The following is a 72089-nucleotide window of genomic DNA, read 5'->3' on the forward strand; positions in this document are numbered from 1 at the left end:
GTATTTTAGAACACCTAATTTTTTAATGTACTCCAAAACTTCTCCTCTAATAATGGCTGACATTTATTGGTACTTAGAACACACCTTGGCCGGGCGCGGTGGCTCACGCCTGTAATCCCAGCACTTTGGGAGACCAAGGCAGGTAGATCACGAGGTCAGGAGATCAAGACCATCCTGGCTAATGCGGTGAAACCCCGTCTCTACTAAAAATACAAAAAAATTAGCCGGGCGTGGTGGCGGGCACCTGTAGTCCCAGCTACTCCGGAGGCTGAGGCAGGAGAATGGCGTGAACCCGGGAGGTGGAGCTTGCAGTGAGCCGAGATCGCGCCACTCCACTCCAGCCTGGGCGACAGAGCGAGACTCCGTCTCAAAAAAAAAAAAGAACACACCAAGCCTCTCACGTATATAATCCATTCAATCTTCCCTATAATGCCAGGAGGGAACTATCCTATGCTTGTACCACTATTATATTTTGGAAGCACAAAACTTGCCTGATTTCATAGGTTCATAGATAGAGAGGAATTTTGCCTCACAATGAATTATACCTCAAGTCTCATCCATATCTGATTTTTATAATATTTCAATGAGACTGGATTTTATATGCTGGAATGGGTTAAGGCTTTTGGGGCTGTTGGGGTGGATGGAGTGAATGTATTTTGCATGTGAGAGGACATGAATTTTGAGGCGGCCAAAGGGTGAAATGTTATGAACTGAATGTGTCCCCCAAAATTTACATGCTGAAGCCCTAACCCCCAAAAGACTATAGTTGAAGATAGGGCTTTAAGTAAGTAATTAAGGTTAAATGAGGTTATATAGATGGGACTCTAATCCAACAGGACAGGTATCCTTATAAGAAGAGGAAGAGATACCAGGAGTGTGCACATACAGAGAAAAGGTCATATGAGAATATAGTGAGAAGACAGCCACCTACAAGACAAGGAGAGAGGTCTTACCAGAAACCAATACTGCCAGCACCTTTGAGACAGGAATAATACAGGGTGGTCGCAGTAGAAAAGAAAATTCCAGACAGCAGTTTTGCATGACTAGCAAAAGGAAACTGTTGAAATAGCTGCAGAAGCAAGGAACTGATAAGACCCTGAAAACCCAAGGTATGGACCCAGCTGGCTAAGACCAACTGGATCCAACATGGCACTGGATTTGACCTAGATTTCTCCTAGGACCTCATTACATTATTGTTAACATTATCAATTACATACCCACCAGTGCCATGACAGTCCTGAGAACACCCATATTTGGTGTAAAAAAATAGGTGGCACCACAGTTCTGAGAGATCTCTAACTTTTTCCAGGAATTTTAATGAATATTCCACCCCTTGGTTAAAGAAGCCCATAAAGACAGAAACTCCAAACTCCATCAAACAACTCTGTCAAACAAACTCCATCAAACAACTCTGTACCCCCACAATCCCCTTTCTTGAATATATGCTTTTCACTTTGCAATAAATCTCCTACTGTCACTATTTTCTGACTCATTCATGAATTCCTTCTTGCAATGGTGTCAAGAGCCTGAATACTGGTATCACCTTGGCCTTAGACATCCAACTTCCATAACATGGAAAAAATACATTTATGTTGTTTAAGCCACCTCGTTGGTGATGTTCTGTTATGGCAGCCCTAGCAGACTGATACAGAAACAAAGGAATAGAGGTTCCAAGTAATTAATTAGAATCACTTAGTAGATGGCAGAGGGGATTAGGACCCAACCTCTAACCACTGCAGCTCTCTCAGCCAAGCTATTCTCTCACTTAAGCCAAGAGTCCAGATGAAACCATCTCATGATATCAAGAATCCAGAAATAATACTTCTATATTATCTAAAATATATTATCTAAAATTATAAAGTATAATACATTCAGGATGTAAAAATCTAAGTCAACCAAGAGCAATTTTTTTGGTAAAATATTAGAAGTCCACACACTAAAAATTCATTTTAACAATGATCAAAAAAAGAGTCAAAGTCAGTAAAAGGTAGATTTATCTGAGATTTTATCCCAGTGGAGTATTATAAAAGAACTAAGAATTCTACTAAAAAAAAAATGGCTTTTTCTGTAAGTCATAACTAAAGGTTACATGCAAATTCCATCCCTGACCCCACTGAGGAGTACTAGTTTCCCTGCTATTATATCTCATTGCATCCCTTAGTTTCCTTCAAAGTTTTATTCTGTATAAGTATTTCTCAGTTTCTTACTTTGTAAAATTTGGATAATAATAGTATTTAGGGAGAGAAAAGATAATTTTTCTCTCTACCATTTATGAGTTCTAAGCTGGGATCCCCTATAACAAAAGACAGATTAACAACAACAAAAACCCCACAAAGCTATTAACATGTATATATATATATGAGATAGTCAGGGAATTAGTAATTTTCAAAGAGGTGACTTTGAATTCAAACTTAAATATCATCTTCAGCTGAAACAAAGAAAGAGTATGGGGGTAGGGGTGCAGTTAGAGGAAGTGACCAGGTAAAACATGGCAAACAAAGGTAAAGTTTGTTATGCATATTTAAGTTAGCGCCCTCTCCATTGATAAGAGTTTCCAGTAACTTAGTGCCATCCTTTTCTTCCTAGAACTCAGAGGAAGACATTTTCACAAATGAAAATTTCCTTTATAGATTTAAATTCACCCTACAAAAAGGGTGAATTTCCACTCTGTTCTCAGAGTTGCTCCTATAGCTGCTGTTTCTCAAACAAATACTTATACTGAAAAGGCATATTCTGAAGTGGCATATTCTGGTCTTCTACATTATCTATCTCACAAAGTTAGAGTATAGAAATGTAAACATATGACTGTACATAAAATGCTTGGAACAATTAATAAATTTTCATCATTATTATTATTGTAGCATTTAATATAATGTTATTGCATATGTCTTTGTGATTATTCATTCAATGTTTAACTCCCCGCTACTAGAAAATAAGTTTCCTGGTGCAGGGACAATTAGCCCCTGTGGCACACATCACAACGTTCCCTGCTATAGAGTTCTCGTCTCTATCCGAGCACACAAAAATAACATGCTTTCTTGCTTTCTTGAAGTTGGGCATGGCCATTGACTTGCCTTAGTCCATAAGATATGAACAGAAGTGTCACTTTTAGGTGGAAGATTTAAATACTTAATTCTCCACTTCTCTCTTTCCCTAACTCACTGGATGTGAAATTGTTAGAGGTGGAAGTTATTCGAGTCACCGGCGGGGAATCAGTACAGGTCTGCAGCAACCTCAATTCTTGCTTCCAAAGAAAGAACACAATTGAGGGGCATAAGGCAGAATAAGAGACTGAGGCAAGTTTCAGAGCAAGAGTGGAAGTTAATTAAAAAGCTTTAGAGCAGCAAGAAAGGAAAGTACAGTTGGAAGAGGCCTAAGTGGGCATCTTGGAGGTCAAGTGCCCCATTTGACCTTGGACTTAGGGTTTTACATGCTGGCCTACTTCTGGCATCTTGCATTCCTTTAATGCCCCCAGAAGGTCATATACCAGTTAAACTGCATCTTAATGCACATGCTTGAGTTCAGTCGCCCACCTCCTGAGATCTTATTGGAAGCTGCTGATTACCAGTTTCATGTGTTCCCTATTTATGGGGGGATGGCCATTCCCTCGTGCCAGCTGTAACCAATTATTTTAGAGATATATTTAATAACTGCCTGGCCATCACATGATGGTTACCTGACTTTCCTGGTGGGGTGTGGGGAGAGCCCTCTGCTGCCCCACTCATGCCTGGCTAGCTACCTACTGTAACAAAAGCAGGTTTCGATATGGCGGTACAACACTGAATCTTGAGGACAGCTACTCTGAGGAGTAAACTGGATCCATAGCAGACTTTGACGAGCAAAAAATAAACCATTATTGCTTAAGCTTGGGAGACTTTGGGCTGTTTTATTACAGCAGCATAACCTACACTACCCTGGCTATTACAACCATTATATTCCCATTGCCTAGCATAAGGGCTGGCATAAAATAAGTGATTAAATATGCTCTGACTAAATTAATTAATAAATTAAAATTTTTAATCAGCAATTGAAATGAACTATTTTAATCAAAGAAATTATTTCAACTCTATCCTGTGTACAATAGAAAAGTTTTGGAAATTTTCACTGATTAGTGTGTAGGGGTCATGACTCTTTGAGTACCAAACCATTATCTTAGATATCAAGGTTAGAGCTGCACATGCTTTGCACTCTGGAAAGACTCCTTCAAGTTTTGCTGAATTTCAATTGAATAAATTTTTTCTGTGAAATGGCCTTCAAAAACCTTTATTTCTGCCATAGAGTCACTTACTTAACCTGCCCTATTTAAAGGGGCTAGTGCCTGATAGAATGTCACTGCATAACACCATCTGTGTGTGGTCCCTGCATCCATGACAACCAAAACCCAGATGCAGAAATTGTTCATAATCACATAGATTACCCTAGAAACCGGAAGGACCTTGAAGTCAAAAGCATTCAGAGAACATGTTGAACAAATTGAATTTGCAGTTTATCTGGCCAGGGAGGATGGAGAGGGGGATGGGCACTTGGTTTGAGTATTTTTTGTTTCTCATTCCAACAGAAATTAATAGATTTACCAAAACAAAGAGAAAAAAATATGATCCAAATTTAATCTGATTGTGGAAGTGTGAGCAAAATCTACAAGTGGTAGTGTGATAGAGTCAGGCAGAGGAATTGACCATAGATAAGGTGCTCAGGCCTCCTAGAGTCAGCTTCTGGTATGTGAGAAAGAGGTGAGAACAGAGCCCATGGCATCTGAAGAAGATATTACAGAAAAAAGAAAGCTGTCTTCCACGCAAATCATTTCTTTACAAAGGCTTGCTAACTCCTGCAGTGCCCCAGCTCTAGTGACTAGGGGACCAACAGGTTCATTAATAACAGAATTGGGAGAGAACCTGGCATCTGCTTTGATCGAAGTGTGAGAATTAAGCAAGCCTAAAGTGTAGCAGGAGCAGGGAGGGAACTGAATGAAAGGTCAGTTCTAATCTGTAGGCTTTCGAGAAGCTTTGGGCTCTCGAGAGGGAGTAGAGTACAGAGGCTGAGCGGGGTGCCTGGGCAGGCATCTTATCACTACTTGGCGAGTTATGTGAACTCGGGCAAGTTAAACTTCTCTGTGCTTCCACTTTCTCCCCTGAAAACGAGGATATAATCTACAAGGATTGTTGTGATAACTAAATGACTTGGTTGATTCCTGAACAGCACGTTGTCCAGTGCCTAGCACATAGCAATCACTCAGGAAACGTCAGCCTTTGTTATTATGGGCCTAGTGCACAAACTATTCTTACCAGTTATGCGAACTTGAGAACATTGTCTTCTCTGTGCCTTCATTTTCTCACCTGTAAAATAGAATAATAATAATTCTTAGAAGGATTCATGAAACAACGCCTAGTAGGGTGTCTGGCTTAGTTATCCCACCTGACATTAGTATTTTCTTCTAGTAAGAAGCTGAATACAGCGGCAGACATCCTGGTTCAGGCCCCAGAAAACTCAGCCGGGTTGAATGTGGATGAGGGTTTAATGATGCACACGCAGAAGTGTTTGGAAAAATGAAGAAGGTCCTCATTCTTGGAACATGTGCCGGTTCTCCGAGGGAACTCCTAAAATGGCATTAGGTCACCTTTTTAAAGGCTGTAAGCTCATGTAAGAAAAGCTGAGCTAGATTCCTAAGAGCAGAGATGTGGTCACATTTCTTGCATCCCTAGTTCCCAGCACAGTGCAAGGGGTGCAAACATTTGCTGAACCCAGGGTCTCGTGTCCTGACTGTCCAGCAGAGGCCGCTCTGGGCCGGGGCTCTCGGGACCTGAGGGCTGAGAGAAGGCAGGCCAGGGGGTGGCCCTGTCATCGCCGAGGGGCCGGGTGGGAGGGGTTTGGCAGCGGCAGGCGCGGCGGCGGCGGCGGCGGCGGAGGCGGCCCTGGGCTCGGCGGCTGGGATGGAGCAGAAGCGCGCGGAGCACCGGAGGGCACGCAGCTGACGGAGCTGCGCTGCGTTCGCCTCGTTCGCCTCGTTTGCCTCGCGCCCTCCACTGGAGCTGTCCGCGCCTCCCGGCTCCCACCGCAGCCCACCCGGCAGAGGAGTCGCTACCAGCGCCCAGTGCGCTCTGTCAGTCCGCAAACTCCCTGCTGCCCGCCCCGGGTTGGGTACCAAACACCAGGCTACCATGGTCTACAAGACTCTCTTCGCTCTTTGCATCTTAACTACAGGTAATTGGCGCCATCCTCCCGGAAGGGCAGGTCGCGGGGTGGGCCCCAGTAGCGAGCGCGGAGTCGGGGCTGAAGCTAGGAGATCCGGCAGTGAGTCGCCGCGCGCCTCCGCGCCTCCGGGTGAGTGCGCAGGTGTGTGCGCACTTAGATTTGGGGTGATGTGCACCTTTGGCGGTCCCGAACCGTACCGAGGGAGGGGACTATGGGGTCCTTCCTGCCGCAGCCCGCGCCCGCACAAACTCCAGCTTTGTAGAACAGGTGGCTGGCTGAGCTGCGTGTTCGAACCCAGGGTGGGCAACACGGACTGCGCCTCAAGGTTTCTCTTTCTTCACCAGGGTTTCGGAGCGCACTCCGCCGAAGTACGGGACCAGACTTCTTGTTGCGGTTGGGCCCTGGAAGGGATGAAAAAGCCGGGGAAGTGGGGGTGGGAGGTTCGCATCTGGGAAGGCTTCAGCAGCGGCTGCGCGCCTGGCGGGGCTGGTTTGCTTTCTCGAGTCTTGGCGGTCTCTGATCTCCGGCGTCCCTTCCTAGTTATGCTTAGGATGATGTGGCACTAACAGCAGCGGCCTGGCCTTGGTCAGAGTCGCAATCGTCACTGGGGGTAGCAAGGCTACCTTCTGCCCCAGAGCTCCCCAAAAACGTATCCCATAGAAGAAACTATTAACTTGGCTAAACTAGCATCCTCTCCCCTACCCCTGCACCACCTCTGAAAGGCTTCGTAGGAGCCACTCTCGGGTTTCGGGACCACAGACGGCGGCGACCTGTGGCAGCGGGAATGGGGAAGAGGGGAGCCAGACGACTGAGCTCGACTTGGCGGGGACCGGGGAGAGATTCAGAAAGACGCTTTGAATCTGGAGTTCAGGTACCTATTTTTTCCAGAAAATGTCTCCCGAAAAGGGACAACTGGATGTGGATATGGTGCTGGTGGGAAAAGTAGCCCGACTGCGCGGCCACTGGCATTTTCAGTTTAAATGTGACCCAAAGTCACATAGCGCAAACCGATTCTACTCATGCTTTAGTCTGTATTTCTGCCCTCTTGAGTTCGTCGGGTTCCTACAATTGTGGACACGAGTCGTCGCAATCCCTTGAAAAGAAGCTAGCGGTTTTCAGGCAGCTCACAGTGGGTAATGCAGTTATAAGGAAAAGTTTCCCAACTTGAAACTATAGCGTATTTTCTCTACTTAACTGAACGTCCGTCTGAGAAAACCCCTTTCGCGCTAGTATCTCAGCACGGTTTGGAGACGCGTCCGCCGACAGTTCCCGAATACTCGCAGGCGGCTTTGGCTGCCCAGCCTCGGGCTGAGCTGAGAGAGCCTGGGTCCGGCAGGTGTAATAGGCAGCGGAGCTCCCGGCTGGCTGCGGGTGGTAATTCCTGTAATCCTCAAAGCAGGAGATGCTTATGTAATGACACGGAAGGTACCTTTACTTCTCCTCACTCAAAAATCTTTTCTTGAGGTTCAGAAACCCTTGAGTGAGTCAGTAGAGAGGTTCGTTTGCAACTTTGATTTAGTGGCTTGTCTTGTTTATTTAATCATTTCCTTTTTTGAACAGCTCTGGCAGTTGTCAAAACCGGGATTAACCCTAACAAGCAGTGTATTGTAGCTTCCCCACCCCCACGCCAAGAAGCTTTTTTTTTTTTTTTTTTTTTTTTTTTTTTATTCAGCGTTACAGTTTAGCTCCGCTATTCCGGGAGGAATATCACCCTTGACCCACCGCCAGAGTGAGGAGACTGGTGGGCCAGGGACTGGCTGAGCACCACTCCTACCCCCACGCACTAATTAGGATCAGAACCCAGATGGTCACAGCCTTCCAACTGTGAGACTCGAGACTCAGGAAGACATACTGCCTCATTTCCCTAGTTATGCTTCGATGTGCACATCCCAAGCTGAAAATGATGAAGCTAATGGACGCTGCATTCCCCCTGAAGTTTGTGCCTCTGAAGGAATCTCTTTAAGACGTCAGTTTGTTGTTAGAGCTACTTTGCAATAAATCGTCTGAAAAAATAATATGAAAATTGGCATAAATACCTCATGAGATTCTTTGCACCTTAATTTTAAGGTGTTTTCAGAATGTAAAATATCATTTTTAAAGAAAAAAATAGACGTATTGGTAAAGAAGAAAGAGATGAGGGCTCTTGAAGTGAAAGTGGCACATGTGTTTTGGGGGCTTATCCCAGAACTCCCCTAGCAAATCTCTAGTTAGTTTCGCCAGGCCTTGTGTCTTTTCTGTTTCCTTCTCGTTTTCCCCTTCTAGCCATAGGCTTCAACGATATTTCTGTAAAATTCTTAAGGTGATACTTTCTTGAGCCAGGAATAGCGTTAGGCAGGGGCCTATTTTTTGGCTCAACAAATCCTCTCAAAATATACATAGTATTTCCTCCAGCACATACAATGGATACTTGCAAATATGTGTGCATTGTCAACAAGCCAGCAAGGGTAGATCTCTACATTTATTCACTCGGGTATATATAAATATATTTATATATTTTTAGACAAAGGGTCTAGCTCTGTCACCTAGACTGGAGTGCAATGGCGCAATTCCAGCTCCACTGCAACCTTGGCCTCCCCATCCTCTTACCTCAGGCTCCTGAGTAGCTGGGACTACAGGCTCACACCACCATAGGCAGCTAAATTTTTTTATTTTTTGTAGATATGGGGGGTATTCCTATGTTGCCCAGGTTGGTCTTGAACTCCTGAACGTAAGTGATCCTGCCACCTTGGTCATCCAAAGTACTGGGATTACAGATGTGAGCCACTGTGCCCAGTGGCTCACTTCTATTTCTAAAAGGAGAGAGAAATCTTAGATGGCCTTCAGTTCTCTCAAAGTTGATTATGGTAGAAAACTAGCATGTCTATTCTATAAACCATTTTCAAACACTTCTTATGCCAGTATAAGGCATATTGGAGTACTGCTTCCAGATTAAAATACAAACCAGAGCCTCCAACGTTTGTCCCCAAAACCAAGAAGGGAACGAGAATGGCAGGCCCCTGGTAGCTTCCACATTTATCCCTCTCCTGTTCCCCTCTGGATTCTCTTCCTTTGTTCTTGCCACCATGGTTGTTACATTCAAGTGTTTCTGTTTTTGTTTGTTTGTTTGTTTTGAGACGGAGTCTCTCTCTGTCGCCCAGGCTGGAGTGGAGTGGCGCGATCACTGCAAGCTCCGCCTCCCGGGTTCACGCTATTCTCCTGCCTCAGCCTCCGGAGTAGCTGGGACTTCAGGCGCCCGCTACCACACCAGGCTAATTTTTTTTGTATTTTTAGTAGAGACAGGGTTTCACCGTGTTAGCCAGGATGGTCTCGATTTCCTGACGTCGTGATCCACCCTCCTCGGCCTCCCAAAGTTCTAGGATTAAAGGCGTGAGCCACCGCGCCTGGCCACATTCGAGTTTTTTATGGCTCTATTTATTTAAAAACTCCCTCAGTGAAGTATGAGATATATTAGAACTTTCAAAGGCATTTTCTGAATACTCAAGAAGGACAAAAAGGAAAGACACTAAGTAAAAGAGGCACAAACCTCATGGTCCTATTTCTACCGCCCTGGGTCTGCTCTGTTTGCCTGTCTCCTCTCAGGACCTTCCACCTATTACCCAGGTACCCTGCGCAGACGTATCGGTCCCTTGGTGATTAAGACGTAGATCACCAGAGAGCTAGATTCCCAGTCTGCCACCCAGCTAGGGATCCTATTTGTGTTCTGGATCTGGTAGATACCTCTTCTCCAGGTAGCTAACATCTAGAATGTCCTTATCCTTGAAGGAAAACTTACTTCACCCTGCCCATTTATGACTCTGTACTTGATATATGTCAGCTTAGTAGCCTTATCACACATATATTAAAATACACAAAATTGTGCACACATTTAAAGGAACAGGAAGGCTGATTATGATTTGTTGGGGGTAGTTGTGAAGAGTCACTTGCATTCCTTAGCCTGAGAAACTCCTATTCCCCTGAAATCTGTGGTCACAGTCAAAGATGTGACATTTCCTTCACATGAAAACTGACCTGAGAAGGTGGATGAACACTCTTTGTTGTTATCTGATGCATTTACAGAGGCAGTGTTTCAAGTTGGTAAGTGCGTAGATTCTGCAGCTAGATTGCCTAGGTAGAAATCTAAGTTTTACTACTTACTAAGTACATTAACCACTCTGCATTTTTCTTTATCTACAAAATTTGGAGAATAAAAAATTGGAGTTATTGAAAGTGTTCAATAACTGAATATACCTATAGGTATACAGTGCTGGAGACATAGCAAATGCTCAGTAAGTGTTAGCTGTTGTTGTTGCTATTATTATTATTATTAATGAAGTACTATATGCTGCACTAATTAGGTCGTCCTCTCCAAAAGCAGAGTTTATGTGTTTGTACTTGGATTATGTAAATCAAAGATCTCAACTAATATTCCAGTGCAGTGCCAGCTGTTCCAGCAAACCAATGTGCAAATTAAGAAAATATTCAGCTGAGCCTACCAAATGCCTAATTTGAAAAGGTTAATAATGTGCCAACTCAGATTTAGCACAAGAGTCCAAAAAATGCTCAGTAACAAATAGATGTAAAGTCTCACCAAGGACTTTATTTCTTCCATAGAAACTTTTGCAAACTGGTGTGTTTCAAAAACTCAACTCTGCTAAACCTTAAAGGTCAGGACCCCAGAGCTACAAACTTGAGATAATTCAGATTAATAACTTAGGAAAAGACAGGTCATTTTGTCTGAATGCTCCAAAACAATAGCAATCATCAATAATTGCCGTTTAATTTAATTTCAGCATTTGACCCCAGTCTGATTGTGCTTGTGTTTTCATGAGAAAAATATTGGTCAAATATTATACTGTTTAAGCAGACTGTCTTAAGCAATAATTTACCCTAAGGGGATTATAGCACCCCACCAGAAGCAATGGACAGCAACATTTTTTAAGTGTTTTCAGAATGAATTTGACTGTCTTAAATCTAAATGAAGGACTCCTGCAACAACAGTTACAACAGTTTGCTTCCCTTTGAAAGTATCTATCACTAAAATTAGGCACATTAGTTTAGAAATCAAACTTATTTGTCTTGTTCATAAGATATCAAATGAAGCAGTTGCTTGGAAAAATTGATGTTTTATGTATAAGACAGTGGTAATTCTGAGAAGAGGTGGGCAGATAGTGAATGTCTGCTTTATGCAATGTTTGCTTTTTACTTAGAAATACAGAGCTAATAGGTTGTCATCTAGTTAATGTGCAAGCCGGGCAACTATTCAGTAAGACTGATTTGTGTATGTAGTTCATGACAGTTCTTTTTTTAGTTACAGCTTAAATTATTTAAATGACAGGGTTGATGTAACATTGTATTTTCTGATGTGTGAATCTTCAAATGTTCCTCATAACCCTTTACACCAGCATAGCCAGTTTCTTTCACCTGTTTTAACATGGCTTATAGGTGTTGGGAACTTTGCCATTGTATAAGTAATAGAAATGTTTAAAATGAAATAGACAGTTATAGAACTTGTCTCATCTGTGCTTTTCATTGGTGCAGGATGGTATAGTGTCAATTGAAAATAGTCTCAATTTTCCTTTGGCTAGTATTGCCGAATTTAGCAAATAAAAACAAAGGTTGTCCAGTCAAATTTGAATGTGAAATAAACAGTGAATTCTAAGTACGTTCCATGCAATATTTGGGACATACTTAGACCAAATCTTTCTTTGTTGTTTACCTTAAATTCAAATTCAAGTGGTTGTCTTGTTTTTTAACTGCCAACCATACTTTTGGCCTTTCATCTGCAGTTCATTTATGCAGTGACTTTGATACAGGATTAGCTTTATTTTGAAGCCTGCCTCATGGGGCTTTAGTTACCCTGCACCATTTCATTAGAAATAATCTGTTCATGGGAAAACATGGAGATTTAAGAGCAGCTCTCTGGGTTAGCAACTATATGGATTAGGATTTAGAGGGAGCATTCACACCAATGAGATATTTTGATTCTGATTATATATCCATTAACTGTGTATTTCTGAACATTGATGAGATTTCTATAGCCTCCCTAAATGACTTTAACCCCCTTTGACTCTTCCTTTATATAAAAAAGTATATTTTTAATGGTATCAATGATCTTGCTATAGGGGCTGGGACTCAAAGCCTTCCAGACTCTTTTTTTTTTTTTTGAAGAAAGTTATGATTAAGACTGAAAGCTTTGAATTTCAGTGCTGTCTTTTGTGCCAGGATCTTAAGAAATCTCACAAATATTAATTATATAAGGTTTACATAATCCCTGCCGGATAAGTCTATTGGTATCACTTGGAAGCTGTGGCTATATAGAGCCTGAAGCAACATATTAGATAGAATTTTAAGACAGATGTTTAAAAAACTCCTTTGATCAATTGAACTGTGATGGATATTTGTACCTTTTATACCTAAGGCAAAAAATCTGTGAATACCTTACTGTTAAGTGGAAAAAATATTAAGATAAATTACCAGGTGTGATATTTAGAAAACATGTCTATTCAATACAAAATAAGGTGAGTGGTGGAATACACCTTTGATGATAACATCTTCCACTTACGTTCCAAATTCCAACATTTGATTTTCTTTTCAATGAACAAGGAAATAAGGACTTGGGAACTTTAGTGCAGGTGTTGAACATGAAAGGAATTAGATGAGAGAGAGTTTTGTTTATTAGTTTTTTGTTTTGTTTTGTTTTGGCCATGGTTATAAACTTGGAGCTACCATTCAGACTTCCTAGAGGTTAGAACACCTTATATTTCCTAATACGAAGTTAACAAAATACACATTACCTTTTACGTTGTGATATTTTTACCAGGGGTAGTACACAAGCATAACTTCATTACTTACAGAGTTTATTCACCCACTATTGTATCCATAATGGATAGTTATTGGTCCTCTATCCTTTATGACATGGTTTTACTTTTGTAGGAAAAGCTTTTGTGATCTGTCTTAGTTCGTCCAGGCCGCTATAACAGAACACCATAAACAGGGTGGTTTATAAACAATATTTATTTCTTACAGTTCTAGAGACTGGGAAGTCCAAGATCAGGGCATCTGCAGGTTCTGCGTCTGGAGGGGGCTGTCTTTCTGGTTCACTAGCTGTGTCTTCCTCATGTGGTGGAAGGGGTAAGGCAGCCCTCTGGGGCCTCTTTTATAAGACACTATCCTCATGATCTAATCACTTCCTAAAGACCCCACATCCTAATACCATCTTTACCTTGGAGATTATGATTTCAACATATGAATTTTTTTTAGAATGCAAATATTGAAACCATAGCACGATCCCACAGATAGACAGCAGATAGATACCTTAACTAACTGGTGTTGACCATTATTTGATTGTTAAAACACTCCATACTATAGGACTCTTGCTTTGTACTGTAATTGGATTCTTCAGGAAGAACAGTAACAATTATTTTAAAGATTAAAGGGTGTCTGTTTATTTAATATGTTAGGTACAATGCACTGTCTATATGTATTTACAGGGATGTTTAAGATCCCAGTCATTCTATTGAGTTAATGTAATGTGTCTTGTTAGGAGAGGATTTCAGTATATCTCAGAATTACAACATGAGGTGACCTCACTGCCACTTGTTCGTCAGAGGGTCCTAAAGACAATCTGGTGGATTGAAGATGTCTTTCTTGGCCTTGGAAAAGAGGCCAGTTATTGGTAGATCACACACTCTACTGATCATGGGAATTCTTGCTATTAATGAACTTTGCTGACTGAAAGGCAACATCAAGACATATACTTCTTACCACATTCAACTAATGGGGAACCCTGGATGTTTTATCTTAAAAATTACAATGTTGATGGAAATGACATTCAGGAGGAGAGCCCAGATATTCTCCTTTTTGGAGACCTATTCAGATAGGTAAGAGCAGAAGAAAAAATATTCATCATTTACATGCTAGGAAATGTTGCTGGGGGCAGGAAGTGTGATATCAAATTACGTGCAGAAACGTGGTAAGAAATGCGCAGTAGGCAGAGGCAGTGGCTGTTTCAGAATTTCTGCAAAGATTACAGAGGAGAAGCTGGGGGCATAAAGTTTCATGAGACCAAGAAAACATCAAATGGCTGAATCAGGGGAGGAGGAGGAGGATTAAAATTATTTTGGAGTACTAAGTCTCAAACCAACACTAGATGCTACTGCTAGATATGAAAAATTCATTTGATTTCATTTTTAGAGGAATAAGGGATACCTCTTCAAATTTATATGAATATAATATTTGTTTTAGTATGCCTCCTTAGTTTTGTGAAAAGTTACAAAGTGAGCCTTTTAGATGAAATGATGTGTTAGACTTTATGGTGGGTAATTAAGGTAATCATGAAAGGGGGTGAAGAATAGGAAACTTCCCTGTGATGTAAAGATGAAAGCAGCTACATGGTTTGACTCAGTTAAGAAGGGCAAAGTGGTCTGGGGTTGCTTACTTCCAGGCAGCCTTCCTAGAACTGCTTTTCAAAAACAATCTGATTATGAGAAGACTCTCCTTTAGATGCTCATACGAAGAGAACCATAGCCCTGATATTTGTCAGATGATGAAGGGATTTGTGTTATTTTACATGAGAAGCAATATGGTGTGCTAACAGAGGCTTTAGAGTAAGATAGACCAGCAAGGAATGCCAACTCTGTGCTCTCAGTTTCCTTCCTTGTAGGGTTATGACAATATACATAGAGTGCCGTGGGAGTAAACATTCAACCAGTCTCTATCAAGTATGTACACCAACAGGCAAAGGATTTATTTTATTTTACTTCATTTGCTTTTTCTGTCTCCCACTACGAGATTGTAAGGTTCATGAGAACAGAAATGTTGGTGGTATTTTTTTCCACTGTTGTATCCCCAGCATATAGAACAGAGCATGAAACATAGTATGTGCTTTATAAATTTTCATTTAGTTAATTTTTAATTGAGAATCTACATGTGCTAAACACTGTCCAAGGCTCTGGATATACATTAATGAACAAGGACAAAACTCTACCCTCGGGGAATTTACATTCTTTGAGGATGATAAATTTTGACTTAGTCAAAGGGAAATCAGTAGTTGAATATCTAATAGGTATCTCAAACTCAACATATCCAAAACTGAGCTCCTAGACTTTCTTCCCCTACGGGGTTTATCTAAAGCCTTCTCCTTATAAATGAATGGAAATGCCACCTTTCTAGTTGCTCAGACTACAAATCATGAGTCATCCTTGAGTCCTGCTTTTCTCTCAACACTCCTCATCCCAACCTTCAAGAAAGTCTGTCTGCTCTAGTTTTAAAATATGTACAGAATCCAACCACGTTTTGCCACAGTTTCTCCCACTCTGGTTCAAGCCACTACTGTCTTTCTCTAAGAGCACTGCCTTGGCCTCCTCTCAGATCTGTTTGCTTTCACCCCTCCCCTCTTAGGTCTGTTTTCTACACAGCATAGCAACAGCGAATTCATTGGAACTGTATCAGTCACTGCTCTGTTCAGAGCCCTGTAATGGCTCCTCATTGTTCTTAGAGTAAAAGCCAAAATCTTAGAGTGACCATCAAGACCTCCATGAGCTGGGGCCTCGTTGCTTCTTGAATCTGATCTTCTACACTCTTCTTTGCTCACTCTGCACCATCCACAGGACTACCAGAAGCACATAGTAGCTAAATCCTCTGTCTGGAATGTACTTTGGAGTCTCCAGATATCCATATGACTAATTCCCTCACTTCCTTAAAACTTTTGTCAAATGTCACCTTCTCAATGAGACTTACCCTGACTGACCTCTTAAAATTGTAGTCTGTTCCACTTGCCAACACCATATTCCCAGTGCCTCTTATCTGACTCTTGCCTCTACTTTTTCTTTAAAGTATATCTTCCTCCATCCCTCCTTACCCCTCACTAAAACATAGCTCTAGGAGGACAGAGATTTTGTCCCTCTTGTTTGCTGTGGTATCCCACTGTGTTAGAATTCTTTGTGGGCACATATGGGTACTAAAAATCTATTTGTTGAATTGGATGATTAAAATACATTTCTGAGGGCTGGCAAAATGAAGACTTAATTCAGATTTTGCCTTAAATGACCCAAAAATGAGACATTGGCAAACTTGCTTACTATCAGGTGCTTATGTCTAGTGCTTCCAAAAAGCTGTAAAAAAAAAAAATGAGTCAGGCCTTTAGTCTTCATTGAGGATTACAGAAGCTAAACTTGGAAAATGAGCTATTTTTGAGCTATACACATACAAAATTTTTCTTCTTAAAATGTAAGCTTTATTTGGTGCCATAGACATCATTTAAAAATAGCTGAAACTTTATAAACTCCCTGGATAATTAAGAAAATGTCACCTTTGAGCTCAGCTAGGGAAGATAAAGATACCTTCACCATCCGAGCATTTTTGAGAATTCCAAATAACTAAAAGTAACCTGGTGATGAAAAGTGACTTGAGTCTAAGGGAAGCACAATTGAAAGTTACCCAGTTAAGTCTGAGAAATTTAAGTAAATTAAGATGATGAGTGGTAAAGTTATAAGTTAGTCACTAATAAGCTCAAGAACAGAATGGGAGTTTTCTTGACCTTAGAGACCCTGTGCTACCTTCTTTGGTTATTCTGAAATATGAATTGTGTTTTATACTAAGCAATGGATAGAAGGGATGCAGAAGTCTTGCCTCAAATAAAATCTGCACCTTAGCTGAGGTCGGGGAAGGAAGCACTTGTCATCTACCCAGCAGGGCTGACACCTCTTGATGTGGCTGGTGTTAAAGTCCCCAAGGTTGGCATATCCCCCAGCTACATCATGAAACAAATACTCATGGTACACACTGGTTTACTCAAAATAAGAATGTTTAATTATTCTTTGGCTGTCAAAAAGAATATGAGCTTAAAAAATAACATGCTTGCCTTGCAGTCTTAGCAATCGTGGTAAAATTTAATATTATATCAACTTGAAGAGCAACCTATAAACAAACCAAAGAAGAGGATGACACTTTGTGTTTATTTAAACTATTTGCCTTCCTTGTTCCATTTGTCCATTCTTGAGAAGGGCAGGTTCTCAGCCATCTTGACGTCAGCAGCCTTGACTGTAAACAGAGGTGTGGCCCCAGACAGTAGCTCTGACCTGTGCTGGAGGCCCAGCAGAGAGCTGTGTCTGGTCTTGTGCTTGTCGTGCTGGAGGACAGGTGACCACGGCCCCACCTCTTCTCCCATGGGAGTCACCATGTTCTCCGAGTGAAATGAAAAGCAGGGCCTAGTTTCTCACCGGAAGGAAAAGAATTGCACATCAGCAAGAGCAGGCAGGCTTTCAATGCCTCCAATCTCAAAGACAAGCATAGCTGCTCAGCAAGTGAAAATGGTTCCATCACTGAGAATAGAGTTTCAGATTGGAGGGGTAACAGAAAAGAGGAAAGTGTGGTTTTTGAGATTCAGAAATTTACAGCCAAGATTTCAGTTAAAAAAAAAATTAATGTCATAAGAAACAGCTGTCTCTTGTTTTATGACGGTTTTTTAAAGCCACATTACACAGAAATAGATAAGAATGTATCTGTCACCTACCCATACCTGATTCAAAGTGCTGTTTGTTTGCTTGTTTGGGTTAAGGGCTGTTTTTAATAAAAATAAGTTAGAAACAATGTAAATGTCTAACAATAATGAGCTGGTCAGATAAACCAACATAAATTCAACATTCATACTGGGCAATATTAGGCAACTGCTTAAAATAATGAAATGGTCCATGATGTACTGACATGCAAAAATGAATACAGTATATTGACATAATATATTGTAACTTTATATTTCACAGTATATTGGAAAGGCAAGCTACAAAATTAAATGTACGTTGTGTGCGCCTGTGGAGAAAGGGTTTAGAAGGATACATTGGTATCTGATGAGTGAACATTGGGTCACTTTTACTTTCTCTCTCTCTTTCATTGCCTGAACTTTTAATAAACAGCTTGTATTCCCTTTACAATTTTAAAAGTTGAGATATTATGAATAGTATTAATCACTTTTTAGCAACAGTTAATGTGGCTATCGTGACTGTTAGATGGCTATTTTGATCTTAAAAATCTTGATTCGAAATTCATTCTGCTGGAGCCCTCAAAAATAAGATTTTAGAGAAGCAAATAACCTCAATAACGTTTACCGGGCATCACTGATGTAATGGTTAGAGAAGGTTCTGGGAAGGAATTGACTTAAAGAAATACTCCATTTTCTAAAACCAGATGCTACATAAATCATTGATCAGGATAACCATCTTGCATAGTATTTTAAGGCACTCTGTCCTAACTGATCAGTATTTAATATACTTTGTTAGTTTTTTAGATCTCCTCTCTTTGTCACATATGGGAGCAATTTCTTAAAGCATTATTCTAAGCTCTTCTAAAATGAAAGTGGCCAATACAGATATCAAAAAAGAAAAACAGCCCTCAGAAGGATATACAATTTATTTTTCTTTTGGCAACATTAAATTTCTTATATAATCTTTTCAACAAAACAATCAATAAAATGTGGTGTAGGTAAATGCTGGAGGATATGTTATTAATACTCTATGACATTATCAGAAAGCAGCACAGGTGTGACTGGGGAGAGGGCTGAAGCAGAACTGACTGGAAGTTTTAGGGGTGATTTAGGCCAACCTCTCACATTATAGATAAACCTAGATATTTGGGAGTGTCACATTTTTAAATTTTTAGTTTTACTAGGTATCACACATTGTGCTACATTCATTTCATCTGCCACTTCATCTAATCCTCTCACACCCTAGAAAGTAGGCAGTACTATTCCCATTTTGCCGTTCAGGTCACTGAGATTCAGAAGTCAAGTAATGAGCCACAAATCACGCAGTAGATAAGTAACAGAACTGGACTAGACGTTGAACCCAGGTCTCTAATTTTTTACCCGCCTCTGTCCCCATTCCCTTGAACTACCAAATCAGTTGCTAAATTCTCTTGCATAAATGTAGTCTCTAGAATTTTTCCCAACTTTGATTCTCTTCCCCATCCCCACAGCCTTGGTTGAGAGCCTTATCATCTCTTATCAGTAACTCCTAAATGGTCACCCCTTTTCTTCCCACAGTCTCTTGCCAGCCGTGGGACTCATTTAGGCCATGCCAAAGTGCCTGCTGTCTTCCAAAGGAAGAGGATAATCTTATAGGTGCTGAGACTATGGTTTGTAAATTTTATTTCCGCTAAAAAGAATGAAGGCTCCTTGGAGAAGCGGCTAATTCCAGGTCTGGGTTAGGAAATATACAAGATGAATCTGGAATATCTTGTTAGACTGGATAGTAAACATATTCTCAAAGAATACTAGGATCCTGTCAAAAGGACTCAAAACCACTTAATGAGGCACCAACTGGCCAAAGCTGGGGCAATTTGAGCATCGATGATGATTATAATTGTAATAGTTTGAAACACATTAAATACGTTTAAACTCATAAGTTCACAATAATGCCAAAAACAAAACAATAATAATACAAAACTCGTCGACCTTCATTGGAGAATGCTAAAAAGCAACACATTATTTTGAAAACACAATAAATGAGTAGAAAAAAATCAAGTTTTTAAATTGATTTATTTATCTAAGCCTGCCTTTATTTTGTGAAGTGTACCATTGAGTGACCAAATATTAGATGATGGGATAATTTTCTCTATAGGGTTATTCCAGCTAATAAATGAAGAAGGCATGGAAAAAATAGAATATCACCATATTGCATTACCTACTGAGTTAGTGGGCTTGGGTACTAATCATCTGTGGTGGCTGCCAACACCATGGAGTGTGATGCACTCAGGTACTACATCTCCTAATGGAGGAATGCACCATCCCCTATGAAGCAGTCTTGCCAAATTGAAAGAAACCTACATCTGATCAAGCTTCTACCTCCAACAGGGGAAGATGTTGAATAACACTGTGGGGATGATATCAGCAAACTCCAGACTATGGAAAACTCTATGGGAAAAATAACCAGGTTTCTTCAATAAATGAATTGCAAGGAAAAAAAAGAGATTGAGAGAAAGATTGACAGAGGTAGGAGGAATTTATAGACTAGAAAGAGACTTAAGAGACATAGCAGCCAATCACAATTATGAAATTTATTTGGATCCTGAATCAAACCAAAACTGCAAAAATAAATGATGACATTTATGAGACAATTGTGAATTTTAACACTGACTAGATATATGATGACATTAAAGTATTGTTCACATTTTCAATATGATAATAACATAACCCTTATGTTTTCAACAACCCTTATCTTTTAGAGATACATACTATTTTATTTATAGAAGAAATGCTATGATGCTTAGGATTTACTCCAAAATAATATGGGAGTGGGAATATTATAGGAAAAATGACTGTGAGTTAATAATTGCTGAAACTGGCTGAAAGGAACATGGGGACTCATTATACTCTTCTCTCCTACTTTGCAGATGATTATGTTTTTCCATAGTTTTAAAATGAGTCCTCTAGACCTCCTAATTGCTTGCAAAACAAGTCCACAGTGTTTAGCAAGTGGCTTGGGATCTGAACTAGAGGTAGAACAAAAAAAAGGGAGGTGCCTCTTACGGTGTGAAAGGCCAGAGAAGCAGAGAGGTCATTCTTGTTTGGAAAGTCTTCCCCAAGGAGACTTCTGGACGCTTTCAGGCCTCTCTGCCTTTGCTCATGCCATTTCCTCATTCTAGAATTCCACACTCCTCCATTCTCTGCCAACCAAAAGTCTCTTCATTTTGCAGGCTCAAATTTTTCCCTGTGTTCTTCACATGTCAGCCCTACTAGTCTTTCAGCTTTTAGAGAACAGATCATGTCTCAGCTTCATATCCCTTCCTCCCAGATATGAGCACATACATGGCAAGTGCTCCATGCCTGTCAAATTGAACTGCAGAAACTGAGGCTCAAAATGTGGACTCCAAGGTCTCACAGCTAGTTAATGAAAGAACTTAACTAAAAATCTCATGTAAACATTAGTCGCCTGACTTCAGGAACTCCAAAGCCTCTTCAAGCTTGTTCACCAGCATTCCTTTCCTTGAGAGTTAAGATTTAAAGGCTTTATGATCTCTGAGAGAAGTAACACATTAACTTAGAGTAGCTGAAGGTTATTATCCATTACCATGTACTGGCATGTAGAAAAGCACAGGCCCCGGGCGAGTGGCCTATAAGACAAATACATCTTATAGGGAAGAGGAAAGTGGGCTGGAACCTGCAACACCACTTGGATCAGGAATCGCACAGTGAGAGTCATGGTGAATGCCCTGGACACGAAAAAGACACAGGGGAAACACAGGAGAGATGACAGGGTCCAGGAGATCCAGTTGGCCAGTTTCCTGTGATTACACATCAGCAAATGAAATTTGAAAAGGCATTATAGGCCAGGTGCCATGGCTCACACCTGTAATCCCAGCATTTTGGGAGGCCGAGGAGGGCAGGATCACGAGGTCGGAAGTTCGAGACCAGCCTGGCCAACATAGTGAAACCCCGTTTCTACTAAAAATACAAAAAATTAGCCAGGCATGGTGGCAGGTGCCTGTAATCCCAGCTACTTGGGAGGCTGAGGCAGGAGGATCACTTGAACCCAGGAGGCAGAGGTTGCAGCAACCCAAGATCATGCCACTGCACTCCAGCCTGGGTGACAGAGCAAGACTCTGTCTCAAAAAGAAAAAGGGCATTGTAATCACTTTACAGACAAGCTTGTTATATTTGGGCAATCATCATTACCTGAACATCCTTATGAAATAAAATTTCACTCTAGACAAGTGAATTCAATAGGGATTGTCTTTTAAAAGATCCATAGTTAGTTATCCAGTACTAGCCACAGGGGAGCTTTCCATAAGAAGGAGAAAACCCATGTTTCCTCTGAAAAAAAATGCATCTATTTGGTTTTGGTACTTAGTAAGAAATGGGCATGAGTTATATCTCTGTATAGGTCAGTTTTCTTTCTTTTTTTTTTTTTGAGATGGAGTCTTGCTCTGTCACCCAGACTGGAGTGCAGTGGCGTGATCTCAGCTCACTGCAAACTCTGCCTCCCGGGTTCACACCATTCTCCTGCCTCAGCCTCTCGAATAGCTGGGACTACAGGTGCCCGCCACCACGCCCGGCTAATTTTTTGTATTTTTAGTAGAGATGGGGTTTCACTGTGTTAGCCAGGATGGTCTCGATCTCCTGATCTCGTGATCCACCTGTCTCGGCCTCCCGAAGTGCTGGGATTACAGGCGTGAGCCACCACGCCCAGCCTATAGGTCAGTTTTCTTATTTTAATTTTGCAGTTCACTGTTTAACCTTTGAAATGTGTTGTTAGAACGTAGCCTAGGCAAGGCCAATAAACATGAGTTGTCATGTTTGAAATGTGTTATAGAAGAGAGCCTAGACAAGGCAGTAAACATGAGATGGCAAACATGTCCTATGGAAATGAAGGTGGCATCAAATAGAGGCACTTCCCTGTGGTTGGCCTCTTACTCTTTTTATTTTTTATTTTTCAACATAATCCGCTTCTGCAACAGAAAAAGAGTGACAAAGAAAGGAGTTTTGTTTTGCTCTTTTGGTTTTATGTCACCAAAATATACTTTTTTTTCCTTTAATCTTGGGACTCTGGAAATCTTTCCTGGTGTTATCAACCAAAACTAGAGGAATTTAGAAGGAAGTGTGCCCTCCTGGGTAGAAAGGGAAATGTGTCTTCTCAGTTGCCCAGAAGCAGAGGTTATCAGTAAGTAAGTGTCCTATCCCCAAACTGCTGTGAGCTGTCTACCCCTTTGAACTATGCCAACTTGCCAAGCTTTGGATAAATATAGATTAGCTATTGTCTGGGTTTCCTGAGGCTGCCATAACTAATTACCATAAACTTGGATAGCTTAAAACAACAGAAACGTATTCTCCGACAGTTCTGGAAACTGGAAGCCTGAAATCAAGGTTTCAGCAAAGCCATACCTCCTCTGAAGCTCCAGGGGAGGATCCTTCCTTGCTTCTTCTAGCTTCCAGTGACCCCAGGCATTCCTTGGTTTGTGGCTGTATCACTTCAATCTCCACCTCTGTCTCACATGGCCTCCTTTCCTCTGAGTCACTCTGTGTCCAAAGTTCCCTCTTACAAGGACACCAGTCATAAGGCCCATTCTCATCTTTACTCGATTATATCTGCAAAGAGCTTATTTCCAAACAAGGTCACATTCACACGTACTAGGGGTTGTGGTTCAGCTTATCTTGTTGGGGACCATGGTTCAACTTATAGCAGTTATATTAATTTCACATCTCAATCATGTTCATGAAAGACTCCTCCCCACAGATAAAATAAGTTATGAACTTAATTGATTATAAATTACTTTTATTCAAGATAGCATTCACTATCACATCAATTTTTTTTATTTGTTTCCTTATTTATCTACGTATTTATTGCTCTTCATGAGACTGTTTAAATCAGGTGTTTCTCAATCTATATTTAGGCATTTGGAGGGGGATTTTTTTTTTTTTTACATGGAGATGGCATTTCTGGTTCCTGACCACTAAATACCAGTAGCATCCTGCAGGCATTGTGACAAGCAGGAACAAAGAAAATCGGGAAAAAGAAAAGAAACGGAGGAAAGGATGGGGGTAGGAAATGCCGTCACACATTTCCAAACCATCTGACTCTTTGAAAACAACAGTCTAAATTGATGAGACTTTTAATGTCGCTTCTTGGAGACTCACAGAGAATGGGCTGTGCTGAGCAATAGCAGCCGTTCTGGTAACTCAACCAGCCTGTAGGTTGTCAGAGGCCTCTGGGTGATTCCAGAGCATTCTGACTAGGACACGGATAGTAGCAGGTATACAATGTTAGAGACAAATTTCAAAGGCACCATTTCACTTCTCCTCTGCCGTATTCAATACTCTATTGTTTACAACACTGTATCATTTACATCACCATGCCTGCAGTAAAGTCAGGAAGAGTATAGAGAGAGCAAAAAGTTGCAGGAGATGAAAATAGCCTCCTGCACTTTTTTAGCGTTGCTCATTGCAATGTAGAAATGATACTTTTCCTTTGTTTGCATGCAAGGGAGGACATGACCCACTTTCTATTTTTTTTTAATTATACTTTTAAGTTCTGTAGTACATACGCAGAACATGCAGGTTTGTTACATAGATATACATGTGCCATGGTGGTTTGCTGCACCCATCAACCCATCATCTACATTAGGTATTTCTTCTAATGCTATCCCTCCCCTAGCTCCCCAACCCATGACAGGCCCCAGTGTGTGATGTTCCCCTCCCTGTGTCCATGTGTTCTCATTGTTCGACTCCCACTTATGAGTGATAACATGCAGTGTTTGGTTTTCTGCTCCTGTGTTAGTTTGCTGAGGATGATGGCTTCCAGCTTCCTCCATGTCCCTGCAAAAGGACATGAACTCATCCGTTTTTAAGGCTGCATAGTATTCCATGGTGTATATGTGCTACATTTTCTTTATCCAGTCTATCATGGATGGGCATTTGGGTTGGTTCCAAGTCTTTGCTATTGTGAATAGTGTTGCAGTAAACATACATGTGCATGTGTCATTATAGTAGAATGATTTATAATCCTTTGGGTATATACCCAGTAATGAGATTGCTGGGTCAAATGGTAATTCTAGTTCTAGATCCCTGAGGAATCATCACACTGTCTTCCACAATAGTTGAACTAATTTACACTCCCACCAACAGTGTAAAAGCATTCCTATATTTCCACATCCTCTCCAGCATCTGTTGTTTCCTGATTTTTTAATGATCACCATTCTAACTGGCATAAGATGGTATCTCATTGTGGTTTTGATTTGCATTTCTCTAATGACCAGTAATGATGAGCTTTTTTTCATATGTTCGTTGGCCACATAAATGTCTTCTTTTGAGCAGTGTCTGTTCATATCCTTTGCCCACTTTTTAATGGGGTTGTTTGTTTTTTTCTTGTAAATTTGTCTGAGTTCTTTATAGATTCTGGATATTAGCCCTTTGTCAGATGGATATATTGCAAAAATTTTCTCCCTTTCTGTAAGTTGCCTGTTCACTCTGATGATAGTTTGTTTTGCTGTGCAGAAGCTCTTTAGTTTAATTAGATCCCATTTGTCAATTTTGGCTTTTGTTGCCATTGCTTTTAGTGTTTTAGCCATGAAGTCTTTGCCCATGCCTATGTCCTGAATCTGAATGGTATTGCCTAGGTTTTCTTCTAGGGTTTTTATGGTTTTAGGTCTTACGTTTAAGTCCTTGATCCATCTGGAGTTAATTTTTGTGTAAGGTGTAAGGAAGGGGTCCAGTTTCAGTTTTCTGCATATGGCTAGCCAGTTTTCCCAACACCATTAAAAGTATCTTCTTCTCAGTTCTGTGTAAGTATTACTGGATATGGGAACATAAGAAGTTACAAGAATCTTTCACTGAAATATATAGAAAATGTGACCTTCTAGGACAGTGGTTTTCTGTTCGCCAATGTGAAAAGTGTGTGTTTATGTGTGTGCGTATGTAAAATGTGTATATACATATATTTGTGAGTGAGATATACATTTTCCTCTTTCCTTACCTGCTTCCTTCCTTACTAAAGTAATTAGAAGTCTTTAAAAGAAGGAGACCAAATAGCATTGAAATGATTTCTTAAGAGAAAATTAACATTCAATAGAGCATTTATTTGGCCATTTATTTGGCTCTGTAGCTACCTATTTCATGTTCTTTTGGAATCACAGCTTTCCTTATATGTCATAGTGAAAATCAATATCTGAAACTTCTTCCTCCGGAAAAAAATATAATTTCTCTTATAGGAGATTTAACTACTTAAATAGTTCTGCTTATACAGGTAAGAGAAATATTCTAAGAAAAAATGAGAGATCTGCTGTCTAAAGCCTTTATTGATATGAGTTATTATTTAAGGAATAAAAAAATTAAAGCTCTGATGCTGCAAACAAAGCTCCTTGATGAGAACTGAGTTCATGCTGAGATAAAAAGTTACAAAGCAAGAGAACAGCCTCATTATATTTTTAAAATTCCAGGGAAAGTCATTGCTTTGCCAAAGCAATGTGGCAAGACAGCCTGGGACCCAACATTGGTGCCCAGGAGGCTAGGAGTAAAGAGCTTTAGAAGCTTTGAATCTTTTTCTAAAACAATTAAGATTAAAGGACTTAATCAGGAAATCTGAGGTTATATAAGGGGTGAACAGGTCAACCAGCTCATATATCTGGTTTGGGGCACATGCTTTGGATGACCAAACTTTTCCATGGAAGATTGTACTTTATGATAATTCTTCCAGAATGAAAGAACTGACAAGAAACATTAAAGTTTGAAAAGCGATCCCCACCACTACTGACATCTGAGAACATCCTGGCCTCTCCAGAGACATCTGACTGAGGGAAGCAGGTGAGCGAGCTTGGGCTGCAACCCCAGGGAGAGGAAGAGAAGTGGGTCATGCCTGGTGAAGTGGCCTGTCTCTCTTGGCAAGTCAAGCTGACTGATTTGGAGGCTACAGACTCTACCTTGGCTGGCCTGGCCACCTCACAACCTCCTCTCCAAAAGTGACATGTACTACAACTTAAGATATTACATGACACCTGAAGCAAAAACTAAGAGTAGATATGGAATAAATCTTCTGAAGCTCCAAGTCTCGATATCCACAGTAAATTATTCTTAGTGAGAAGAGAGCATTCACTATTTCAGCAAGAACTACCCAGGAAGAACCAAAAGCCTTCTGAGATGGTATGTGAAGGTACAGGAATTTAGGGAATAGACCCAATTTTTCTTTTACTTAATCAGCGTTGAGTTTTTGGGTTTCTAAGAGGGCACAGGAAACTTGAACTGGAGAAGCAAGGTTCATTGGCATGTGCCAGTTAATACTTCACTAAGTCTTTACTAGTAAAAATGATGACATTTATCTTCTTTCTTAAGCCATGTCTATTCTGTTCCAACTTTACCAAGAATGACAGCTAGGATTTGAAAGTGTGCCTATGTTCTTTGCTGAGCACTTACTGCAAAGTTTCTAACAATGTAAACTTGACCTGTGTTTGACTCATAATGCCCAACAAAAAAACACTGCTGTTTTGAAATTATAGAGATAGCAAGGTGTAGATTGAATCTCGCTGTACACTCAGTGATTCTACCTGCTCATTTTCTTTTCACTTATGATGCTGATGGCCCATTCTAGCATCGTGCAGCATCATGTTCAGAAAACACCAATCAATCCTGCACCTGTGGGAGGCCAATTTCTGCTGGTTTCAATGACAGTGGAAAAGTAATAGGTCTCAAATCCCATCAGCAATGAGAATGTTGGTCCTCTTCACCAAGGCTCCTAAATGTGCAAATTATATTGTTTATGCATTTTCTTGATCTTATTTTTATAAAAATAAGAATATTTATAAAAAAATTTATAAAAAATATTTTATAAAAATAATGCATTTTTCTTAGCATCAGACTTCAGCAACACTTGATTTTTCTTTTTGATAAGGAATTTGACAGAACCTAGGCAATTAGCTGGGAGCTGTGTAAATTCAGGAAACCTGATTAACAGATCATAATTCACCTAAGAATTTAGGTTTAAGCCATGGTGGATAAAGTTTCCTTCTAAAAGTGTTTGGCAATTTGGCTTTAAAAGGAGCACTAGATTAATTCAGTCTGTGCTTTCTTGCCATATGACATCATTTCAAGATATAAATTCCATTTATATTATTGAAAATGTATAAGATATTCATAAGCTTATTTTGATTTAACAGGGAGGATAAATGAAATGTTCTGCTAATGAACATATTCCAGATAACTAAGCTTACTCTATATAATGTAGACTGCAGATTTTGAAAAATGAAAAAAAAACTCATTAAAGCTATATTTAGTAGTTGTGGTAAAGTCACTGATAAGCTCCCTACCTCCAGTTGTCATCTGTTAAATAAGAGGATGAAATGAGATGATCATTAGTGTCTGCTCTTCTTTATGATCTGAAATGGATTCTTAACCTGAGGTCTATCTAAACATAAATGAAACACAAATGAGCATCAGAAAGCCCACAAAACACCTGAAATTGTATCAAACATTATGTATATGTACTTATTTGCATTTTTTGCTGGGATGATCCATAGATTTTATCCAAGACCTGAACCTTGTGACCCTAGTAAGGTTAAGAATATCTAACATTGATTCTATGATTAATTTAACTGTTAAGTGATGTAGCCTTTCTTTGAAATTTCATAAGCCTCCTCAGGATATCTAGTACTGGCTTTAGTTTTTTTGGCCATAGCTTCCATCACGTAGATCACTCTTGCATGAATTCATCTCACCCTCAGATCACCCTTGAAGGCAGACATTGTCCTCTCAAGTTACAGATGAAGAAATGGAGGGGCAGAATGCTCAGGTATGTCAGTAAACATAGGAGTCAGTTATAGATGTTTTGGCTTCCTGGTCTGGTGCTTTTTCCATTACAGTCCATTATGTAGAGTATCATAAAACTTACATTTTAATGCACAAAGCTTAGTATTTTGGAAGCTACTTATGTATGCAAAGGTCTCCAAAGTTTAGACCTCCAAAAAAAACCTAATTCAAAGGAAACCAGACTAGTAGCAAGTATGAATTTTAACTTAAAACTGGAAAATACCAGCTGAACATACATTTCTTCAGTTTCTGCTCTCTAAATTCCAATTTAAAAAATTTATATAACACAATGTGCTTTCTTTTACAGAGCTTTCAGGTGGAACACCTGGTAGTCAGCTAATGTACCCATTATAGAGATGACAAAAGTCAAGACTCATAGAATTGAGATGACATGTACAAAGGCAGAGAGAAAAGTGCAGCGTTAGAACACGATGCTGATCTCATTACTCCAAGTTTGCACTCTTTTATTGCACCCACAGCTGTCTCTGCGGTGTCCTTAGGGCATCAGGGATAGGGGAGGGGTGCATGGGCTGGGAAATATGTTGCCAGGTATGACCATTTGTATAGACTCATGTGTTGGAGGGGGAACTGTCTGCAAAATAAATGCCACAGTAAGATAAACTATATTCTTTGGAGTCTAGATTTGGAAGCTTTTTTCTGAAAGTTCAGAATCTTTCTCCATACCAAGTGAAGGACAAATATATCTATGACCAGCAAGAAAACAACAGAGACTGAAATCTTCCCCAGTTGTAAATGCAGCTTACAACTTTTCACAAGAACATTTTTTGTGAACTTGCATTTCTTTTCTTTCCAGGGGAAGACATGGCCTGATTCAAAACAGGGGGACTGTGAGAGAGATTTAGCACAAGAAAGACTATTGGTGTTCCCTATGTCTTATTGGCTTTTTGCAAATTCCCTAGAACCTGAAGCCCAGTAATTACTCTATAATCTTTTGCCAACGTTAAACCTTTTTTCTGAGGAGGTCTATAACTTTAAGTAGCTGGCAGATATTTTTATGATCAGGCTGTACTGCAGGCACATTAGAATGCACTGGGAAATGCATGATTTATATATTTTGATTTTGACTTGTACAAGATTTACATCTGGGCTAAATACATAAAATAATAGAGAGTGGTTTGCCAGTATAAAGGAAAGAATCATTCAAGTTCAGCCAATCTGATTATATCACCGCAGTGGTGGAGAAGCAGCTCAGAGAAGTTCTCATTACAGATGTGCCAAGAACTTGGGTTTGGAGGCCCACCTCCCTGCTTTTGAATTACATCTCTGCCATATAGTGGGCAAGGGAAGAGGGAACTAACATTTATTAAATCTAATAAGGTGCCAGCCATTGTGTTAGGCACTTTACAGACGTTTTAATTTCGACTCTATACCAGCCCTGGAAAGTTGGTACTACTGGTCTCAATCTCCAGATGAGAAAACAGAGATTTAATGAGGCTTAATAATTTGTCCAAAGCCACAGAGTTACTGACAGCCACATTTGAACTCGGGTCTTTCTGCCAATAAATTCATGTTCTTTCTATTATTCAGCACGTCTTATCTGGGCTTTAATGTCTCCATCTGTAAAATAAGATCAGTAAGCATACCTTTTAGGACTGCTGGATTACAAGAGATTAATTTACCTAGAACAATCCTAATATACTGGAGGTCTTGGATGAATAATATTTCTCTCCCTACACTTTGTTCTGGTAATAGCTCTGATTTTGTTGTTTGATTTGTTTGCTAGCTTGATTAAGGGTTTTTGTTCTTTTTAAATATTTGGGCCCACCTCAGCTTTTTCTAAGATGGAGAAGCAAAAAGATGATTCAATATAGAGGTGTCTATATGACATTAGAAGACAAGGAGAACCAGAATAACATTTTCTTCTTTTGTCATTTGTCTAGAGTAAAGAGCTGCAGGCAGGGAATGGGGTGGTGCTGTTCTGTACCCTGGGAGAGTGTGTGGGGTTGCCAGGTGTCTTCTTAACTGTGCACCAAGACCTTTGTGAACAATTTTAATATTCCTTCCTTAAGCAGCTTCAGGGAGGGATTGAAGCTAGACAGCAGCCAAGCTGCACCTTAATAGACCTGCAGTATTCCAAATGGCCTCTCATTGCAGGCAGGTAGCCCAGAGTGCTGTCCATGCCTGGTGCATGGTAGGGAATGTGGACAGAACTTCACAAGAATTGGTAGGAATGGCAATATTTTCTTGCCTGTAAATGGCTGACTACTCATAGAGAGGCTTGGGAATAACTACTTATCTCAGAAATAATGATTATTTATTTATTTATACCTTGCTCCCTACCTGAAGGTGGTAGAGCTCTCTGCTTACAGATAATAAATAGCATCTAAAACTGCATGTTCCAAGAATAATGGAAAGCATCTATATAAGCCAGAGTGATTGAAAAGAATAATAACTCTTAATCCTAGGAAGATATTTTGATATTTTTATTTAGCTAACCTTGACTCAGCACTTTCCTTGAACTAGGGATATACAAAAATAATTAAGGCACAGCCTTCATCTTTAATGTACTAACCGTCTGGTGGGAGACCATACATGTGTACTGAGACTATAAGGCAGCCCAGTAGGCTGTGTGCTGGAGGTATGAATGGAGTATAGCAGAAACCCAAAGCAGACAGGGTAACTATTTTACTTGATGAAGAAGTAATATTTGAGCTACCTTTTAAAGGATAAATAGGAACTTGCCAAGCAAAGAAAATGAAAAGCTGGGGGTAGAGGAGTACTCTGACAAAGCATCTACAAAGGTCCAGTGTCCACAAGAAAGATTGTGAGGAATTTATGAGGCTCGACCATAAGACAGTAAGACCAGAGACCAAGCTTGGGGCCAAAGTGAAATGTCTGGTTCTCTGAGAAATGATAGTTAATGGGATTAAGCCCTAGCACTGCCATTTCTAGAATGTGGCTCTGAAGAACTTACTAAGTCACTCTGAATCTTGTTTTTCTCATTTGTAAAATGGGCCTAATAACAGTTCCTATCTCCGAGAGTTATGAGGATTAAGTCAAAATACCCCTTTGGACAATTCTAGCACATGGTCATGCTCAGTAAATGCCAATTCTTTGTAGTATTTTTAGTAGCAATAGTCAATTTTATAATAAAATAAATAGCACTATATAAGAACATAAATAATGTTCACATTAGGCTTATCAAGAGTCTTTTTAAAGAAAAAGATCTAGAATAGGGCTATCCAACACAAAACTCTCTATAATGATGAAAATGTTCTCTATCAGTGTTGTCCAACTTATTAGTCATCATCTGACTACTATATCAGACTACTGAGCATTTGAAATATGGCTAGTGCAATTGAGGAACTGAAATTTTCATTTTATTTAATTTTTTTTTATTATACTTTAGGTTTTAGGGTACATGTGCACAATGTGCAGGTTTGTTACATATGTATCCATGTGCCATGTTGATTTCCTGCACCCATTAACTCGTCATTTAGCATTAGGTGTATCTCCTAATGCTGTCCCTCCCCCCTCCCCCAACCCCACAACAGTCCCCGGAGTGTGATGTTCCCCTTCCTGTGTCCATGAGTTCTCATTGTTCAATTCCCACCTATGAGTGAGAACATGCGGTGTTTGGTTTTTTGTCCTTGCGATAGTTTACTGAGAATGATGTTTTCCAGTTTCATCCATTTTATTTAATTTAAATAGCCATGCATCTTAGTGGCTATTGTATTAGACACTAGAGATCTAGATTTATAAAATCATAAAATGTTTTATTTGCAAAAGACCTTAGAAATTGATATAAAGCTCCTATCCTCCCCCCATCACCATTATACAAATGTCTCTCAGAGGGAAATTGATTTGCACGGGGTCACATAACTAATGACAGACCTGGTGCTAGAACCCAGCAGCTCCTCTGGCATCCTAAGTAAAGTTCTTATTATCCTGAAGTCTGGTTAGCTTATTATTTCCACCTTAAAAAGTGTCTGTTGCAAATGCATCATGGGTTCTGATGTTCCACTCAGCCACCTTTCCTCCCCTCACCATGCTCATTTCTACTTCTTTTTTTAAATAATATAATATGCATGCTACATCCAGTAAATCCCAAGTAATCCATAACTCACTGATAGATATTTTAGTTCCTGCTCATGGGAACATTTTATATCAGCAGCAGCTCATTTAGTACAAAATTCTCAGCACCATTATTTTCATAACTAGTGTTTTGTTGTTTTTGTTGTTATACTAGTATTAATTTTTGTTACTTTGCCTAAGTACTAAACTTGTGTCAATAAGAATATTGATCTTTTTATAGCATTTACAAAACATAAATTCAGATTATTCATCATTAAGAAATTAGGATGATCAAACCATTTAGCAGGGTCATCAGTTAAGAAGGATTGATCATAGAGCGCTATGGGAATATGGCAGAATAGGAAGCACCAGTTTCCGCATCTAAACAACAATTGCAGTTGCGGAATCTGTCTGATCTATTTTGGAATTCTGGAATCTATTAGAATGATTGTAACTTCCAGGGGAAGGATTGATAATAGTAAATTTTGGTTAATTTCGGCTTGCAACATGGCAGCAGCTACCCATTTTCCAGCCCCATGGCAGGCAGGTGTGCACATGTTTCATATGTAACTTGCAGGCAGTTTGTAGGAGCCAGGGTGAGTGAAAAGAATCTTACAAAAACTGGAGATATATATTCTGATTGCTGATTTCTGTGTCTAATCTTTGAGGTGCACACATATAGGAGGAAGCCATTGTTGCACCCCTTTCTTCACATTGCAAGCCCTTCTCCCTTTGGCTAAAGCAAGTTCCATAAGATCTAAAGGACCAGTGCACTTTTATTTTATTTTTCTTCTCCTCCTCCTCCTCCCACTTTATTTTTCTCTTCTTCCCCTTTTGGGAGACAGACATTTAAAGTCCAAGACTTCTAAAAACAACCACATATATGGGGGCATTTAGGAAGTCACAACATATGCTTAGGGAAAGGCACAGTCTTAAAAACTAACCGAGAAGACCTTAAGTTTACATGTTGGGCTGATCACCAGCACTGACACAGCCTATAGCAATTAAAAAACAAAAGCAACAATTAGCAAACCCTGGGGAAGGGGAAGAATCTGATTTCCAAAATCACTACATTATTATATTCAAAAGTCCAGTATTCAACAACAAAAATCACAAGACACAAAAACATAGGAAAGTATGTGTGGCCCATTCAAAAGGAAAAATAACCCAATAGGAACATACCTAAAAAATACCCAATGGAAGATCTACAGTACAAAAACTTTAAAACAACTGTCTTAAAGGTGCTCAAAGACCCAGCACTTTGAGAGGCCGAGGCAGGTGGATCACAAGGTCAGGAGATTGAGACCATCCTGGCTAACATGGCAAAACCCCGTCTCCACTAAAAATACAAAAAAATTAGCCAGGCGTCGTGGCAGGCACCTGTAGTCCCAGCTACTTAGGAGGCTGAGGCAGGAGAATGGCGTGAACCCGGGAGGCGGAGCTTGCAGTGAGCCAAGATCGTGCCACTGCACTCCAGCCTGGGTGACTGAGCAAGACTCCGTCTCGAAAAAAAAAAAAAAAAAAAGATGTTCAAAGAACTGAAAAGTGATGTGGAGAAAGTCAAGGAAACAATGTATGAACAAAACAGAAAGATTAATAAAGAGAGAAAAAACCTAAAACAAAACCAAAAGGCAATTCTGGAGCTGTGAAGTACAATAACTGAAATAAAAAATTTGCCAGTAAGATTCAAAGGCAGATTTGAGCAGACCGAAGAAGGAATCTGTGAACTTGAAGACAGGACAATGGGAATTGTCAATTCTGGAGAAAACAGAAAAAAATATCAAAGAAAAGTGGGCAGAGTGTAAAGAATCTGTGGAATATCATCAAGCAGACAAATATACACATAATGAAAGTCTTGGAAGGAGAAGAAGGAAAGAGAAAAGGGAAGCTAGATTATTCAAAGAAAAAATGACTGAAAACTTTCCAAATTTGATGAAAGACATGAATGTAAACATTCAAGAAGCTCAACAAACTGTAACTAAAATGGACTCAAAGAGACCCACACCAAAGCACATTATAATCAGACTGTTGAAAGCCAAAGAGAGAATCTTGAAAGCATTAAGGGAGAAGCAACTTGTCACATATAAGGGATCCTCAATAAGATTGTCAGCATATTTTTCATTCTAAACTTTAGAGGCCAGAAAGTAGAGAGCTGATATATACAAAATGCTGAAAGAAAACACACAAACAAACCTGTCAACCAAGAATCCTATATCTGCCAAAACTGTCTTTCGAAAGAGGAGAAATTAAGACATTTCCTGAAAAACAAAATCTGAGAAAGTGTATTACCACTAGACCTGCCCTAAAGAAATGCTAAAAGAAGTGCTTTCGGTTGAAATGAAAGAACACTAGGCAGTAATTTGAAGACATATGAATAAATAATAAAGGTGGCTCAGTAAAGGTAAATACATGAACAATTATAAAATCTGGTAACTTTCACATTTTGGTTTGTAACTCCACTTTATGTATTTTATATGATTTAAGAGACTAATGCTTATTTTTAAAACTATTATCAGTTTTAAAATCTAGTCTTATTTTAACTTTGGTTTTTAATTCTACATTTTGTTTTCTACATTATTTAAGAAATTGATGCATAAAAATTTGTTTATACCTTTGGACCCACAATGTGTAAAGATACAGTTTTGTAATATCAGTAACTAAAAAGAGGTGGGAGTGGAGCTGTGTTGCAGCAGAGTTTTTGTATGTTATTGAAGTTAAGATGTATAAATTCAAATTTGAAGGTGGTAACATTAAGATGTTAAATGTAATACCATAAAAACCACAAAGAAAATAGTTAAAAGAATATACAGATACACAGAAAAAGGAGAAAATAATTAATGCATTTAACTGCAAAAAAATCAACTAAGCAGAAAGGAAGACAGCAATGTAAGAAATGAGGAACAAAAAAAGCTATAAGGAATATAGAATAGAAATAAAATGACAGAAGTAAGTCTCTTCTTATCTGTAATTATTTTAAATGTAAATGGATTAAACTGCCCAATCAAAACACAGAATGAGATAATGGATTTTATAACAATACGATCCACCTATATACTATCTACCAGAAACACTTCAGATCTAAAGACACAAATAGGTTAAAAGTGAAAACATAGAAAAAAGTATGCCTTGCAAGTAAGAGAGCAGGGGTGAATAGGTAGGCCAGTTACCAAAAGAAAAATACTGTTTTATTCCATTTATTTGAGGTACCTAAAGTAGTCAAATTCATAGAAACAGAAAGAATGGTGGCTGCTAAGGGCTGGGAAGAGAAAGAATGAAGAGTTATTCTTTAATGGGTATAGAGTTTCAGTTTTGCAAAATGAAAAGAGTTCTGGAAATGGATGGTGGTGATGGTTGCTCAGAAATATAAATATACTTAATGCCATAGATCTGTACACTTAAAAACAGTTAACACATCTTAAATTGTAATCCCCACCTGTCAAGGGTGGGACAGGTGAAGGTAATCAGATCATGGGGGCAGTTTCCCCCACACTCGTCTCGTAAAAATGAGTGAGTCTCACAAGATCTGACGGTTTTATAAGCGTCTGGCATTTTCTCTGCTTGCACTCTGTCCTGCCACGCTGTGAAGAAGGTGCCTGTTTCTCCTTTGCCTTCTGCTATGATTGTAAGTTTTCTGAGGCTTCCCCAAGCAATGAAGATCTGTGAGTCAATCAAACCTCTTTCCTTTATAAATTACCCAGTCTCAGATATTTCTTCATAGCAGTGTGAAAATGGACTAATACGGATGGTAAATTTTATCTTACGTGCATTTTACTTCAATTTTTAAAAATGTGTTATTTCTTAAAAACGTATATTAAACCCAAAGGAATTGAACGTATGATTCAAACAGATACTTTTAGCTAATGTTCTTAACAGCATTATGCACAATAGCCAAAATATAGAAATAACCCATGTTCATCAGCAGATTAATAGATAACCAAATATGGTATATACATGCAGTGAAATATTATTTAATCATGAAAGAGAATATATTTCTGATCCATGCTACAATATGGATGAACTTTGAAAACATTTTGCTGAGTGAATGAAATCAGACATAAAAGGTCGCATATTATAGGATTTCATTTATATGAAATATCTAGAATAGGCAAGTCAAAGAAGCAAAGTAGATTAGTGGTTGCTAGGGGCTAGAGTGAGGAAAGAAATAGGAGTGATTGCTTAATAGTACAGAGTTTCTGTTTGGGATGATTGAAAAGTTTTGGAAATAGATAGTGGCAATGGTTGAACAACATTGTGAATGTAATTAATGCCACCCAATTAAGCAGTTAAAAATGGGTAAAAATCTTTCTACATGCCAAAAGATAAAAATAAAAATGGGATGATCAGGTGTAGACAAGACAAGACCTTTGCAGCAATCATTGTAGTTAGTTATCCTTGAGCTAAGAGGCGAATGTGCTAATGGGACTGTTGTACCTGATCTACACAAATGTATCTCTTCCCTTCTGCAGAGAGAAATATCAGTCTTTAGCTGCGAATGACCCTCGTTATGGAATGACGCATGGTGTCAGAGAGTTTGAGTGGACACTGAAAGTTTGCTGCCTCATTCTCCTTAAGACATGGGCATGGTTGTGTAGGAGCAGGGATGGATAGCTAAGGAAGAGAGGGACAAGTCAATTAGCATTATATTCACAGTTCAAATAATACTCTTCTTTTATGTGACGGAGCTATTAATACTTAGCTCTTGCCCTCCTGAGCACTTACCAGTGAGCTCTACCTGGAGAACAGCATTCACAATCTTAAACTTGGTTTTAGCCTGGCCCATGTGATTGATAAGGTCACATTAGTCCCCCCACTTCAGACACACTGTCATGTTAAGTTCCTAGAACATTCCCGCAGGCCCTGCTTTCAGCATTGGTCTGTACTTTTCCTCTTTTTAGCCAGTTTAGCTAATGCTTACTCAAGTCTTCAGATCATTTGCAAATATTGCTCCCTCAGATAAGCCTTCCCTGACCCCTACTCTTAAAAAGTAATTCAACTCCTTCCACACCTGGCAAAACACACACACACATACACACACACAGACACTCATTGCATCCTTCCTTGATCTTTTGTTTATGATTCTCTTCACAGCTTTTAATACACTTCATTTTATTATTATTTGTTTAATATCTATCTCCTCCTTAGACTATAGATTCTATGAGAGTAGAGACCCTATCTCTAGGGTCTAATCTGTTCTTAGACATTTAGTAGGAGCTTAGTAAATATCTGTTGAATTAAAACATAAGTAAATAAAAGAAAAACTCTATTCATGGGTAGTGACTAGTAGCTAAACAATGAATAATTTTTTGTTAAGTGAGTAAATGGATAAATTACCTGTTCTTATGAGAAATCTAGGTTAGTTTCTACTTCTCTTGAAAGTTTAGGACTAGACTTGGCTAAAGACCAAGAACTAGAAAGAGACTGAGACTCAAACAACTAAAGCAAAATAATTAGTAAATTTGCAATACTTTGTTAATAAGACTGTTAAGAAAGTCCAATGTTTAACACTTGAGCAAAGTAAGCTCCTGTTCACTCATTCCACCCCCCAGATTCCAGGAGCAAGACAGTTTGCTTCAACCTTCCAATTCGTTTCAACCTTCCAATTCATCATGGATGAGGGGCATTGTCCTAAAGTCAGTTCTCACTGATAAATTGTGGAGTAAAAATATTTTTAATAAACTTTTTTTGTATAAAGGAAGAAAGTTATTTGAGATTGAAAAACTATTTCTCAGTTATTAATACTATATTCAGGTGACTTCTGTGCAGATAGTCTTCAGAAGGTCTTTTGCTGAACTGGATGCTGGCATGCAGATGCATAGCAAGAAGAAGTGAGGATCTGGGGTACAGATGGGCTAGAGCAGGTGAATTCCAGAAACTTCCTGGGCAAGTGGAGGATACAGGTGCTGTCCTTTCTTTGTAAAAGGGCAAAAACTGATATTAGAGGGGATTTTCATTAACTTGTGCTCTGTTATATGTGATGTAACTTTCTCCTCTTTTCCTTTCCCCACCTTCCAGTATGAAATCTTCAGTAAAATTCTTCAAAAAAGCCTTGAGAGGTGGGTTTCACTTTGGACAGCAATGAGGTATGAAGAATCCTGCTGTAAGGTTAATGAGCAAAAGTTGCCACATCAAAAAGTCATCTCAAAAACATCACTGTGTGATGAGAAGAATACTTCACTTCTATGGTATTCTTTTCAAAAAATCATGGCCCATCTAATCATGGGAAAAGCATCAGACTAACCCAGACTGGGGGACGTTCTCCCCAATACCTCACCAGTGATTCTCAAAAGTGTCAAGGTGATGAGAACAAGGAAAGGCTAAGACACAATTATATTCCAGAGTAGACTGGGAAAACATGCCAACTGAATGCAATGGAGTACCTAGATGAAATCCTGGAACAGAATGAGGGCATTAATTTTAAAAACTGGTGAAATTCAAATAAAGTCTAGATTTTAGTTAATAGCCATCTACCAATGCTGGTTTCGTAGTTTTTACAAGAGTAAGATGTTAACAATGGGAATAAGTGGGTGAGGGGCACATAGCAACTTTTCTATAAATCTAAATTCATTCCAAAATAAATAGTTTATTTAAAGGTAAAGCCTCAAAACTAAAATGGTCAATTTTGGCTCCTTGCTGAACTTAAGCTCCTTGCTAAGTGGACAGTGGTTGTCGCCAAAGTGCCTTGACCTTTGGCTCCTATTAAACATAGCTATCATGTCAAAAAAAAATGTTTTATTACTTCTTAAAATGGCAAGGAAGACTTTATTCAAGACTCTTGCAATATGTGTCAAGACTATTTTAAGAGGGGAGAGCTATCAGGCTCAACTCTGAATACAATAAAGACAAATAAGGATTTAAAACCAATGAGTAGAGTGAGGGGGTGAATGGATGGCAAATCACTGAGAGGAGACATCCAGGGTAAGGGGAAGTTGCTAAACAAACTGAAGAGGATTCTTGAAGGCAAGCCAAGGACTTATACATCAAAAGTGTGGGGTCAGGAACTTGATCAGATATCAAGGGTGGGGGAATTCTCACTAAAATAACTTGGCAGAATTCTTGCTGAGACTGGACTGGGCAAGCAACAGACTGGACAGGGGCCAAGGTTGAGGCCTAGTCAAGAAGAGAGCTCAGGGGAACCCAACTGAAATTCAGTCAAGGAGAGGGTCTTTGTCATTATCAGTCACACTGATACCATCTGGTTCGAATTTGGTGACTATACTACCCACGTTCACCTCATGGCTTGACTCGTATCCAGATGATTTGGTTGTATTAATTGTCTTGGCCTGGGAGCAGATTCCAGTTAAGATTTCACATTCACCATCTAGAGTTTGGCCATTGGCATTACCAGTGTTGATGTTATTTGAGCCAATTTCCTCCCAAATTGATTGGTTTGTGGTCCTGGAGACAGTAAGCTTTTGGGATTTGGCATGTGATTTTACAGATGATTTGGTACCTGGAATCCACCAAGCCGTTCTTTCTCAGAGCCAAAGCCCTTGAAATATGTTGACCTTTCCAGTCAAAAGATCCTTATCCAGGTGTAAGAACTGTAAAAACTTTACATGTAATGCAAACATGAATTCCATAAACCTGCCAATTTAGGCATAGAAGATAAACTACAGAAGGACTTTATTTTCCTCTGGGCCAGCCCAGCACATTAATTCACATTAACATATTCAGGTATGGAAGGCTTTGAAAAATTAATAAGCTCAGTCTCCACTTTGCATTATTTATTCTTGGTGCAGAATGTATGGTTTTGTTTGTTTGTTTGTTTGTTTGTTTTGTCATTTGGGTAATTCCTGGGGCAGTATCTCTCCATGTAAAGCCAAGTGACAAAATGAGGGCAGCCAGGCAATTTCAAACAGAACCAGTTTTGTTTTTTTGACCTGTATTCTGACCTAAAATAATCCGCACAATAACCCCATTTCTTCACCTGAATTTGGCTCTGCAGACACCTTAGAGTTCTGTCTGCAGAGAGACAAACTGCGTCATGGAGAGCACCAAAGCACTGGCCTTGCTGGGGTAAGGCCCATGAAGGCTGATAGTGGCACATGGGCTGGGCTAGTGAAAACAAGTTCAAAGTTGGTTGGGCTTTTTTGTTTTGTTTTGTTTCAGTTCCAAAAAAAATTTTCATAGGCAAATGCATTCTGACTCTTCCAACTCCATAAATAAATTCTGAAAAGACATGAAAGGAGGTCACAAAATTCAACCAAATACATGCCTACCTGTAAAGTCTTGTTCTGCTGTTATTTAACTTGTGGTTTTTCCTTGGGGAATCTTTAAATATAGGGAGAAGGTGAAACCATGGTTAAAATATTGGGCAAAATGTAACCATTATTAATAAGCAACACATAGACGGACTGTTAGCCAATACCTCAATGCTTTGGTGAGTTACTGAAGTATCCCACCAGCACAGTAGTAAAGTGGCAAACACAGAATTCTGTTGCCTTAGAAGAAGCTGACCAGAAAATATAAGTGTTTCATTATTTCTGAAGTGTTTGCAGGTTCCTCCCCTTTTCATTTTCCTTCTTGCAAAACTTTTTAATTCTAACACCATATCTTAGCCAGCTTTTTAAATAAAATTAATATACATTTATGACTTCATTTCTTTTCAACAGTTTATGATATTTAAGGACAAGCCAACCACAATTTATTTATAGAACTTGATCCTATTTCTGTTTCTCTATTTTGTCTCCTGGAAAGCAGAGGAAAGAGCTCTAAATTTATCAGAAAAATTAGACATTGAACTTTACTTTCCCCAACTTCTACAAATAAACAAGCATTTGTTTAAAGATAAAATTAAGATAAAAAAATTATATCGTTTGAAAATAAGATTACTAAAACATTAGGTCTAGATAATTAAATCTGTACAGGTCAGGAAATATAAAAGTTGATTATTCTGATTTTAAGCATTATTGTTTATAAGGATGCTGTAATCTCTAATAAGACTTCAGCACTTCCTGAATTCTATACCATTTCAACTTCAAATGAGATTTAAAATTTTTACATGTCACACCCTGGTTATTTGTCAGTGTGCATGGAAGAAGAAAGAGGAAGGGAAAATAATTCTGGAACTTAATTAATTGTGAAACCAGCCTCAGCCCCTGGATATGGTCTTGTTGACTGCAGAGATAAGGCAGTTTGGGGTCAGTTGTCTATTGTGCTTTCTTTTGCCAGTGATCATTCTATTCATTCACTCATTCATTGCATTTTTTATTCATTCATTCAGAACAAATGAAAGAACTTTTCCTTTTGGCCATTTACTTCTGTTCCCCTTTACTCAAAGGTGGCAAAATACACGATGAAACTTCTTTGAACACAATTAAAACAAGCCTGAGTTTTGGAAGGTGTCAAAATTAAATTCTAGAAATACAGGTAAATCTGTAGGATTTTTGGGTTCCGGTCATTCTGAGCATAGTAGTGATTTCCCATATTTAAGAAATGTTTTGAAAGACAGGCTTTGAAAGTAGGCTATGGGCTGGTTTGCCAGAGTGGCTTATGTTCAAAAATAGAAATAACCTGACAGAGAACCAGAATGGACTAAATACAAGCACATAGTAAACCAAGTTTTGGCTGCTTCTCTCTCCTTGCAGGTGGATACTGTGAAGGTAGGTGATGGTATGTACACAGTGCTTCTCCTGACGATGAGGGAGAGGGTGCCAAAGGGCAGCCGACATCCCCTGCTGCTCTTTCTCACTTACAGAAGTACCCAGAGAGAGCCAAGCTCGTGGGTCCCTTGTTGTTGCGTTGGGGGGCGGCTAAGGCCCTTTTATGGCTGTGTTAAGCAGTTTAAAGAGGGTTTATAGGCACTTACAGGGAAAGCATGAACCCAAATTTCTATTTTAACATGTAAGAAGGGACTTAAATGCCAGAAAATATAGTACAGCACTCAGAATGTTGTATCACCCAAGTTGCAGACAAGCAAATCTGAATGTAGTTACCACTCCATTGTATCCAGTGCTAGGACATGTGTCGTGCCTTCCAGACTCACCCAGTGGTCCTCTGTAGTCAGAGGAAGGCAGAGAGGGCACACGGCCTCACATTTCCTGAGGAGAGCTAAAGGGCCCATCTTGCTGTGAAAACAGTCAGTGTTGCAAGAGGAATGATGCGTCTGGAGGCATAGCTCTGAGGCTGTCTCCTTTCTTCATCAGGCAGGGGAGGCAGAGAAAATAAAAGTTAGACTGAGTACTGTTGCAATGAAACTAAATACCTCGTGAGAAGGCAGATGTCTTTGTTCCCCTCCCACCATGGGCAGCTGCGCTGTTCCTTCTCTTCTGGGTGCTCTCAACACCTTACTATCGGCTATCACCCAGCAGATAAGAATAAAGTAGCCAAGGAGCAGCAGGGGGTTTGTTTTTCACTGTTTTTGAGATTGTAGAAATTGATAGCGCACTGCACTCTCATCTTGAGATCTGTGGGCTGAGCTCCCAGGGTTCTTAACATGGGCCAAGTTAGTCTGGATGCAACCTTTTGTTATTGTCTAAGTCACTGGCAGATTTAAAAATCACAGCGGTTCACAGCCAGATGACCAGCCTAGGGATGAAGGCGGGGCAAGGGGCAGTCAGTATCTCCACTCACATGTCATCTAGTCACGATGCAGAGGTTGAAACACTGAGTTAAAGGAAGCTTATCTTCATATGAAGAATTAGAGGCCACACCTCCCTAAGCTAAATTTAGAAGTGTTAGTATGTGAACAGGAGGTATACAGTATCTCAGGTTTCCTGGGGCACCAGCCAGATAAGACATTCCAGATAATTCTCTTCCATGCCTAACTTGTGCCTCACCAGGCAGGCCAGAGGAGGCACTGCAGAAGGAGCTGTCCTCTTGTGTGGCTCTGTCCTTCTTTTCAAGTTTGAGGGCGTTATGGACCATGTGAGGCTGGACGGCTCACATGTCAGCCGCCAGGCTCTTAGTTACAGACGTGGCAAACTTCCATCATCTAAGCAGTGGCACAGGTGTTGTGGAGAAATCCCAGTGCTCTAGCTGTGTGGCAGAGGGAAGGGCCAGGTCTATGAGAAAATAAAATTTTATTCTCAGCCTCTCTCCTATATTCCAGTAAGTCTAGATTGAGTAAAACATCTAATCTAACTGTGATAAATAGCTATTCAATTGCCTGGCACATGGATTACCTGCTTTATAGATTTTACCGAGCATGTTTCAAATCCAGAGACCCTGTCTTACCCTGGTAAATGTCAGGCTGCTTCCAGCCTGCCTGCCTGTGTTCAGGGCAGCAATTTAATTTTTATGTTATCATAAGCTAAACCTAATCAGGAGGCAAATGTTCTCTGACTAATTTAGCTCTGTTTTCCAGAGCAAGAGATAAATACCTTAGAGTGAGAGGCAATATAGAGTTGTGGGAGCCAGCACAAAGGAATCAGGGGCCTAGTATGAGTCCTGGCTCTGCTTCTTCTTCACTCAGTGACTTTGAGATAGTTTCCTCACTCCTGGATTTTAGGTTTCTCATCGGAAATGAAGCTGCATGAGCATAGTGGGGAACAGCAGGAGACCTAAGGACTGAGAAGTGAGCATTTGGAGGCAAGTTGCTTACTATATTTCATCAAGATACCCCTTCTAAGACACTGTATTAGTCTGCTCTCACAGGGCAAATAAAGACATATCCAAGACTGGGTATTTATAAAGAAAAAGAGGTTTAATGGACTCACAGTTCCACATGGTTGGGGAGGCCTCACAATCATGGCAGAAGGCGAAGGAGCAAAGGCATGTCTTACATGATGGTAAGCAAGAGAGTGTGTGCAGGGGAGCTGCCCTTTATTAAACCATGAGATCTTGTGAGATTTATTCACTATCATGAGAACAGCACAGGAAAAACCTCACCCTGTGATTCAATTACCTCTCACCTGGTCCCTCTCACGACACATGGGGATTATGGGAGTTAAAATTCAAGATGAGTTTTGAGTGGGGATACAGCCAAATCATATCAGATTTTTTTTCAGCTTTTGTTTTGTTCTTTTGTTTTTGCTTTTACCACTTTAAAAATGAAATGTGTTTCGCAATCAATGGCATATCCTATTTTATTAACAGCATTTTATGTCACTCTTAAGACTACATAAAATAACAATGTGTCTGATAGTTGACACTTTTTAGATTTGATGAAATACAGTCATGTTTATGTTTCTGAGCTGAGTTTGCTTATCTGAAAATAAAGCATGAGGGTGAGGCAAGTCCTCAGATCTCCTTCCTGTCTGAGATTCTGAGTCTTGCTTTGCTGAATTGCACACTCCATCACCTACTTGCACTAGTGGGGTTAATGAGGAGCTGTCTTAACCTTTTAATACCTTACCTCTGATCCCAATCTTTTCCCAGCCTAGTCTAGACTCTTCTTTCTAGAAGAAAGTTTTCAAGGTTTCTGAGAAGTTCAAGGTATTGGGACACATTCTTCCTGCAGCACTGATTAGCTGGATGGTGTCTGCTCCTACCAAGACCAGAGGACATCTTTCACAGCCACAAGCATAATAATTTTCTGTCACACATATTTTATTATTCATATGTAGCTCCTTGAAGTTACTGGTAGTTAGGGTGTGGCTGTAAGTCTGCAAAGATGAGCAAGAATATTGACAACATGCATGCCCTGTCTCTGAGCAGGGAAGGGGTAAAAACACCGAAATCTGTGAGAATGCTCAGTGGAGCAGTGCTGCCCACATCATCTTCCCATGAAACTACAGGGACAGAGGGAGCATGAGCTGAAAACAGGGCCACATGGCTCTGGGATTGCCTGAGCATCTGCAAGATTGTGGTCTACTGTTGGGGAGCCCTGATTTTTGCCCTAAACATTGGATTTGTTTTGTTTTTTACAATGCAAAAAGAAAATGCCTGTGATAATACTTAACTTTCACTCATATTCATTCACTTAGTTTTGAAACCTCTTTCTGTTTCTTTGAGAATCCCTTTATTTGGCACTGAGCTGTGTATTTGTATGCTTTGTAACAATAAAATAACTTCGGAAAGAAGCACAAATCTAAGTCAACACGTTTCTGAAATCTTTACCTTTTTGAACATCTGCAGATGGATCTGAATGTTCTCAAAATTGTATCTTTTAGTGCAGCTCTTCGGTAGTAGTATGTGAGTTTTGACATTCTGCTGTAAATAGCTTCTTGGAACCAAGAGTTATATTTGGGAGACTTGTTTCTTACTTAGCATACTTATGAAAATTCTTCCGGTAAATACACAAAGTAGTACTTTATGATTTCTTTTTCTGATCAGCAGAAAGTAACATAAGCTCAATCTGAGCCTAGTAACAGATAAGCTTCTACGTTGTTTGGGTTATTTTATTTTAAATGTTAAGTCCTTGATGGTGTCATCTTGCTGATGCCTCAATGTGTCCAGGCAGTAAGGGGAAATGAAGACTTACACTGTGGGGACAGGAGACTTGAGGACATCTGCAAGCTGATACAGTGTAGTGGAGAAGGCAAGGCTTTGCTTTTGAGTAGATGACAGTAAAACATTGGCTCTGCCCCTTATCCACCATGTGGTGTTTAGATCTCTGAGCCTCATTGTCCTCACTTGCACATAATGAGTCAATCACACCTCACAGTGTTATTCTGAAGATTAAAAAAAATAACAAGAATGCACTTTCTACAACCTCATCACATGGGAGGTATTTACATTTCCTCCTTTTTCCCATGTCCACACTGCCTTTAGGACCCTTCTTTAACATTTTTTTCGTTTGAATTTTGATTTTTGATTTTGATTTTCAGTCAATGAAGTATAAAATCTGAATATTTTCACAGTGGTACACATTATATGTAATGTAAACTTAACATAGAAAAATTAGTGAAACCTGTCATCTAAAGATACTGGACAGTATATATGATTATATAAAAAAATTTCCAACAAATATGAACAGACTTTTAAGGTGTTTAAAAGAATAAATGATCTCAGCATATAAAATGCTTTTATTTCCCCCATAAAGATCTCAGCAACTTGAAAACAAGAAACTCTCCCTCCCAACCCCCCGCCCCACTCACCGCCTCCCCAATTGTATATCACAGTCCAGGGATAGAGCTAGAGACATTCGTCTTCTGGAGGCCACTGGAGGGTCAGGTCTCCTCATCTGCATCTGAGTCCTGGAAGGCAGTACAAATTGAATACAAAGTCCTGTCCTGAGGAATCCTTCCCAGGACCCTCTTGCAGTGGCACAAGCCTAAAGATGGCCATAAAGTTAAATAGACCATTTTTTTTAGGTAGATAAAACCCGTACTATTCACACTCTGCAGATTCTGGCTGTCTCCTCTCTTTTGACACAAGTTCCTGCAGAGGAACTCAGGCCACCACCCTCAGATTTTAGAACACTGGGATCCTGTATTGGTCATGATTAGAGAATCAAATAATAAAATATGTTACGTGTATGTGTGTGTGTGTGTGTGTGTGTGTGTGTGTGTCTGTGTGTGGGTGTAGAGAGAGAGAAAGAGAGAGAGAGAGATTTATTATAAAGAATTGGCTCAGATGATTACAGTGGCTGGGAAGTTCCACCATCTTCTGTCTGCAAGCTGGAGACTAAAGAAAGCCAGTGATGTGATTTAGTTCAAATCTGAGGGCCTGAGAGCCAGGGTTGTTGACGGTGTGATTTAGTTTAAGGACCACAGAAGATGAGGTGAGATGTCCCACATTATGCCATGAGGCAGAAAAAGAAGAGGCAAATCCCTCCTTCCTCTGTGTGTGCTCTGTTCAGGCTCGCCACGGATTGGATGATGCCCACACCCTTTGAGGAAGGCAAACTACTTTACTGAGTCCATGGATTCAAATGCTAGTTTTATACGGAAACACCCTCACAGAGCTTACCCAGAAATAATGTTTAATCTGGGCACCCTTTGTCCCAGTCAAGTTGACACAAAGAATTAACCATCATGGGTCCCCAGGTCTCCACTGTCATAGCAGTGACACCCCAGGAGGATGGGCCACTGGGAGTTGTTAAATAGCTTTCAAGAGAAGACTTGTTCAGTTTTTCAGACTCCTGTATCTATGTCAATATAATTCAGCTCATTCAAGCTCAGGAGGCACGGAGACATATAAGGGTTTTATTCCCAGCACTAGCCTGTCAGAAGTTTTCTATTCTCTGTTATGGTTTGTTACCATAGAAAGTGGAGGTGATTGCAGTCATAGTAGAGAAAGGTAAATATGTGAATGCACATGTTATTGTGACCTCCCAAAATTTGGCCTGAGGGGGTGACTTTCAGGGGCAGTGCTATGAACTGAATTGTGTTCCCTTAAAATTCAGATATTGAAGCCCTTAACCTTCAATGTGATGGTATTTGGAGATAGGGCTTTCAGAAGTAATTAGGTTTAGATGAGGTCATAAGGATGGGGCTCTTTTGATGGGAGTAGTCCCCTTCTAAGAAGAAACACCAGAGAGCCTGCTCTCTGTCTCTCTCCATCATGTGAGGACACAGTCAAAAGGTAGTCATTAGCAACCCAGGAAAGGGGATCTCCCCAGAACCTGACCAATTGAGACCCTGATCTCAGACTTCCAGCCTCCAGAAATGTGGGCAAAAAATTTTTTGTTGTTTAAGCCACATAGTCTGTGGCATTTTGTTATGGCAGCCAAAGCAAGTAATATGGGCAGCATCAGACACTGCATCAGACATTTGCACATTCCCCCTTTCACCTAACCTTTGAATGTCAGTGCAGTCTCTGCAAAGCTAGAACAGGTGGACTTTGGCATCCGGTTTTTGAAAGATTGCATCCCCTGTTAGATGTATTACACATTCTAATATATCACTCTTTACAAAGCAAAGCATCTTTAGCCTAGCTTTAGAGTTAAATGATCTCTAGTTAGTCATAACAAGACACTGCAGTTAATGAGAGTTTTGCTTTTCCCAATCATGTTAGAGTGCGGTATTATTTTTCTGTAAAAAAAATCATGGGATGTGAAGCTCCACCTAGAAGTAGTTCAGTTATTTCAATCTCTTTAATTGACTTTGTGTGAGTTTTTGAGTAGTTGAAAGACATAACTATGGCTGTGAATACAAGGGAAGGCATATTCTTTTCTAGGTTTTGGCATTTGCCAGAAATTTTACCAAAACATGCACACCAGAGAAGTTTATAAAATGCATGTATTTCATGAACATGAAGTCAAAGTTATATTTTATAAACATGTAGTCACGTTTGACTACATTTGTTATATTAATTATATTCATGGGGCTAGAAGAGACAAGTAAATTGGTAGTTCAACAACTTCTGTATAATTATATAATCAACCTCACAATCGCTTGAGTTTAATTTTTTAATCGAGCCTTGCATTATTATAGTTGCAATATATAGATATTGTAGAAAATTAGAACATTGAAGCAATAGGGAGGAGGGGGAAAGATGGCTGACTAGAACCAGCTGCTGTCAGTGGCTCTCATGGAGAAGAATGAAAATGGCAAGTAAATCCTGCACCTTCAGCACAGGTATTCAGGTTTTTCTCACTGGGACCAACTAGACAGTTGGTACAACACCCAGAGAATGAGAAAAAGCAACGTGGAACCACAGCCCACCTGAAAGCCACATAGGTTAAGGGGAATTCCTACCCCCAGCCAAGGGAGGTGGTGAGTGATTGTGCTACTTCACCAGGGAAACCATGCTTTTTCTGTGGATCAGGAGATTCCCCTGTGAGCCCATGCCATCAGGGCCTTGGTTCCCAAGCACAGAATCATGTAAACTCTTGGTGGCTGCTTGAGTTGTGGCCAGTGGCAGCAGGCTGGAGACTGCTAAGATGACCAGGTTCCCAGGGAGAGGGGTGACGACCATCACTGTGGCTCCAGTCTGCCATTCTCCCCTGCTGGTGCCAGGGAAGCTGGGCAGTTTGGACTGGGAGGAATTCCCACAGGGCAGTACAGCAGCTGTGGCAGATAATGGCCAGACTGCTTCTTTAGGTGGGACCTGAATCCATTCCTCCTCGCAGACTGGGGCCTCCCTGGGAATTTCAGCAATTCTAGCCAGGGGTTTACAGACAGAACTCTGAACTCTCTGGGATGGAGACCCTGAGAGGAGGGGTGGCCACAGTTTCCACAGTTCAGTGGACTTTGTCTTTCCTGCCTGCTTGCTCTGAAGAGGCTGGACAGTCCACATGAGGAGGACTTCCCCCAGTGCAGGGCACCTGCTCTGCCAAGGGGCAGCCAGAGTACATTATTAAGTGGGTCACTGATCTGGTGCCTCCTGACTGGGTGAGACATGCCAACAGGGGTTGCCAGTCACCTTATACAGGAGCGTTCCTGCTGGCATCAGATGGCTGCCTTTCTGTGACAGGGTTCCAAGAGGAAGGAGCAACCAGCCATGTTTGCTGTTCCGCAGCCTCCACTGGTGACACCACCAGGTGCGGGAGGGACCCAGGAGAATAGGGTTTGGAGTGGACCCCCAGAAAACCACAGCAGCCCTACAGAAGAGGGGCCAAACTGTTAAAAGAAAATCAAACAAATATAAAGCAACAACAACAATATTGACAAGAAGACCCCACAAAAACCCTATCCAAAGGTCATCAGCCTCAAAGATTGAAGGTAGATAAACCCACAAAAATGGGAAAAAATGAATGCAAGAATGCCGAAAACTCAAAAACCCTGAGTGCCTCTTCTCCTTCAAATTATTGCAATACCACTCCAGTAAGGGAACAGAACTGGGCTGAGGCTGACATGGATGAATTGACAGAAGTAGGCTTCAGAAGGTGGGTAATAACAAACTTTACTGAGCTACCAGAGCATGTTCTAACCCAATGCAAACAAGCTAAGAATAATGATAAAACATTACAGGAGCTATTAACCAGAATAACCAGTTTAGAGAGGAACATAAATGACATGATGCAGCTGAAAAACACTACATGAAAACTTCACAATGCAACCACAAGTATCAATAGCCAAATAGACCAAGCATAAGAAAGAATCTCAGAGCTTAAAGACTATCTTCTGAAATAAGACAGGCAGACAAGATTAGAGAAAAAAGAATGAAAAGGAATGAACAAAACTTCTTATAACTATGGGATTATGTAAAAAGGCTGAACCTACAACTAATGGGGGTATATGAAAGAGAAAAGGAGAATGGACCCAAGTTGGAAAACATTCATCAGGATGTCATTCAGAAGAACTTCCCTAACCTAGCAAGACAGGCCAACATTCAAATCCTGGAAATTCAGAGAATCCCAGTAAAATACTCTATGAGAAAAATCAACTCCAAGACACATAATCATCAGATTCTTCAAAGTTAAAATGAAGGAAAAAGTGTTGGGGCAGCCAGAGAGAAAGGCCAGGTCACCTACAAAGGGAAACCCATCAGACTAACAGCAAACCTCTCAGCAGAAACCCTACAAGCAAAAAGAGATTGGGGGCCAACATCAACATTCTTAAAGGACAGAATTTCCAACCCAGAATTTTATATCAGGCCAAACTAAGCTTCATAAGTGAAGGAGAAATAAAATCCTCTTCAGACAAACAAATGTTGAGGGAATTAGTCACCTCCAGGCTTGCCTTGCAAGAGCTCCTGAAGGAAGCACTAAATATGGAAAGGAAAAACCATTACCAGCCAATATAAAAACACACTGAAGTATGCAGACCAATGACAATATGAAGCAACTACATTAACAAGTCTGCAAAATAACTGGCTAGAATCATGATGACAGGATCAAATTCACACATAACATTATTATCCTTAAATGTAAATGGGCTAAATGCCCCATATTAAAAGACACAGAATGGCAAGCTGGATAAAGAGTCAAGACCCATCAGTGTGCTGTATTCAAGAGACCCATCTCATGTGCAAAGACCCACATAGGCTCAAAATAAAGGGATGTATGAAAATTTACCAAGCACATGGAAGCTGAAAAAATCAAGGGCTACAAGCATAGTTTCAGACAAAATGGACTTTAAACCAACAAAGATAAAAAAATACAAAGAAGGTCGTAATGGTCAAGGGTTCAATTCAACATGAAGAGCTAACTATCCTAAATATATATGCACCCAATACAGGAGCACCCAGATTTATAAAACAAGTGCTTAGAGACTTACAGAGAGAATTATACTCCCACACATAATAGTGGGAGAGTTTAACACCCTACTGTCATTATGAGACAGATCAAGACAGAAAATTAACAAAGATATTCAGGACTTGAACTCAGCTCTGGATCAAATGGAGCTAATAGATATCTATGAAACTTTCCACCCAAAAAATAATGGGATATACATTCTTCTCAGAATTGCCTGACACTTTACTCTAAAATTGATCACATCATTGATAGTAAAACACTTCTCAGCAAATGCAAAAGAACTGACATCATAACAGTCTCTCAGACCACAGCACAATCAAATTAGAACTCAAGATTAAGAAACTCACTCAAAACCACACTATTTCATCAAAATTGAACAACCTGCTCCTGAATGACTCCTGGGTAAATAATAAAATTAAGGCAGAAATCAAGAAGTTCTTTGAAGCTAAGGAGAATGAAGAGACAATGTACCAGAATCTTTGGGATGCAGCTAAAGCAGTGTTAGGAGGGAAATTTATAGCACTAAATGCTCACATCAAAAATCTAGAAACATCTCAAATAGACACCCTAACATCACAATGAAAAGAACTAGAGAACCAAGAGCAAACAATCCCCAAAACTAACAGAAATAAGAAACAACCAAGATCAGAGAGGAACAGAAGGAGATAGAGACACACACAAAAAAAAAAACCTTCAAAAAATCAATGAATCCAGGAGTTGTTCTTTTTAAAAAAATATTAAAATAGACCACTAGCTAGACTAATAAAGAAGAACAAGAGAAGAATCAAATAAACACAATAAAAAATGATAAAGGGGATATCACCACTGACCCCACAGAAATACAACCATCAGAGAATACTATAAACACCTCTATGCAAGCAAACTAGAAAATCTAGAAGAAAAGGATAAATTCCTGGACACATACACCCTCCCCAGACTGAGCCAGAAAGAAGTTGAATTCCTGAATAGACCAATAAGCAGCTGTGAAATTGAGGCAGAAATAAATAGCCTACCAATCAAAAAAAGCCCATGATCAGACAGATTCATGGCTAAATTCTACCAGAGGTACAAAGAAGAGCTAATACCATTTCTACGAAACTATACCAAAAAATTGAAAAGGAGGGACTTCTCCCTAACTTATTTTATGAGGCCAGCATCATCTTGATACCAAAACCAGGCAGAGACACAACAACAACACAAAGGAAAACTTAAGGCCAATATCCCTGATGAACATCAATGCAACAATCCTCAATAAAATACTGGCAAACCAAATCCATCTGCACATCAAAAAGCTTATCTGCTATGATCAAGTCAGCTTCATCCCCAGGATCCAAGGCTGGTTCAACATATGCAAATCAATAAACGTTAAGTCATCACATAAACAGAACTAAAGACAAAAACCACATGATTATCTCAATAGATGGAGAAAAAGCCTTTGATAAAATGCAACATCCCTTCATGTTAAAAACTCTCAGTAAACTAGCTATTGTAAGAACATACCTCAAAATAATAAGAGCCATTTATGACAAACCCACAACCAATATCATACTAAATGGGTAAAAGCTGGAAGCATTCCCCTTGAAAACTGGCACAAGACAAAATGCCCTCTCTTACCACTTCTATTCAACATAGTGTTGGATTTTCTGGCCAGGGCAATCAGGCAAGAGAAAGAAATAAAGTGTTTCAAGTTTGCAGAGGACATGATCCTATATCTAGAACACCTCATCATCTCTGCCCCAAAGCTTAGTAAGCTGATAAGCAACTTCAGCAAAGTCTCAGGGTACAAAATCAGTTTGCAAAAATCACAAGCATTCCTATACATCAACGACACACAAGCAGAGAGCCAAATCATGAACAAACTTCTATTCACAATTGCTACAAAGAGAATAAAATACCTCGGAATACAGTTAATAAGGGAAGTAAAGGACCTCTTCAAGCAGAACTACAAACCATTTCTCAAAGAAATTAGAGAGGACACAAACAAATGGAAAAACATTATATGCTCCTGGATAGGAAGATTCAGTGTCATGAAAATGACCATACTGCCCAAAGTAATTTATAGATTCAATGCTATTCCCATTAAACTACCATTGACATTTTTCACAGAATTATAAAAAACTATTTTAAAATTCATATGGAATCAAAAAATAGCCCATATAGCCAAGACAATCCTAAGCAAAAAGAACAAAGCTGGAGGTATCACACTACCTGACTTCAAACTGGTACAAGGCAAAAGTAACCAAAATGGCTAGTACCAAAACAGTACTGGTACAAAAGCAGACACATAGACCAATGGAACAAAATAGAGAACTCAGAAATAAGACCACACATCTACAACCATCTGATCTTCAACAAACCTGACAAAAACAAGCAATGGAGGAAAAGATTCCCTATTTAATAAATGGTGCTGGGAAAACTAGCTAGCCATATGCAGAAAATTGAAACTTCCTTATATCTTATATAAAAATTAACTCAAGATGGATTAGATTTCAATGTAAAACCCGAAACTATAAACACCCTAGAAGAAAGTCTAGGCAATACCATTCAGAACATAGGCACAGGAAAAGATTTCATTATGAAAATGTCAAAAGCAATTGCAACAAAAGCAAAAATTGAAAAATGGGATCTAATTAAACTAAAGAGCTTCTGCACAGCAAAAGAAACTATCATCAGAATGAACAGACAACTTACAAGATGGGAGAAAATTTTTGCAATCTATCCATCTGACAAAGGTCTAATATCCAGAATCTACAAGGAACTTAAACAAATTTACAAGAAGAAAACAAACAACCTCACTAAAAAGTGGGCAAAGGACATGAGCAGATACTTTAAGATATTTATGTGGCCAAGAAACATATGTGGCCAAGAAACATATGAAAAAAAGCTCAACATCACTGATCATTAGAGAAATGCAAATCAAAACCGCAATGAGATATAATCTCACGCCATTCAGAATGGCACTTATTAAAAGGTCAAGAAACAACAGATGCTGGTGAGACTGGGAAGAAATAGGAATGCTTTTACACTGTTGGTGGGAATGTAAATTAGTTCAACCATTATGGAAGACAATGTAGCTATTCCTCAAACACCTAGAACCAGGGCCAGGCGTGGTGGCTCATGCCTGTAATCCCAGCACTTTGGGAGACCGAGGCGAGTGGACCATGAGGTCAGGAGTTGAAGACCAGCCTGGCCAAGCTGGTGAAACCCCGTCTTTACTAAAACTACAAAAATTAGCCGGGCGCAATGGAAAGCGCCTGTAATCCCAGCTACTCAGGAGGCTGAGGCAGGAGAATGGCTTGAACCTGGGCAGCAGAGGTTGCAGTGAGCTGAAATCGCGCCACTGCACAATAGTCTGAGTGATAAAGCGAGACTCAATCTCCAAAAAAAAAAAAAAAAGACCTAGAACCAGAGATATCATTTGACCCAGCAATTCCGTCACTGGGTATACATTCAAAGGCATATAAATCATTCTGTTATAAGATACCTGCACTCATATGTTCATTGAAGCACTATTCACAATAGCAAAGGCATGGCATTAACCCAAATGCCTGTCAATGATAGACTAGATAATGAAAATATGGTACATATACATGATAGAATACTATGCACCCATAAAAAGGAATGAGATCATGTCCTTTGCTGGGACATAGTTGGAGCTGGAAGCCATTATTTTCTGCAAACTAATGCAGGAACAGAAAACCAAACACTGCATATTCTGACTTATAACTGAGAGCTGAACAGTGTGAACACATAGACACAGGGAGGGGAACAACACACGCTGGGGCCTGTCAGGGTCGGGGGTGAAAGAGGAGGGAGAGCATCAGGAAAAATAGCTAATACATGCTGGGCTTAATACCTAGGTGATGGCTTGGTAGGTGCAGCAAATCACCATGGCACATGTTTACTTATGTAACAAACCTGTACATCCTGCACATGTACCCCAAAACTTAAAATAAATAAAATTAAAATTAAGAAAATAAAAGTAATAAACACATTCACATAACTTTTTTAAAAAAGAAAATTCAAGCAACAAACGTTTTTTAGTAGCAACTTTCTCTTCTCACCATCCAAAGATCACCACTGTTCTCGAGTATATCTTTAAAATGAAGTCAGTGAATCCTACGATTAGGGTTTGAAACTGTGCCACCATTGTTGAATGTGAATGTACTCCAGAGGCAGTGCTCTTTATTTCCAGGGTAACTTTCAGAAACAGTTCCCTCTGGGAGCATATTCAGAGAAGTTCTTTAAAAGAAAACATTCTAAAGCAATCTCCCTAGTGATATGCTTGAATTAAGTTGTCACTATTCCATGACACGTACAGTTTAGTCCTAATTCTTTTTATACACAAAATCATTATCACTCCTTCAGTCAATCAGCTCACTATTCAGAGGACAGCTCTCTGGCCCCATGAAGTATGCTTCCTACTTTCATGCATCTTTTCCTACTCTTTTGTTAACACTGCAACAGGAAAAAAAAGTAGAATCTCTACTGCCTTACCTAACCGCTGACATCATTTAAAAAATTGTTCCAGGGACCAGATATTTTCTTGTATCTATAGTGACAACTCAGAGTCTTATACTAAGTTAGAGGGAAAATTAGAGGAACTGATTACAACTCATGACCAGGACAGGTCTTATAAGAAGACTCTAGAGCATTCATCTGACCCACCCCTCATGTACTATAAGAGTCATTGTATCTCAGTAGGTAGTAGATTGTTGTGGCTTTGGTCACTGAATATGGTCTGGGAATAGGTTTTTCAGAAAACTAAAATATCTATCCTTTTCTGGAGAGAACATCTGAAATCTTAACTCATAACTATTTTGAGGGGGAGACCTTTTAAATGTATGCTTTTCTGACTCAGGAGACAAAACAGACTGTGCATCATTCTTGCATCTGTGGATGACTCAAGGTCATTGTCACCGAACTTCAGTGACGGAGTGATGTCATAGAATGCTGGTACAGTGGATAGCACTACCAGCTATGAGACTTCAGTAGGAGTTTCTCCTCCTATCTGGAAAGCTGGCTATTCTGGTCACCATGACTGGACCTGATTTATATCATCCCTGTCAATTCTTCACTCTACTGTAGCTTCTGCAGCCCATGGCTCTATTCCTTCAACATCCCCTCCTGCTCCCATGTACTTTATTCCATTACTTTTCCTCTCTTCTTAGATTTGGCCCTGGAGAGTTTACCTTCTTAACCAGAATGAGTGCTTGGACAGTTTTGGGCACTCAATTATTATTGTAGTTCCTTCTGGCTTCCCTTTCCACCCCACCCCTTCACCTTCCAGTTTAGCAATCCTTCAAAACTTCTTGTTGTCTTTATTCTTTGTATCATTGATGATGTCTTCTTGGCTGTTTTTTAAGGTTTATTTTTAGAGATGGGGGTCTTGCTATGTTGCCAGGCTGGACTTGAACTCCTGGGCTCAAGTGATCGATTGCTTGAAATATTTCAGGAGTTTAAGTCTAGCCTGGCAACATAGCAAGACCCCATCTGTAAAAATTGCCTCAGCCCTCCAAGTAGCTGGAACTACAGGTGTGTGCCACCACATTTGGCTTTCTTGGCTGTTTTTTGTCATCTTTTTCCTCAGAGGGTGTCTGGACCATTGAGAGTTAACCAGTTAGTGTGACTTATTATCTCCTGTCCTGTGAGGAGAAACCATTCTATGGTCACCTGGAATCAGTAAAGGAAACTGCATGCTCCTCTGAATTCCACACCAACCACACTCTAGTTGAAAATAGTGGTCTAAAAATTGAAAACTGTTCTATTATACACCAAACCTGTACTTCACTAAATGGTAACTTAATGACCTGAAGCAGGGTTTGACAACCTTTTCCATGCCTTGACCCACATAGAAAATGATAATATTTGCACAGTGCTCTGGAATAAACAGATGAAGGTGACCATCTGCCCTGAAGGTGGAGGAGTTCAATGTCTACACACATACCTGTAACCTATTCTTGGCACCATGTCAGGAAGCCTGACATAAGGAGTTGTCCTGTTTCCAAAGACACAGAATTTACTTAAAGGGGTGAGAATAACTAGTCGCTGTGCACTATATGTTTTCCAAAAGGTTCTTTATCATTTTCGAACGTTATTTGGAGTACCAGGAGGGTTTCCTTAGGCTTAGAGAGTAACAAAATAAGAAAGCATTAAGTGTAAGAATAGCTAATGTTTTTCGAAAGGTCATTAACATAGCGTAGACTGTTTTAAGTGTTTTACAGGGAAATCAGGGAAGATGCCAGCCTCCTAAGAGCTGAGGTCAAATCCAGCCTTCAGCCTATTTTTGTTCAACCTGTGAGTTAAACGTTTTTTTTTATTTTTAAAAGGTTGTTAAAGAAAAAACACACTAAGAAGAATATGCAGTAGAGACTATGTGTGGTCCCAAAGCTTAAAATATTTACCTTCTGGCCCTTTAGAGAAAAAGTTTGCCAACCCTCGTTACAGAGGATGGCAGGGAGTGACAAAGCTCCAAAAAAGATCCAAAGGACATGAGTAAGCAATCAGGAAGGCTGGCTTTCCACAGCCCCATAGATTCCAAAAGTAGACAATGAGATTCAATGGATCTGAGCAAGACCATTTTTATTTACAGCACAGAAAGCAGCAGGAGCATCACATGATACTGCCAGTTCCTCTGCCATTACATCCCACATGACACAAAGGGCCCAGGTGGCAGCTATGCAGGCAGTTGTACTGCAGCTGAGGAATCTAGGACCAAGCCCTCCATACCTTTTACAGCAAGTAATGAACAAGCCAGAATCCTTCCCCTGAGGAGTTAGTAGTCATATGGTTGTCTGTCTGTGTCACCATGACCTACTTAATTGGCTATGTGATTAGCTACAGAAATGGCTCAGCATCATAGGACAGCTAGGCCTTGCATTTTGGCATACTCAGCAAGGATGGGTGCAGATGCTGGGGCCCATGGAAGACTGCCTTTCCCAACAGTGGGTGGTCCATTTCATCCTTATCACAATCCTGAGAAGAAGGTACTACTATTATCCCATTTCACAAGGGAAAAAATTGAGGTTCAGTGAAAGGAAAGTAACAAAGCAACTTGCTTAAGGTCATAAGCAACTTGCCCAAGGTCAAAAGTAACTTGCCCAACATTGCAAAGCTAGTAGACAGCGAGCAGTGATTTAACCCTACTCTATCTGAATGCAGGGCCCAAACAACATACAACGGCCTCATTCCATTTGGCAGGAAATTGAGAACCACAAGGGACAGACTTAAATTATGTATCTGAGAGAATAATTCATTGGAGTTTGGTGTTTGTTTTTGTTTTGTTTTGTTTTTGAGATGGAGTCTCACTCTGTCACCCAGGCTGGAGTGCAATGGCATGGTCTCAGCTCACTGCAACCTCCACCTCCCAGGTTCAAGTGATTCTCCAGCCTCAGCCTCCTGAGTAGCTGGGACTACAGGTGTGTGCCACCATGCCTGGCTAATTTTTATATTTTTAGTAGAGACGGGGTTTCACTATGTTGGCCAGACTGGTCTCAAACTCCTGACCTCGTGATCCACCTGCCTTGGCCTCCCAAAGTGCTGGGGTTACAAGCATGAGCCACTGCACCCGGCCTTAGAATAATTCATTGTTTTGTTTTCCTCTTTTAATGATAATGCTGAGAGATGGCATTTTGACAATGCATAGAGTCTTTGGCGCATAATAATTTTAAGATTTATATATGTTCAGATACTAGCTAAAGCTTGCTAAAATCTTTCCTGATTAAAAAAAAATGGATTTGGCTAGATTTTACCTTTGCCAGTTGTTTTAAGAAGTTTCCTTTGCAGTATGAAAGGCAAAACACAGATTTAATTATCTTTCTCTAGCTAATGTTTGAACTGCCTAATTATACTCAAAGTGCTAATTACAGATATTACAAATTGCAACTCACAATAAAATATTTCTTCATGACTTAACCAGTCCCATCAATTAAATGAAGTCCCAGACATCTTCCTCCACACCCTTTGTGTTACTCTCTCTACATTTCCACAAACCAGTAACTGATTTGTATGGATAGTATAGAAACAGGTGCAGAGAGGCATTGTGCATATGTGTCTATGTGTCAAAAACTAACACAAACAGCAGAGGAGGTTGCTGAAAACAGGAATGAGAGCACATACACATGAAGCTTAATGGCAGTGCTAGGTCCAACACAAGGGGGTGGAAATGAAGGGGGCGGGGCTGTTGCAGGGGACTTTGGGGTTGCGGGTAACTGAAACCTCTGAAATTGTTTAAGCAAAGGAAAAAAATTTCAATGGAAAAAAATGACCTTCCTCGTAATATCCAGGGCAGAAATTTCAGACAAGTTTTAGACAAGATCAGGAAACCTCTTGCTAAGGAAGCCCACCAGCTCTCTGTGATCACGTGGTCCCTCACACCTGCTCTACTACTCCAGGGTAGTAGAATGTCAGTCAAAAGCTGGGCTCTGGAGTCAGACAGCTAGATTGACACCCCTGCTGTGCACTTCCATTAATCTCTCTTTGTGTCAGTTCCTTTGACTGTAAGCACTTGAGTTTAATTGCGTTCTATGAAAATTAATTGAGATAGGACCTAACACATACTAAATGTTCAATATTATTAGTGCTTTTCTTTCATATTTGCTTTATCTTTTTCCATCATCAAATTGGCTTCGCCTTCTTTTTATGCATGTGATAAGATGTCTTCCCAATTTAATCATTAATTCTAACGGACTACCTAGTGCTTCAGTCACAAATACAATTTCCTAGAGGAAAGAATCTGATCTGGCACTGGTAAGGTTCTATTCCTGGTCCAATCAGCTGTGGTTGGAGGACAGGATCACAGGGTTCAGCTGTGACCACAGAGACCCATTTCTTTGTTAACTGGGGGCATGAGAAGAGACAGAGAACTTCCATAGTACTTTTGAATTCAATATAGATATTAATAGTTATTGATATTGAATGTTCTACTGTTTATAAATGGTAGAACATCTTAATATATAAGGAAAGATGCGTGTAAATCAAAACCCATTCTAAATGGTATCTAAGAAGATCATGAAGTAAAATTATTTGTAAAAACTTCTTTTAAATTTGAAATAACATACTGAATATTTATTTTGTATATTAAAAATTAAAATATTCAAGGTTTTTGTTAAGACAGTTTATGTCAACATCAAGAGATGAAATTTTGAAGTTTTAAAGTTTGCCATGCAATTTGCTTGATTTCCTTTTAAAGAAACTAAACTCAACAGATCCTGTGTTGTTTGTTGTATTTTCTTATGGTTGATCAAGAAGGACAGAATTCTGTTCTTTTTTTGAAAGAGATAAAAATCAGATGTAAAGAAACAAGTTGGCACCCACTTCCTCTGGGGATACTACATGATCTTTGTTCTCATTTCAGTTACTCGAGACACAAGCAGATGGATCATCAGTGTCCTTCTGATTCTTGATTGTGTTATTTCATTTATTCAGAAAAATTAATTTATGTTCAATTTCACATTTGCTGTGTGTCATATGAGGCCCTGGGCTAGTAGGCTTGTGAGTGAGTTCAGGAGGAATGAAATGGGCTCTTTTCCCTTGGGGACTTCATTATGGGAGAGATGGCCGTGTATGCAGGGTATACATTTACACAGCTATAGTAGGCATGGCTGTATATACAGTGGGCACCTTTATGCAACTGTTGGAGAGATGGCTGTGTGTATAGTGAACACATTTACACAACTGTAGGAGAGGCGGCCACGTACACAGTGGATAATTTACACAACTGTGGGAGATGGCCATGTGCACAGTATACATATTTACCCAGTGGTGGAAGAGATGGTTGTGTATACAGTAGACCTTTTCACAACTATAGGAGAAACGGTTGTTTATACAATGGACACATTTACACAACTCTAAGAGAGATGGCCATGTATAGAGCAGACACATTTACATAATGGTGGGAGAGATGGGAGGTATGCAGTATACATATTTATGCTACTGTGTAAATATGGGAGAGATAATGATGACTGGGAGAGATAAGAGAGACATGGAACGATGACCATAATTCAGTAAACTCTGTAGCATGGAACTTTCCATATCATTGGTGCTCAGTTCTTGTTGAATGAATAAACTAACTGGTGCATCAGGCAGGATGATAAAAGTGTTATAAAAGTGTAAAAGAGAATCATTCACTCATTAAATAACACTTGTATGCCTACTATGTTTCAGGGGCTGTTTTAAGCATAATTGTATGGCTATTACTTCTGGTTAGAAACTTTTAGAAAATGACATAAAGGAGTTGGCATGCTAGAGTTGGTATGCTAGACCTTAAAGTTCCAATTCATAGATTTAGACAGGCAAAATGGGCCTGAGAGAATTCTAAGATCAAAGTTACGTTTGGCTGGAGATGGCAGATGTAAGGTGAGGCACAATGATGAAGATTACAAAGGTAGTATAAGCCAAAACCACTGAGGAAAGGGCATTTGATGCTGAAGGGGTAGTTTGGACTTCGTTTTGTGCACAGTAAAAAGTTGTTGAAACTTTAGAAGTCCTATAAGCAGTTTGTCTTTGAGGGCGTCCAAGGATAGAGAGGAAAAAACCAAAGTATGTTTTTCCTATTCTCTTTTATGTCTTAATACAACACAGCACCTCCAGTCACCAAAATGTGCGGGGATTTCTCCCCATTAGCAACCAACCCTCCAGCAGAAACCAGCTGGGTCGCCTCTAATTCAATTTAATTCTTATACTATCTACCTGAAGATAGTGTCAGATCCCACAGCTTAAGGGCTCAGCCCCACAAGACTGCCTCTACTTCAGACAGCAATCCCAGGAACTAAGTTGTTATTTATACTTCTGACCTACTGGCTATAAATCAAGATTCCCATACCCTCTCCTTGCGTTCAACTAATTTGCTAGAGCTGCCCACAGAATCCAGGAAAACACTTACATTTACCAGCTTATGTTCAAGGATATTACAAAGGATACAGATGAACAGCCAAATAAAGAGATGAATAGGGCAAGGTGTGTAGGAAGGGATGTGGAGCTTCCCTGCCTTCTCTGGCAGCCACCCACCAGGGACCTCCCTGTGTTCAGCTATCAGGAAGGTCCTCAAGCCTGTTCCTTTTGAGTTTTTATGGATATTTCATTAGGTAGGCATAATTGATTAAATCATTGGCCACTGATGATCAACTCCACCTCCAGCCTTTCTACCCTCTGTAGAAGTTTTAGGGTAGGGCTGAAAATCCCAACCCTCTAATCCTGCCTTGGTCTTTTGGTAACCAGCCCCCATCCTGAGTGCTATCTAGAGTTGCCAGCCACCAGTCATCTCGTGAGCATATAAAAGACACTATTATCACTGTAGAGATTCAAAGTGTATTAGGAGATGTATGTCAGAAAATGGGATAAAGACCAAGTATATATATATCACAATATCACAGAGGAATTCACCTAGCAATGCTGTGTGGATTGCATTGGTGTCCTCATCAGGAATGAGGCCTTGCAGCAAGGGAGTGATCATGGAAATGTAGAAAAAATATGAATATGAGAAACACTGGAAGGTTAGAAACTGTAACATACAAGAGACATTTCCATGTAAAACTTATGGAACTAGAGGACATATCAAGTAATAGTAAGAGACCAAGGCATCATAGATGATTCCTGAGCTTCACAGTTACCTGTTTAGGAGATTAAAGGCGCCATTAATGAAAATAAGGATCACAGGGGAAGAATCAGATTGGCAGGGAAGATGCATTTTGGATATACTAGGCTTGAAATGAGAGCAGAGTATGCACATAGAAATGTGTAGTACATCCATTGCACAGGGTTATTAATTCAAGCAAGCAAGGCCTAGGACCAACTGCAGTAGGTCCTTGAAGGACTGACTTTCACCTATTCGATAGTAATCTCATGGATATCTTCATCTACAATATCAGTGTTTCCAGCTGGAAGGAGGAAAAGTTTTGCAGCTGCAATGTAAATAGGGATTAGTGAGCTCCTCCAAAATACTGTTGGCTTCAGCACAACACAGAGCTGGCCAGAGATGAAACTTAGATATGCAGGCACAGTACCAGAAACAGCAAATGGACTTCAGGCTCTGTCTGTGATCCAAGAGACAAGAACTTGGGACCATCCAGGGAAAGTCTTGGAAAGTCATAGTTACTACTGGCTGAGTTGGGAAGACACCAAAAATCCCAGCAGAGAGTGGGATGTGAGGATCAGAAAATAGGGAGTTGGCCAAAATGATGGGTGTCAACCAAGCATAGTAAATTAGGATAATCAGACTAATTTTGCCAGATGGCAAAATTTTTCACTTGAGTTCACCTTTAAAACACTGTATTTGGCGCATAAATGCCAGTTGGAGGCCCTCCAGTGTTATAAAGTTGCCAGTCAGTATTTGACAAAGATAATAGCTGAAGCCATCAGATTGGATGACATTTCAAAGGTGTACTATCGTATTTATGGAATGGTAAGAGGAGCTAGATGTGAAGAAGACAGAGATAAGAGAAAGACCAAAAGGATGCAGTATTTTTGAAGCAAAGGAAAGAGACTTCACAGCCAACTTTTCCAAGAGACCAAGTAAAGAGTAATATATATTTTCAACATGTGCATAGCACTGTATTAGGTGTAAAAGAAGTCAGATAACGTGGGTTCTGCCCTGCAGAAGCACTTTTTCTTGAGCATAAAGGATATATAAAAAGTTTGGGGGGTAGATCGTGTCACAGGTTATTAAAGCAAATGGGAAATATTTCCACCTCTGAACATGATGGAGTAATGGAAACCAGATTCAACTTTCTACCTTAAACAACTAAACAAAAAATAAATCACAAAATATATGAATCAATGGTTTTCCAGTATTGGTCAATAGGCAGTAATTTCTAACAAGAAAAACAAAGTGAGCCCTACAATTGCCTCAGCTTGATACCTAGACAGAGTTTCCAGGCTAGTGTTGAGGGAAAAGGAACCTAGGCAGAGCCAGGCAAACTTCGTGAGTTGAGAGGCACAGTTGAGGATGTTAAGGTAGGCTAAAGCTCCTAGGATTACTGAGGCAGAGTACCAGAGATGCAGAGAGAGAGAGAACTCCAGAACCTGAAGAGGATTCTTTTCAAGTCCAAAGCTGAGTACTGATTAGCACATGCTTATGTAGAAACATCACCAGAAAGAAATTAACAGAACAATTCCTCACAGTAATTCAAGACTGGAAATAATTCACGTTTTCAGCAGCCAGAGGAAAGAACCCTTGTGATACATGGGGCATTAGGTTGAGTGCTCAAAAGGGTATTGCATAAGTAGAGGGGCCAAATTAATGAAAGCTGCTGTGGTCCCCACATAACAGAACTTAACTGCAAGCTGAGAGAATCAAAATGTTTCTAAGTAACTTACACATGTCCCAGAACAAAGTTCAAGTACAGTAAAAGTAATGCAAAAACAAAAAAACACAATCCCAGGAACTAAGTTGCTATTTATACTTCTGACTCACTGGCTATAAATCAAGATTCCCATACCCCCTCCTTGTGTTCAATTAATTTGCTAGAGCTGCCCACAGAATCCACGAAAACACTTACATTTACCAGCTTATGTTCAAGGATATTACAAAGGATATAGATGAACAGCCAAATAAAGAGATGAATAGGGCAAGGTGTGTAGGAAGGGATGTGGAGCTTCCATGCCCTCTCTGGCAGCCACCCTCCAGGGACTTCCCTGTGTTCAGCTATCAGGAAGGTCCTCAAACCTGTTCCTTTTGAGTTTTTACGGATACTTCATTAGGTAGGCATAACACCCAGCAGCATCGTCACAATGTCTCCCACCTAATAAAAAATGAGTAAATTTGAAGGCAAAGTAATAGAACTTTTTCAAAATAAAACAAAAAATAAACAAAAAAACAGAGCAGCAATGCATTGTTGGACAACTTCAAGAGGCTTAGTACACATGTCCTCAAAGAAAGGGGCAGTGCAGAAAAAATATTTGAAGACCTAATGGCTTACATTTTTTCAAATTTGATGAAAACTATAAGTTTAGAAATCCAAGAAACTCAACAAATTCAAATAAAAGAAACATGAAGAAAACTGCATCAAGGCACATCTTAATGAAATTTTTTAAGGCCAATGGGGCAGGGGAAATCTTTACATCAGCCAGAGGGGAAATAAAACCACAATTAGTATAGAGCAACAAAGATAAAAATAACAGCAGAGTTCTCAATGGAAACAGTGCAAGTGAGAAGAAAGTGAAGAAGCCGCTTTAAAGTACTGAAAGAAAACAAACATTCAATTTAGAATTCTATACCCAGCAAGAATATATTTTTAAAGACAAAGTCAAAGTCTCTTTCAGACATACACAATCTGAAAGAATGCAGTTATCAGATAAGCAATGCAAGAAATTCTTCAGGTAGAAGGAAAGTGATGCCAGATGAAAATCTGGATTTATTTTTATTTTTATTTGTTTTTTTTTTTTGGAGACAGAGTCTCACTTTGTTGCCCAGGCTGGAGTGCATGCAGTGGCACGATCTCAGCTCACTGCACCCTCCACCTCCCAGGTTCAAGTGATTCTCCTGCCTCAGCCTCCCCAGTAGCTGGGACTACAGGTACGCGCCACCACAATCAGCTAAGTTTTTGTATTTTTAGTAGAGACGGGGTTTCATCTTGTTGGCCAGGCTGGTTTCGAACTCCTGACCTCAAGTGATCTGCCTGCCTCGGCCTCCCAAAGTGCTGGGATTACAGGTGTGAGCCACCACGCCTGGCCCAAAAATCTGGATCTAAACAAAGGAATGAAGTGCTCCAGAAAGTATCTTTTTAAAATAAAAATAATAATAGTGTGCTATGAGCATTATAACATATATACAAATAAAACAAAGTAGCAGACAGCTTCTAAATAGCTTCTAATTATCCCCACCTCCTGATGTAATCCCCTTCGCTTGTATGTAAGATAGACTAGAGACTTATTTCTAATGAATAGAATATGCCAAGAGTGTTAAGATGTCTGTTCTGACATTAGGTTATAAAAGACTGTGAATTTCATTTTGCTTAAACTCTTTCCCTGTTTCTTCCTGCTTGCTTGCTTGGATGAAGCAATCTACCATTTTGTGTACTGCCCTATACGGAAGCCCATGTGGCAAAGAACTGAGGGTAGCCTCTGGCCAGTAGCCATGAAGAAACTGAGGTCTTCCATTCAAAGGTCACCAGGGCCTGAATTCTACCAACCTCCTTATGAATGAGCTTAGTAGCAGTTTCTTCCCCAGTTGAGCCTAAAGATGACTGAAGCCCTGGCTACACCTTGTTTGCAGCTTTGTGCGAGGCCCCAAGAGAGGATCCAACTGAACTGCTCCCACTTCAAATTCCTGACCCACAAAACCTGTGAAACAATAAATTTTGTTTTAAGCTACTAAGATTTGGGATAATTTGTTATGCAGCCATGTATAACTGATACGCCAGAAGTGAAATGAAAGTATATATGAGGATCAAAATAAAATATTTTCCCTTATTTTTTACATGTCTTTAAAAGATAATTGAGTGCTTCAGGTAAAAAGAATAACAATGGATTATGATTTTATAACAAATGAAGAAGTGAAATGTATGACCATTTTTAATTTTTGATGACAGAAAGCAGATAACTGGTTGAGACAGGGCTAGGCATGAAGAGTGGATTTGCAAAGGGGTATGAGAAAACCTTTGTAGGTTATGAGTCTGTTCATTATTGATTGTGGTGATGTTTTCATAGATAGGTACATATGTCAAATCTCATTCATTTTATAGACTTTAAATAGGTACTTTATTATACATCAATTATACCTCAAAAAATATAAATAAAAGTCTAAGGAACAGACAATAGAAGTTTACAAAAGAGAAAGGTTGATGTAGGTGTAATTATTACAAAAGACTTCACAGAGGACCCAGCAATAGAATCAGCCTCTAATAAAATGGCAGAAGAAATGTAAGGAAAAAATGAAAGTGGAGAACAGTAGACTACCAAGGCCAACAAGTAGGAATTCGTGTGACGTGTAGAGGGAAAGAACATTGAGCAAAGCGTGCCTTTTGAAGAAAACCAGCTTGCAAGGTTAATTTTTTCCTGAAAACTCCCAAGAGGCAAATTCCTAAAAATCAAAAACAAAATTACTATTAGTTTCAAGAGATGTTGATGCATCCTGAGCCCCCAAATTAAGCCACTCATACTAAAACAACACCAAATTGCCTTAAAATGGACACTGTTGCTTCAGCAGATGACATTCATTGTCATGGCATGGCCTTCCCAGGCAATTGCCCTTCATTAATTATTCTGTAATAAGGCTGAAAGTCTTTGCTCAGCTCATTTACGGCTACTGCATACCATAAACTTAAACCTTTGCTGTCCTTTTTCAGGCTACAAAAGGCTAAATAAATCAATTAAAAAACAATACTGGCCAGGCACGGTGACTCACCCTTGTAATCCCAGCACTTTGGAAGGCCGAGGCAGGTGGATCACTTGAGGTCAGTATTTCAAGACCAGCCTGGGCAACATGGTGAAACCCTGTCTCTACTAAAACTACAAACATTAGCCAAGTGTGGTGGCATATGCCTACAGACCTGAGGCAGGAGAATTGCTTGAACCCAGGAAGCAAAGGTTGCAGTGAGCTGAGATCACACCAGGGCACTCCAGCCTGGGTGACAGAGCAAGACTCCGTCTCAAAAAATATAAATAAATAAATAAATAAATAAATAAATAAATGGCAATGTAAATGATGCATAAGATTGTCACTACAATAAACTTAAAAACCAAAAATTCTGGGAACACTTCAAAACTGGGAAGATGACCTCATAAGGGCTGTTGTTTCCTGGCGCTCAGCTACTTGGGACGTACACACAATCCAAAATAGCTCTCATAAATGAGTGCATGCATCATAGGCCAAAGCAGATATTATATAAAACTCCTCGCAAATTTAAATTTTTGTCAACTAAAGGGCATACCCTGGGATATAACTGTAAAGTGAAATACACTTAGAGAAGATTAAATATGACCAGGCTGGGGAAGTGTTTGCATTGTTGGATTAAGGATTTGGGGCTGAATTGGGAGCCTTATAAGATCTGAAAAAAGAGAATGACATTATGAAAGATGTCTTTAAGATTAATCTAGAAGTCATGTGCAGAGTAGAATTAGGCAGAGTACAAATAGGCAGAAAGGCGATTTAAGAAGACATCATGGGGTAGATTGAGTGAGATGTGGTGAGTTTGTGGATAAAGGAAATGACGGTACAATCCTGAACACATTTACTACTAATTAACATTTATTGAGTATTTTCATGTGCCTGGCACTGTTCTAAGTGTTTACATGTATTAACTGTCCATTTACTAAGTATTTACTATGGAATGTATATCATTATTATCCCTACTTTTGAGAAAACTGAGACACAAGAGAGAGCTAGTGAGGAGTCCGGTCAGGGTTTGAACGGGGTAGTCTGGCTCCAGAGTTTCACACATGCTCTGTGCCCTCTTAAGCATTCATTCACTCTGTGTGGGTCCTATGAGAAGTACTCAGAGTGCCATTAAAGAAGAAGCCAAGGCCAAGAGAGATCCTGAGTGCATTCACTTTTCTCCATGGCTACTACCTTAGGCCAGGACAGTGTCCTCTCAGCGGCAGCCCCTAGCAGCTTTTCCTGCCTCCAAATGTGTCCTCCTCCATCAATCAGTTTTGTCTGCCCTCACCAGAGCGATCTTCCAAAAGCATCATGCTGATCACATCACCCCTTGGTTCAAAATCACTGGGATAAATTTCAGAGCTCATACATGTCTTACAAGGCCCTACATGATTTGGTCCTGGATGATTTTTTAGCCTTGTCTCTCATCCCTCTCCATTTTGCATCCTAAGTCCCAGACATAAGGCTTCATATGCTCTCATGTCTGGGATTTTTGACATAATGCTTTTAAAGTTGGAAATGTTATTCCCCCTTCCATCCACACCACTATTCTTCCTGGACTGACTCTTACTCATCTTTCCCATCCAATCTGAGAGGTCACTTTCCTTAGAAAGTCTACTCTGACACCCTGACCCACATCTGTTGTAGGCCTGCCCCCCAATGTCCTTGGACAGGCCCCTGTGTTGTCACTAATTATACCACATTCTAACTTCATGCTCTATAGTGGCTCACTCCACTGAATATTGGTGCTGTGAGGGCAGTGATTCTGTGCATTATTATTTTATTCTCAACAATTAGGATGGTACCTGGTACCTAGTGGGCTCTAAATAATTTTTTAAATTAAAGAATAAATGAGGATTGAGTTTGACAGGACATAGAAAAGAAAAGCGAGGAACAAATCAAACTTTCTTCAAATACATTAAACCTGACCGGTGCTATTGGCAGAATCAGGGAGCATTTAGGAAAATTATTTTGGAGCTGGGCAGTGGAGAGTTGCTTAGTGTAGATTGACCTATTGAATTTGGTGATAAAATGTCATCCAAGAAGAAATGAATGCCCTGTGTGCAGCTGGAATGATGGGATCTGGGGCTCATTTGAGAATGAGCCTGCAGATTCAGACTTGCTAATTCCTGGAGATTTTACCACTTTTCTCTTAGGGAATTTTGCTGTTCTCCCTTTGCTCTGTAGTTTTGATGTAGATTGATTGATTGTTTTATTACAGTGAAACAGAAATCAGAATTATTACCAGACCCACTACTTTCCAGATTGTGTGTACAGCCATACATGGAAAGGAGAATTAATTTTCTCTACATCTTTCAGAAAATTTGCTTGTAGTTTTTATATGGTGCTCATACTTGCTTAGCTAGTGAACAAGAGGGTAGATTCCAGAGAGAAGAGCCAACGCTGAAATGCTTTTGATTCAATTACATAGCAAATAGAAATGCTATTTCTGATTTTTCAAAAAATAATCTTGGCTTTTCTATATATGACTATTTGATAAGGACTTAATAAAAGGTAGATTTTCTGGATGAAGGCTAGTGAATGCAATTACAGCCCCCTAGATACACCAAGCTGGCATGCTTGTGCTTCTGCCTGCAGAGACCTGACTCACAGCTGATAAGTGCCTTTAGGGTGAGATGGGAACCTGTCATGTTAAAAGCAGCCTCTGAGCTAGAGAGAAGGTGTATCCATAGTCTGGCTGGCAGGTAGTTTCTACCAAGGGACATGTTGGCATCTATCCTATGGTCTGAAGAATGACACACCCATCTCCTTCTGGATAGCTATATGAAGAATGTGCACATTTGGCTGGACAGAAAAAGTTCTCTCTCTCTGATGGATCATTTAGAAGGGTATATGTGTGGATAATATTTCAGCCCACTGAAAATGAAGTGCTTTCCTTAAGGGGAATCATGTTTATAGGAGTAGGATCCTCCTTCAAAAAGACCTGAGGGATTATTGGAATCTTCAGACATATCTGAGCCCAAATCCCAGCTCTGCCTCTTGTGAGCTGCTTGACATTGAATTAGAACTTGGGTAAGGTGCAGGATAATGACAGAAATCAGGGAGCTGGTGTAATGAGGAAAGGATAATCCAGATATGTTAGACTTACTGACTTTGAATGTAAAGCCCAAAAGACAGAGGACTGGAATGCAGGAGAGAACATAAAGCTGGATATTCAGATTTGAGACTCACCTTTAAAATAAAGCCATGCAGCAGAGGTGACTCTGCCTCTGATGAAGCATGTGTATATTTGGGGTGTCACTGTATAATCCCAACATTGCCAGAAGGAACATAGGAATATATTAAAAAGTGGTTTATAAGGTTTAAAATGGGCACAGTTATTTTTTGAATATTTTTTCTAAGCAGCGACACATAGAGATTTATTCTAAATAAGTGCACCAAACGTAAAATTATTCTTTGAGTTGAGCTCAACAGAGCCAATTTTTATACAGCTTCCGCAATTCACCCAAGTTAGCTCATGTCGCCAGATTCTGTCCTTCCAGACTGATGTGTTTAATAGCATCTGTCAGCAATGGTTGCAGAGTAGCATTTTAATAGTTCCCACAGATTTTCATCAGAATATGCTGTACTCCAATCACAGTGCCAATGACAACTCCCCAGTTGGCATTGCAAACACTGTCTTTAGCAGAGGTGGCCATGCTGCAGGCGTTTGAGAGATACTGACGGTTGCAGCAGTTGGAGATTGGTTAACAAATGAAACACCGAAGATGGTGTTTATGTGGCTGTGTGTACCCAAGTAGTGATTTATGTTATTTTCAGCAGAGATGCAAACTCTGTAGTTAAAGCAAGCTGCCTCTTTCTGGAATAGTGAATGCGTTAGGTAACAAAAGCATAAGAGAGTCTGGACTTTTAGGCAAATTAAAAGTCTAAAAGCTTCTTGCACAAGAGACAAATTGGAAGGTAATTAATTACACAAAATAAGGATTCACCATGGAGTTTCTTCAAACATCCAGTTTCCCTTGTCACTTAAAGTATTTAATTAAAATTCATTACCCACAACATCTCTTACATAAAGCATGGCTCCCCACATTGATATCAACTGATTTAGTTCATTATGAGGAACACTTTTTGCAGAGGGTATTCATTCCTACAAAATTAATAGGTTACCTTAATAACATCTGAACTGGAAATAAGATTTGTCCCAGCTTAGCTTTATGCTATTCATATTTTGGTGTGAGCTACAGGCATGCGTGTGTTACACTAATCTCCCAATAATTGACTTCCATTCTCTAGCCCCCTTTCTTTATTCAGGGAAAGAATGAATACACAGTTCCAACTCCCCTCGGATTGCCTGCCTATCTTTGACA

At 39.7% G+C, this 72089-nt stretch overlaps 1 long non-coding RNA gene across 2 annotated transcripts; it reads right to left on the bottom strand.

The window, feature by feature from the left end:
• Positions 1-28625: 28625 nt before the first annotated feature.
• On the bottom strand, positions 28626-43335 carry LOC100591101. Of its 2 annotated transcripts, XR_121770.4 has the most exons (4): positions 43261-43335; positions 42468-42618; positions 39712-40651; positions 28626-30025 (listed from the first exon to the last, which is right to left on the bottom strand). It is a non-coding gene; the product is annotated as an uncharacterized LOC100591101 (long non-coding RNA). The 2 variants fall into 2 exon arrangements; XR_004031720.1 differs by lacking the exons at positions 28626-30025; positions 39712-40651; positions 43261-43335 and adding exons at positions 38135-38391; positions 40702-40753 and having other exon boundaries at positions 42468-43098.
• Positions 43336-72089: the final 28754 nt, after the last annotated feature.

This window comes from Nomascus leucogenys, chromosome 9 (genome assembly GCF_006542625.1).
Source record: "Nomascus leucogenys isolate Asia chromosome 9, Asia_NLE_v1, whole genome shotgun sequence".
Taxonomy (NCBI): domain Eukaryota; kingdom Metazoa; phylum Chordata; class Mammalia; order Primates; family Hylobatidae; genus Nomascus; species Nomascus leucogenys.